This window comes from Falco rusticolus, chromosome 2 (assembly GCF_015220075.1).
Source record: "Falco rusticolus isolate bFalRus1 chromosome 2, bFalRus1.pri, whole genome shotgun sequence".
NCBI lineage: Eukaryota > Metazoa > Chordata > Aves > Falconiformes > Falconidae > Falco > Falco rusticolus.
Window position 1 is genome coordinate 82,955,453 of NC_051188.1, and position 71,098 is coordinate 83,026,550.

Sequence of the window (71,098 nt, forward strand, 5' to 3'; positions counted from 1 at the left end):
CAGAAGCCTGCATCCATTCTGCTCAGAAACAGGACCAGAAGATGGAATGGGAATTGTTATTACTCCTTATTATTCAGACTGCGGTAGGAGATAGAGAGCACGCTGATGATCTCACTGTTTAATGCTGTACAGAGAGTAAAAGAGAATGCTGGTCCCAAAATATTTGCAATGAAAAAGAAATAATGTCATTGGAGGGAAAGCACAACTTTTGCTTCATGATTTTTGCGGGTAGAGCTGAAGTTTTGCTGCATCTTTCCTTGCACTGGTGGAGGAGGGGGAACATATGAAAATTACTTTCGTTGGAATCACTCAGCTTGAAAAATGGGGCTTTAAAAAGGAGAGGGTGGGAGAGAGAGAAAACGGTAATGTTTTACAAACCATTTCACCTGCCTGCCAAGCAGCCTAGGAGTGGCTGCAATGTGCATGAGGTAGTGCCTACTCGTTCTTCTCCAGGGACCCACTCGAGGGAAGGCTCCTGCCGCAGGCCAGACTGAGCGGGCTGCAGCCACGCTCTGCTCTCGGTGCTGCTCTGGGCTCTCTGCTTAATGCTCGAGTTCAATAAGATTTGCCCCTGTGCTCATTCAGCTGATTAACAGTCTTTTTTTAAAAAAAAAGCCACCAGCATGTAAGCCACAAGGATTCGTTCATTATTGCTCAGCCATGCTGCGAGATGCAGTCTAGAAGTAATTAATTGGACAATGCTTTGGAAATGTGGAAGAAAAAGATTTTCAGGGGGAAAAAAATAATGCAAGAAGGTGGGGGGAGGTTTACATTTTCCATTTGAAGTGAGGATCTTTTGCTGAGAGGGGGGGAGGCATAGCCAGAGAAACAGGCTTTCTTGTTATTTTACATTATTCTCCACAGCTGAACAGACAAACATGAAACTTCAGCCTGTTTTTTCCACCTCATTTTAAAAATAACTATAGGAGTGGGACTTTGTTAATGAGAATTTGCTGTGGGAAAATTGGTTTTTCAGGAGAAGGAAGCCTGTCCCTATTGCAAACCCTCCCTGCCAGCTAGCGTGTGCAAGGGAAGAGCCCTGGGAGGTCTGTGCCTCCGTAAGGCACGGGGCTTTCGGTGTCATTTGCAGAACATCTGCTCTTTTCCAGCCAGACCTCAAATAATCCTGCGTCTTTAACAGGAACCACAAGTTCATGCAAGGAAAAAAGGGTGGAGACCCAGCAGCTGTTGGGCAGGCCTATTTATATCCAGGCTGCCAGCTCTGAGTGACATCGGTAATTCCCTCGTGAGGTCTCTCGATGGGCATGGCATTGCCTGTGCTTTTCTCTCTGGCCACGGCCATGGGATTAAACAGCACTAAATCCAAATCATTTTTTTAGATGAAACTGCCTTTAAAAGCATAAAGTCTCCTGCCTGCTGCCCTGCCTTGAGCCTGGGGGACAAGTTCAGCCAACTTGCCCTGAGAAGGCGGCACTCAGCACGTTGTTTTGCAGTTGCCCTTTTTCACGGAGGTCCTGCAGATTGGGGGTCCACCAGCATGGTGAAGCTGGAAGTCTCTAAAATGAAGTGATCCTTCATCCCAGCAGCGTGGGGAATGAAGTGTAGGGGGGACTCAGACAAAAAAGGGGGAGCCCTTGGGGAAGAGAGGGATATACCAGGAACTATCAAGAGAGCTAGAGCAAGAGTGGGACCTATGGGCAATTTACAGAGTCAGAGATTATGTGTGAGTGTACATGCAAAGTCTTCAGGCAAATCAGGCACTGTATATTCAAGTGTACAGATAGCAGCATGGTGTATTTTGCATGCCTTTAGCAGATTTTGAACTGAGAGGCACACAACCAATTGACTTTCTGTTTTGCAACAGGGAATCCAGGTAGCAAATTCAGAGAAGAAAACTGAGCGTGCCCCTTCTCACACAAAAACCTCCATCTCCTAAGAGTTTTGTCACACCTGCCTGCCAGAGATGGCATGTATCCAGAGCCAAGGGCTGCAGAAACTGCTGGGAGAAGGAATTACAGTAATATAAATAATAGCTAATAAAAATAATCTACTGCCACTCCCAATGTCCACCCCCTCCAGAGCCACCCAGCCTCTGACATGACCCAGCATCAGCGTTTCAGGCAAAACACAAGCAGTCTTCTCATCTGTGCCCCTGGAAGAGGGATAAAAGTGGACCCTCTGCTTGCTGGTGATTTTGCCCAAGCACCTCTGTCTCACCAAGGCTCCCTGCACGCACCGTGATGTTAACAGCTCTGACATGCTGGGAGATCAGGCAGGGCTTTGGGATTTTTGAGTTTGTGGGTGATCTTGAGTACTTTTGCAAAAGGAATGATTTGGCATCGAAGCAGCAAGTGGAGTTTATAAGAAAAGTGGTGTTTATTTGTGAATCTGTGGCTTTAAAGGAGCATTGTGTTCCTGGTCAAAAGGGCTCGGCTGGGGCTGCGAGTTCAGTGCTGTGTGCAGCCTGTTCTTTGGGTTGCATTTAATTGCGCTGTTGCGTGATGTTTTCATGCTATTTTAAGAAAGCCTGTGTACTCATCAAAATTATCAGAGAAACACAGATTCCCACAAGTACCCCTCATCGCAAAGGAGCCAGCAAACCTCCTCAACTATCCAGGGCAGGCAGGCTGATCCCCCTCCCCCTCCCACCAGCTCCCCAGCCCTCTGCCCCCCCTTGTGCCCCCCCATCAATAATCTGCCTGCTTTCACCAGCAGTGACGCTTATCAGAAAGGGCAGCTCAGTGAACTGGCAGGGTTGTGATTCGAAGGTCGTCTGGGGATCCCCGGCTGTGGGCCAGCCCACCCTGAGCCTCCCAGCTAGCCCAGGGGCACAGGGCTGGGAAGCAGCCCCGCTGACGCTTGGGGAGGGAGAAGAATAGCGTAAAGAGAAGGCAGAAAGAGAGAGAAAGAGCACAAAAGAGCACGAGGCATTTAAATAGTGCTTGGGATGGTTGTTGTGATGGGGCCTGGGCCCTTTTGGATGCTGTCGCTGACACATCTAAACGAGCTGACGGCACCAGGTCTAGAGGATTATGTTCAGCAGCGACTTGCTGTCCCTGCCAGTAGGCACAAACAAATAGCTTATTACATCGGGGCCAATGTTATCGAAATGGCTTTAAAAAAGCAGTCAGCTTTAGTCTCTCTTTGCTCATTAGAAACTGCAGTTAATCACTTGCTGTGAAAAGGCTCACCACCAAGTTGCTTACTCCTCCAGCCCTCCTTTTCTGCCCTTCTCACAAGTAAATCCCTTATTCAGCTGGTCCATCCCCCGCAATCAAGTAATTCCTTATGCCTGCCACCCACTCTGCCTGGATTAACCTCAGGTGGTCACTACATTGCAGGTTTCTTGAAAAGCACTGCCTCCGAGCAATCTTTTTTTGCTTTTTATTCTTAAGCCTGGGTTTTAGAATCCCTCTGTGTACCTTGAACCAGCAAGACTCTTTTCCCCCAGGCTCTGCTAACGGTTTAATAGCCTCTTGTTTCTCTTAAGTCCCGGTGCTAACAGAACTCAGCCTTACCAACACTGGATGTTAGAGGAGCGCTGATGGGGAGGCAGCGACTGCTGGCTCCCCAGCTGTGCTGGGCACCTTCTCCACTGGGTGCTGGTTCTGGCAGCCTGGGCAGCCAGATCTGCTTTCTCAAAATGCTGTGCTTGATGCCACACACTTGAGCTCATGTGGCACTGGAGCCCAGACATGTCTCGCACCCCCTGCCTGCCACCCCACAGCCGCAGCTAGCACAGTCTTGGCCCAATGTGGTAGTGAAGGTTGCTCTGGCCAGAGAAATAGGTCTTCCTTTCCAACCTGTTAACTGGACAGCTACTGTGGCCACAGCTCCCTTTATGGAGATCTTTTGAGGGCTTCCTAATGCTTTATGCTTTAGTTTCCTAATGCTTGGTGTCTAACCCTTGCTCCACTGGAGGAGACAGTGACTGTGGGTCTGGGGTGAGACACAACTAGCTGTGAGGAAGGTGGAAGAGCTCAGCCTGTGCTGACAGCAGGCTGTCCATGTTGGCTAACTCAACATACAGTGTGGCTTTTGAGTGGAGGCAGAGGCCAGGGAGACTGGCTTATTATATGTTATTGCTGCCTGATGTCAAGTTATCGGGCTGGTATCCAGCGCGGGGACATTTTGATCACCTCTCTGGTCTATCCGTCTGTTTATTAGAAGCACCAAGACAACGACTGAAGAATGAAGAAAATAATGCTCTAGCCCTAACATGCTGCTAATGTAACCACAGGGGTTCCAAAGCTGTGGCCAAAACAAAGACTTCCCTTCTGCAAGGTGCTGTAGACAGCTTTGCAAGGAATTGCTGCCCTATGGACATCGGTTGGTGTAAGTGGGCAGGGTGGTCTTTCACACCTCACAGGGTATCCACAGATGCAGAGAAGACTCTGACTGGATTTCCAGCAGACCCCAGGGTCTCACTCTCACTGATTACAAGAAAGAAAACTAGATCAGAGGGAAACATTAGAAATACCTTTAAACAGAGAAACCAATGAGACACCTGCATTAACTGAAGAGGCAATAATATTTCGTGGGAGTGTGGGGAATATGTTTCATACTGCAAAGTCTCAGCTATTGGGACACAATTTTATCTGTGTCACCGTGCACTGCGTTACTGCCTGCAGACCCCCTATGTACAATGGCACTGCTTGCAAAGGCTTGAATGCAAATGGTAGTGAAGCTTTTGTTGAATCCCAGTGACAACAGAGAAAAGCAAGGTGCTCCTTTCCCTTCCATCCATCCTCTGGGTCAGCCATGGTATGTGCCGCCACTTATCTATAAGCCAGCTAGCAGAGCTGCCAGCAAAATGTACCTGCTCTATTGCTCATGCCTCTGGTTTGCAATGGATTTCTGAATTTGCGGAGCCCCTCTGATGTCCTCTGCTGGAGCTTCAGATCTCATGGAAGTCAAATTCAGCCTCTGGCTCAGCTCCCTTGCAGGCAATGCATGAACCTGAGGCGCTTGGGCCAAGCCCCAAGGAGGGAGGCAGAGGGGAGGCCCTGCAGCACCCTCGGTGAGGTCATTGTCCTGCCTGGTCCCCGGCCCCTCAGGCACTGCTTAAAGCAGTGTGGAGAGCCACGAAGCCTGTGCCTGCTCAGGGTAAGCCTCAGCGCCCTGGGCTGCAAGGCCACCTTGCAGGGCTTCGGGGTCAGGGACCGATTTTCTGCCATGGTTTTTGGCTGCTCTCAGAGGCATTGCTGGGTGTTCACAGCTGACATGGCTGCACATGGAGGTCCTGCTGCAGGTCACACAAGGGGTGGTTCAGTGCCCAGCATGAGCTGGCACATGAGAAAATCCCCTCGCAGAGGGAGCAGGGACCGCAGACACCGGCTGTGCTGGGGAGCGGCTGTCACAGGCAGTGCTGGCAGTGCTGCCTGCCTCTGCCAAGCGTGCTGCATGCAGCACAGCTGCCGCCCCACAGCTGGACTGATGCGTGCACAGGGAAGCGCGGGAGCAGGCATGGGGCATGGAGGGAGCGGCCAAGTGAGACCTCAGCTCAGACTTTCTCCAGGTTTCAGAGGGATTAGCCGCATGGCAGTGTTTTTTAAGCCGTTTTAGTCTTTCATTACGTGCATTGCAGTGCAGCTGCTCACACAATTTCAGAGGGCGTGCAAAACTCAGCTCCGACTCCTGAGGCTGGAAAAAAATGACAAACCACCTTTTCCCATAGCTGTGTGGACGATTTCCCTCACTGAGTGAATTCACAGCGCCTTACTTGAGACATCCCATACACCTTAGACCAGGCTAACTGCTGCAGCCTCCCTAAAGCCACTGAGATATCAGCACAACCAGTCTGTGGTTTGCTACCGTAACACAAGTGGTCCCGTTTTGGCCGAGGGAGAAGTAACACTCACGTGGGATGGCGAGGCCCCTTTGCTCAGACAGCCTGTGTGCAGTGCTGGGCCAGGCATGCAAGAAAGGACAGGCTGCTTTAAGACCTTCCTCCGCTGCTGAGGCAGCTGGAGCTGGACCGATGCCCGGGTATAAACCAAAGCAGCTTCACAACTGTTCTAATTTATGTCCAATTGCCAGTGGCCCCGGGACATTTATGTCAGCCGTGGCTCAACCAGCTGTAACAGCATCCTGGTTTCAGCTTCTCCTCCCAGTGCTCACTGCTTTTTCTGGTGGCTGAGAGCGATCGGGTGCAAGTGGCCCCGGCACAGGTGCCTCTCAGCAGATAGCTCTTTAGGGCATCTGTGCTGCTCAACCCAGTACCTTCTGGCCAGGTTAATAACCTGTGTTTCCACCCCCCCTGGATGAAAAGCACTTCCTACTCATACTGTACGTGTGACGGTGCTTCACTATCTATATCTGTACATATGACGTGAGCAGCAAACTCCTCTGCAAACCACCCACAAATCACCCTGGAGTCAAAAAGCCCAATCACAAAGACTACAAAGAAAAATGAAAAGCGCCGTCTGAAACTCAGAAATAGACGATGTACAGTAATTTTTCCCGTCTCTCTGCCTTTGCTGGAATTAATCAACAATCTCTGCCTGCAATTGCTGGGAGTAATTTATTTCAAGAAATGCAAAGAAAGAGCGTTTAGGATAAATATTTAAATTTCCTCTTCCAACCCATCCTATTCTCAATCATTGTTTGTGTTCAATTCAGTCAGCTATGCATAAGCTGATGCTCATTCTCCGTGCTCTGGATATTTACATATTTTTTTTCTGTACTGAATCTCTGATCCCTAAGTCCTTGGGTGGGGAAAGAACTATGTAAGTAAACCTCCCTCAGGGACTGAATTCGGAGTGAGAATACATAGGGTCACCTAGGGCATGGAGAAATCCTCACAGATGGGGATGGTACTCCCATATGCATGTCAGTACCTGCCCTTTTTCCACTTACTCCTCCTCTCCCTAGGATGGTGAAAGTAGTGGTACTGAGGAGAGGGCAACAGTGTAAGAAAAAATGCAAAAAGCTTGCTTCTGGAAGGTGTAGTGTGCCAAGCTGTATGGTCCACATAAAAAATGAGATTGGAGTTTGTTGAAAAAACCCCATGCAAAACCTTTACTGATATGGGAACTATTTTTAAATATTTTGCTGGTTTTTTGTTTTGGGTTGGTTTTTTTTTTTAATAGGAAAATCATTTAAATCGAGCTGTGGGAATAATCAAACAAAAGAGCATAAACTTCAAAGGCAGTGCTTTGTATCTTTCAAACTGAGAAGTCTGAAAGAGGAAGAAGAGAGAGTAAACGATTAATTCTGATCTGAGATTGTTCATGCATGCGGAGGACGTGGGTTTCCCCTGGCTTCCCGGAGCCAAACATCTATAAACAGGGTCTGGAGGGGCCCTGGCTGACCTCCCCCCTAACCTGCGCCGCCCCACCACGGCCGCACTTCCCCCTTTGGTGAGCTCTAATTAGCTTGTGCCAACAGAGGTTTGAACCAGAGCAGGGCGGGGGAAAGTAATATATAAACTTTAAAGACAGCTCATCCACCACGTGCAATTTGTATTTTACACCTCATGAATTTTAACAGCTGAAGTTATAACTTAGCTGTTAACCCGCTGTGTGCCGGCACATCTGCCTTGGCGGTCCAAGGACGGAGGCCGTGCCAGCACGTCGCCACAGCTGCAGCTTGCCCCACCGCAGAGAGGCTTTCCTTGCACCGCTCCCCTCCCTCGGCAAGCAGGGCTGGGGTGGAGGTTTTCCTTTCCTTGCCTTCTCCCCCAGCTCTAGCGCTGCAGCAGCCAGCAGGAATTCCTTTTTCTTCCTCCTAAAAAAGCCCAGCCACTTGTTCAAGCCCTTCCTTTCACGCACATTCAGGCTGAGTATTTGAGTAGCAAATGCCCTCCAGATACCACTAATCGGCTGCCTAAAAACAAAATAACAAACATAAAAAGGCAGATGACTGCAGCACAGAGTTAAAAATCACTGCACTGCTGGCAGGCTTTGCACATAGCCCTAGCTGGACGGCTACATGCTTGATCTTCTGCGACTGTCATTTACGCTGTTATTAAAAATTGTTGTTGTGTCTCTAAAACAACACCTCGAAACACTTGGTGGAATCATAGAGAAGTTGGCTTTTTTTATAACATGAAAACTGCACATGGAGGTGAGAGCTGGGACCTCTGCTCCCTGGTGGTGTTTCATTACAGGCATCGAGACTATTAAACCAATTTCCTCGCGCTTGGGTGTGAGGTGTTTGTTGGATTTCCCCAGCCGAACAAACCAGCTTAGAAGCCTGCAATTCATTAGGCAAGTTATCAGGCAACAGCCTCCCCTGCTCTCTCTTTGCCATGCCTGCAATCCCTAACTTGCAGCTTGCTTTTTTCCCAATTTGATACCGCAGGAGCCAGATTCAAAATCTGTGCTTAGTTGAGTGCAAGTTGCTGTGTGAGCAGGAACTGGCAGTGCTGCCTGCAGCCCTGTGGGTTCAGCCCCTGCTCCCCAGCCCTCTGCAGCCACCGGGGATGGCTATAAATGAATGAAGTCAGGTAGCGGCATAGCTGCGGCAGCCCAGAGCTCTGCCGGGACTGCCCTGTGCTCCACGGCAGGGTTATCGGTCACGCTGGCAGCCAGGAGCAGTGGGAGCTGGCTGGGAGTGAGCTTAGCTATCTGGAGGGCACGGTGCAGATGTACCCCCATGGCCAGCCAGCCTGATGTGCGCTGTCAGACCTAAGTGAGCTGTCAGCCCCTTAGCTAGCACACTCTAGCAACGTCTTAAAGTGAGATGATGCTTTAAGACAACATCTTAAAGTGTCTTAAAGGCAAGACAATGTGTCCCTTAATGCAACCTAAACTAGCCAAATCTGGCTTAGGGTTGCACATCAACACCCCCTTTCAGAGGCTGGCAGCAGGGATGTGTTCCCAACAGTCCTCCTCTATGTCCCGGTTGCCACAGAGCTGTGCTGAACTTCTTTAATTTTCAGTCTGTACAGAATTTCTGATGAAGGGGAAAAGCCTGAAAACCGCTGCTGAGGACTTGCTTTCTTCTGCTGTGCTGAGAGGGACCCTCGGGAGCTGTCAGTAGGCCAGAGATTCAGAGCCACTGCCCGTAAACTGAGTCGGCACGAGCTACCACCCAGCCTGAAGGTGTCAGAGGAAAACAGTACATGGGGTCAATTTTTATCATCTCTCATCAAATTCAGAATCACAGATGAACCAAGCCCCACACTGCTGTCCTGGAGGCCTGATGATTTTGCAGGAGGCTGTGCTGACTGCCTGTACATCCAGCTGCTGCCTGCTCCCCCCTCCTTGAACAAGAAGCAGGGAAAACCAGCAGGCGCTGAGGTCTGTGTGGCTGTAGCTGGACAGTTACCGATGCTGGAGTCTGCAAGACTTCTGCTGAGGCACGGCACACTCCTGGGAGCATCCCTCCCAGGGGAAAATCTGGTCTTTTGGGAGAGCTGCCATGAGGCAGGGATGGGCTCCCCCTCCCCTCTGTCTCTCCTTTTACCCTTCCTTTGGGTAAGGTTATGACAGCGGATGACAAAGAAGCTGCGGATGCTTGTTGGTGCTGTGCTGTGCTGTGCACTGACGCTGGCGCTCGGTAGTGCAGGAAGGCCTTTTCTTCCAGGCCTTTGCATTTGCAATTTGAATTTAATCCCGTGAGCTAAAGATAGCTCTGGCTCGCCTATTGTTCCTCCAGCTGGCAACAGCTTTATTTCTTTGATGCTTTCAGTTCTCGGTTGTTTCCAAGGAACTGGCAGAGACACTTTTAATACAGAGCCTGTCCCAGCCCTGTATCACGCCGGTCACTGCATTCACCCTCCTGGCCCTCCCTTTGGTGCTCTGCCTCCCGCTGGCGAGGTCTCCCGCAGGGGCTGCAAGTCTCCTTCTTGCTGACACGAGCTTCGTCTGCACATACCCATGATATCACCCCCCACATCCCCTGGCTGGCTTCAGGGCTGCTCTGCAATGGCTCCTCCAGGAGCTGGAGTCTTCCTCGGGAACAGACCTTTCACGAAAGCCTTGCTCGGGTATTTCTTAATTAGCCTTACTACTTGTTACTCCACCAGAAGAAGTAAGTGATGTGATCCTTTCCTATATTCTTGGTGGCTATTGGGGTTCATCTGGGTACCTCTCTAACCCATCCTTTTTACGTGTTTCTTTGGTAAGGATTTAGTCATCATTTATTTCAGGAGCTTTCTGTGTCGCATCAGCTGAGGAACTGCATGCTCTGCAAGGTCACTGAATGCATGTTTGTCTCTCAAGTAGTCTGAACAATGATTTGAAGTGGATTAATGTCAGTAAGCTCTCATCTCTGATTGCTTAGGTTTGTATTTGGTGTATGTGCATCACACATGTATGTATCATATGTATCATACATGTTGTGCTGTGTATGTGATTTGACGCCTTCTAATTTCAGGGACAAAAACTATGTGCTTTTCCAAGAATTGAATTTGGGACTGTTCCATGCTAATTCATGTTGTTAATTAGCTATAGCAGGCAGCCAATAAAGCAACATAAATGATTTCAGGTTCCTTAGGAAATATGCCAATACGAACGCAAATACCGATTTAGATGTGGAATTTTTGCAGCGCCTCTCAGTGAAACTCATTCATTAAATTAAATAAACGCGAAATGGTTGCAGGCTGCTGATGAACAGTTTGTGAACTGGAAAAGGGAGCACACTGGATCAGTAAATCCCTCCTTGGGCATATCAGCAGCTCTCATCCCACCGGCAGGAAGGGTGGGGAGAGCCGTGCCTCGCTGAGGGCAGCAGCCAGCCTCCCAGCACCGCAAGCTGCAGCGGAGATTTCCTGGCTCTGGCAGGAAGCGCTGCTGGTTCGTACTGCTGGCGTGCCGCCCAAAGGCTTGCCTGCTGTCATAAGGCACAGAGCTGCAAGGAACTGCGTGGGAGATGAATTAAAAAAAGAAGAAGAAGAAGGAAAAAATAAAGTCAGGTTCCAGAAGCGTTCAACAGGGACACTTCCTTTCCCACAGAAGAAAAAGCCGTTCCTATGTGCAGGCAATATTGCAGAAATCGAACACAGCACAAGGGGAAATCTGCTTCTGGGCTCCCAGGCAAACTAAGGGGAGTATCTGCAGCCTATTCCCCCTTTTCTGGAGATCATCCTAGTGCCACAGAAGACTGCATCTGAGTGAATGATATAAATACTGCTTTTAAAAGACTTTTCTCCCCTCAACCCTGCCCCAGTTCCTGGTTTGGCACAGAATGGGGAATCTCAAATGAAAGCACTCTGCAGTAAAGCACCAACTCTTTGGAAAACTGGCTGTGCAGGAGTGGAAGGAGTGCAGATACTGGGGATCAGACACTTCAGCAGAATGGAAGCAGAATATGAGAAGTTTTCCAAGAGTGGGTTACCAAGTGGCCTTAGGGACAAACGCCAAAAATATTAGTTATGCTCTCAATCATGTGTGTCTTGGCCTTTGCATGGCTTGCAACCCTAGGACTGGGAATCGGATCTCCCCCTGCAGCCTCTGGGACTTCTCCCACACAGCTGCTTGGGTGCTTTTCTCCAGGTCCCAGGCATGTCAGACTGCGAGGAGCTTTATTTTGTCGCTGATGGCAAAGGAAGCAGACACAGGAAGTCTTGATTGTCTTGATACAGTTGTTGCTAAATAGTTGTTCACATCAGACACAATTTCAGTATCCCCAAGGTGCTCCAGGAAATACGTGTACCTGTGCTTTACAGGTCACTGCTGTACTGAGTCCATGCTAGGCCTGCAAGTATATCCACCTGGCACCCCTTAAAAGAAAAATAACACACTGAAGCAATTTTTTATCATCAATATTACACAGGGTAACTAAAGCCTTTGTGGTCGGGCTTCAGTCTGTGATCACTAGCAGGCACAAAAACTTAGCGGAAAAGGACATGTCTGACAGAAAGAAAAATAAGGGTCTTCTCCCTATTGGGAGCCTTGAGGAAGACATTATATTTGAGGAGCTAGTGACATTGAGCAAGCCATGTCTGCTTTACTGGGGCCTGTCCTGGGGAGGCTGCAGACCCATGTATGCAGCAACATGAGGGAAAATGCTGAGATGGATATTGGTGTCACTGGTGGTGTGCTCTGGCAGACATCCTGAAAGACAGAATGTCCCTGCCTGTTGGAAGAAGATAATATGATTTTTTTTGTCATGTGAGGTTAAAGGCACCATGCTACAGGAGGGAGACCCATCCCCTCACTGATGCGATCTGCAGTCTGTGCTGTGGCTATTCAGCTGGAGGCCAACCGATGCAGCACGTATGTGGGGTTCCCAGCATCTGAAAGGACATAATAATTACTTTATCTTTGTATTCCTCTTCTTATTTTATCTTATTAATAAAGCAATATCATCATTACACTACCTGCTGTCATGCCTTTCTTACTGACATCCAGAGAGAGACCCCTGCACCTCCCTGTGCAGAATGCCCTCTGATTCCCCTTGATGTCCCTCAGAGGGGCTTATCCACGAGGAGTTGGTCCAGAGTCTTGCAGCCTAAAGAAGACGGAGGTCTGCGCAGACTCGGGACAGGAGCTCTGCTCAGGAGGCATACAGAGAGGGCAGAGTGCAGGCAGCCGTGTAGGCAGCGCGCTGCTGCTTCGTGTGCATGTGATGGGAGTGAGGGTGAGAAGCCATGAGGGCGCACAGGGGTCTGGACAGCTAGATCCAGGCAATGGGGCCGCTAATTCAATCCTCCCACTTTACAAGGAGAAACAGCTGTTGCTGCCACTGCAGACAGTGCACGCAGGAAAGCCATGGTGTTGGCTTCCCAGCCCGGGTGATCCTCCTCCTCCCAGACCGCCGCCTGCCAGGATGAATCACGCTTGCTGCTGGAGCTGGGGCTTGGTCCCGTGCCAGGAACGTACTCCAGAGGGAGACCGCAGAGAAATACAGAATAATTTGCAAATCCATAAACCGCCCCCCCCCGTTGCTTCTCAGTAGGGGTCTCTCAGCAGGTGCCAGAGTGTGTTTGCAGCAGGTGTCACCTGCCTGTGCGTGCTCCCAGGGGACAGACCCCTGCGCCAGGTGACCTGGCAGGCCTGTGGTGTGCCGGGGACAGGCTGTGAACGCCCGAGTACATCGCTGCCAGTAGCTGCCTGTGCACGGGATGGGGCTGCTTCTGCCACTGGACCTTGTGAGCCATTAGCCTGAGCGCATGGTAACATGGTGCCGCAAGCATAGAGGAACCCTGCTAGCCATAAAATGGCACAGAAGACCCCCAGGAGTCTTGTATAACAGAATGGTAGAGTGTAATGAATAGTCAGACATATGGTAAAAATGAATTAATGTCGAGTTGCCATCCACTCTGCCATTTTTTGCTTTCAGTTTCCCTGCTGTGCCTGTCTCCTGGCATCACTGAATCTTGATTCAGGGACAGGCAGCCAAGTAGCTTCCTGTGAAGCCAACATCACATCCTAAGTTGGCCAACAACTTGGTAGTGCTTTCTCCTGGCTCCATCTGGCTGGGACTCTCTTGCCTGGCCTGGTGGAGAGTGACCCAGCCTCACTGGCACGGGTCTGCATCTCCTCCCCTCTGGTGGGGAGTCACCTGCCCTCAGGAGATGCCACCTGATGTGGAGCCCAAGTGCCTTCAAGCAGGAGCTGCTGTGAGCACATCAAAGCAAGTCCTGGGTCTCAGGCCTCATCACCTGCAGACACAGTGGCCTGAATCCAAGACTGCAGGAGGTTCACCTGGAGCTCCTGGAGAACTCTGTGGATGAGGTGCAATGGTTTGTTTGTTGTCTGGGCAATGCGTCAGTTTCAGCAGACAATGTCCTGGCAGAGTAAGGCAGAAAGGTCCAGTCTGGTGGAGCAAACTTGCAGGAATGACTTTTGAGAGCCTGTATTGCTACAGGCAGCACCAGGGCATACAAATGGGTATATGTGCACGTATGAGTGCATGTGTGAATGCAAGTGCTTTGAGTAATCCTAATTTTCCCACCAAGAAGAAAAAAGAGTTACATGTGCCATAAGTCAGTTTAGGCACTGTGAGGACATGCTAAAAACTTCACAGCCTAGTCCAAGAATTGTACTAGAAAAGGGCAGGAATGTCACGCTCTGCCTTCCTGCTGCAGCCTGTCCTTCCACAGGCATCTCTTCTACTGCACACAGCACAGATGGGCTTCCTCCAAAACGACTGTGCTGCTTCTTTGCCCTTGGCTGGAACTGCTGCTGTATATGTCCCAACTTGAACAGGCCTCAGGAGGTAAAACAGAGGAGCAGGAGTGCAGATGAGCAGCTGTGCAGGCAGGGGCTGCTCTCTGCCACGGGTGTGTGGGGAGCCTGCCTGCCTGCCTGCCTGCCTGCGGGTGCAGCTGGAGGAGCAGTTTGGTGGCAGCACTGAAGGATGAGGTGGGCGTTTGCATGTGCGTGTGTGAACGCATGCATGCGTGCCTGCGACAGAATATGGAAATGCTTGTGTTACAAGAGTGAAAGAGGAGCTACAGCCCAGAGACACATATTTGGCTGGAGCTATGCCAAAGCCTCTTCGTGCTTCTGGGTATCTCTGTTCTGGAGAGGGGAGCATCACACCCGCTTGCCTCACCACATCACCCGCAGCCTTTCGCAATGCCTGGGAGGCAGTGCAGTTTTAATCAACGCTCCTCGCTGAAAGCCAGCCTCTTCTTTTTCAGTCAAAAGTCCTCACTGACTTAGAAACAGCTGTCGTGGTACAGCTCCTATTCTTGGATTTCTTGGAAAAAAGGGAGTGCTTGTAGGGGCTAAAGGGCAGGAGACAGAGGTTGGGGAATTGTGCTCTGCTGCTGGCTCAGCCGCTGACTTCTCGTGTGATGGGAGAGAAGTCACTTATTTTTTATATTAAATAGGAGGTGGGGAGAGAAAGGAAGAGAGGAAGGGGACAGTGTTGTTAAGCAACCTTTGTGAAACAATTTAAAATCCACAGTGGAAAAAGCCATAAATGTCACATCACATTCATTACTGAGCAGCGGCAGCCACAGCTATGGCTCACAGATAGCCACTGTGGCCAGGCCAGCCTTGGCTGGCTGCTCCCCGGCCGCCAGGACCTGTCCCTCCCATTACCGCCTCCCGAAGTCATTTTTATTATCTAGCAATCACCTGTGACCCTGAGATATTTTTAATGCCTGCATTTTTAGTGCTGTTCTGCGGGCGTGGGGCTGCTCAGCCGGGCAGCCTCCTCCCCCCTTGGGAGCCAGTGCTCCCGCCCCAGTGCAGGCAGCCTGCTCCTGCTGCCCACAGCAGAGATCAGACGCAGCAGCAGCTGGGGAAACAATTGGTGCCAAATTAGAGCGGCTCTTCAAGTAATTGACTGATGGAGCAGCGCGCCTACTTCAAAAAAAAAAATAAATAAAATACCCCAGTTTCGCAGTATGAGTCACCGGGATGTTTGTGCTCTGAGCTGTTTAAGAGTCAGCCCACGGTGGAGGTCAGGGGACGGAGCTGTTTTGCTCTGTGCTGCTGAGGCTGGCCCCTCTCCTGGGAAAAGCCCGGGGTTTGCCCAGCCCTGCCGGGGAAGAGCGGCGAGATGCTCCAGTGGTGCAACCCGGCCCCACGAAACTCAGCTCCCCTCTGACCATGCGCTCAGCCCCCGGCTCCCGCGGGCTGGGGGTGAGACCCCCGGTAGGGCAGCCGGACACTCACAGCTACTGACACACCGGCAGCCACCGAGACAGCTCTCGGTGGTTTTAGTCAAGAAGTCAGGAGGGGGAGCTTCCTGCAGACCCGGGCTAACCCCGCACGCTCCCCGGCCCCGTGCCGTGGCGCTCGCTGGCACGGTGGGTCCTGCCAGCAGCCAGACCCCCAGCCCCGGAGCAGTGCTGAGCATTCCAGCCACAGGGGACAGGAAATCTGACCTTAGGCTCTTTAAAGACCACATAGATGAGTTTCCCCCTGCTTTCCACCCACCATTAACACTTTCACAGCTTTCTTGCAGGAAATAGCGTTACAGAAAATGAGAGCAGCGACAGTTTCACATTATTACAGGGCTCTGGGAGCTGGGGCAGCAACAAAACCTCCTGGTATCCTGACACAAGAAATAGAAATTATTTCTGAAGTTCACGCCGTACCGTGTGGGCAGTCAAAACCAGCAGTAAGATACTCTCACTCATTTTCTTTCCCACCCTTTCTAGTGGAAAGAGGAAAGAAGATTTCTGCATGTTGCAGGTATTGTCATTATTATAATTTAACCTGGTATTTAAGGAAAAAAATCTAAGCAAGCCAAACTGCTTCAGGGAACTACCCAAAGCCTTCCTTGACCGTCAAAGAGGTGGCTCTGAGCGTAGTGAGTTGTTGAAGGGGTAAGGATGTCCTTCATCATTGTGTTGTGCCTTGTCTTCCAGGTCTACTCCCAAAGGGGTGAGAGATGACCAGGTTCAAAACAGGCTGGCCCTTCCATGCTTGCTGGCATCAGTCTTCTCCTCTGGAGCAAAATACAGAGCAAAAATTCATCCTGAGTTTTCCATACAAAACTTTGGGCCTGGCTTCTGAAGCCAGGCTGCAAACAAACAGAGCATGAGACAATCGCTGTGGTCAGTGCACAGCCATGGGCTGTTCCCAGACGCGACCTGCCCTTTGCTTTCCAGGGGCTTTTGCTTCGCCCTGCTCAATGTCAGAGCAGTATGCCCTCACCCTGCTGCTCTCCACAAGCCTGGTTTTCAGGCAGCTCCCAAAGCCCTTTGTAGTTCAAAGTATTTTGTTTGAGGCTTTTCTTTTTGGACTGTCAGAGCAACCCAAGTAACGTGGGCTGCAAAGCCAGGCAGCTGAGCGCAGTTCTTCGTACTCTCCTGTTTCCTTATCGCTGATGTCTAGCCCTTATATATTTTTCATGGAAGACTGTGCTGATGGTGCAAAGGTGCCTCCTTGCCTTCCCCCAGGTCTGATTGTTTTTTCTGGTTTTGCGTACAAGGGGGTTAATTAGAAGCTGGCATCTCCCCCCACCCCCACCCACCCACCCACCCCAGCTCATGTGGAAAGGGATCTGGAGCCAGCAGCTAGAGGGAGGTGAGGGAGGGATTAGCCCTTTGCAGGAGGCAGAGCCGGGGTGAGCATGGCTCCCTGGCCCCCTCCTCAGCACTGTGAAGACTTTAGGTCTTTCCCTGCCTAGCTCCAGTGTGGATCTTCCAACAGAAGAATATGCATCCCTGGCTGTCCAGAAAGAGATTACGGCACATCCATGGGGCTCCTCCACATGGATTTGGCTGCCGAGGAGGCTATCTAGTCTCCTGGGGTTGGGTTGTGGGGTGGGGGTGCCTGATTTTGCCTCTATGCCAGCTCTACCAGATGGCTGCCCTTTTGCTGTTCCTGTGTGAATGGGGAGTGTGTGTGTGTGAGAGAGAGAGTGTGAGAGAGTGTGAGCGTGTGTGTGCGAGCAAGCAAGCGCTGGCTCATGCTATTTCCTCCCTTCCCTTGGGGCTTGACTGGGTCCCCTTTTTTTTTTTTTTTCCCTCCTGCTACAGCTCTAATAAAAAAAAGTGGCTCAGCCAATTCTCTTGAACCTGAACGCAGAAGGAAGGAGACAGGGAGTGAAAAATGTGAAATCAAATAGGATTTTTTTTTTTCCCCACCCAGACGCAGTTGCCAGGGAGTGGGGCTGGGAGCACTGTGGCGGTCCCCCACCAGTGAGTGGAGGGACAATAGTTATTCATGCTGGAACCAGGAGCAGGAGAGCTGCTCTCTCCATCTGAGAGAGCTCATTACTTCCTCAAGTTTGCTTAAAATACAGCTCTAATTACCTGTTTAAACAATAGCTCTGTCCCTTTCTTGGTCTATGAAGACTGCACACATTTTAATTATTGGAAAGACCTTGGCCATTCACCTTTCTGAGGTATTTAATGCTTCCAGTCAAATGCCTGCCCTGATGTACTCTGTAACTATGCCACCTCTCGAACTCTTGCCGGTGGGAAACTGCAGGATATCGTTGGTGAAATGACATTCTCTGGCAGGTTTTTTTTTCCTGCATAATCATGGTATTTGTGTTAATTTTGCTTTGCTGGGTACATTAGTCTTTGGCTCCTAAACAAGAATACACAGGCCCTCCTCCTGCCTTGCCTTTTCCCCTGTGCACAAATGAAAAATAGAGCTTAGCTTGTGTCTTTATGTGTGGTAATATTATAATCCTATAAATGGATGCCAAAGCTGTTCCTGGGATGGGAGTGCCTGTTTCAGAGACAGTGTAAGCAGCCAGGGAAGGGGTCTCCTTCTCCTTTATCAGACACCAATCCATCCACCCCAGCATCACATCCCCTCCCCACAAAAACTCTCATTTTGGGTATTTCTCTTCTCCTAGCAAGTGGTGGACTGGAAAATGCTTCCAATTGCAGAGTGGTGCAGCGAGGAATCCTGCTGAGCTGAGTGCCTGGAGGCGATCGAAGCACTGCCATCCCGGGGCTGGATAACCCAGCTTTCCAAGGTCTTGGCTGTGCAGCCATGGGAGCCTGGCCAGCAGGAGAGATGCTGCAGCTAACAAACATACTTCCTCAGGGGCTCTTTCCTTGCTGATGCCGAGCGAGCACAAGCTGAGATGCTCTGGGAGCCAAACTCCCATCAGGTGCCTGAGCTGCTGGCAGTGGCATGGGGTGAGGGCAGGCCTATTCCCAGCAGGCAGCAACTTCTTCTGGATCTCTGTCAGCATGCATGAAGAGCATCCCTCTGCCATGCTGGGCCCAGGCAATGAAAGGGTGGCAAAAGGACTTTGCTTCAGCAGAGTGCCTGAGAAGGGGGCCAGGATGCTCAGAAGAGGGGAAGACACATATTTGCAGTCAGAGGGAAGGAGGCCAAACACTGCCCAGTTCATAAGTCTCAGCCCCTGAGAAACTTTGTCTGCGGGGCTTGAGGCAGCTGGCTGGGAGAAGCCCAGAGTAAACTCAGCAAGCTGCCCAGAGGGCCTGGAGCTGTAAATCTCAACTGCCTGGATTTAAAGAGCTGGCAGAACTTTTCACGAGGTTAGAAAAGTGCTGGAAAGGCGGCAGAAGAACACCTGGCCGTTTCATCCTCCCTACACCACAGTGCTTCTGCTTGGGGTTTTTGCCTTCCCTTCAGGAGTTGGTGAAGCACAATGGAGCCTTTTGGGATGGGAAGGTACTGCTCTGATTTAGGGTAATTGCCTGTATGTCATGATTCAGCGCATCAGTTGAGCGCTTGTCCACCTCTGGACATGATTAACTGTAAAGACCACAGGGATTTTCCATGGGACTTATGCATGTGCTTCCCTGCTGTGCTGAACTCAGTTCCCTGTTACTGCTACTGGCTTTGGTGGGGTTGCCGGAGAGCAAACAGAAGAATTCAGCCCTTTTGTATCAGATCCTCCTTTGTTTTATCTGCCTGCTGAAATTGCAGAGATGGAATATTTCAAAATATTTGCTCAGCTGGCCATGAAACGCAAGGGTTTCTTCGGGGGGAACGGCTCATTTATTCTCCAGCCAGATCAAGCACCTCCAGCTAATGATGAAGCATCACGGCACACTGAAGCCCTGCTAATGGCAGCGTCCTGAGGAGTGAAGATAAACAGTGGTTGCCGCAGCATGGGGGGATGCCGATCCCTCCCCTCCGCTGATGACAGAGGATGAGCGAAGGGAAAGGGGAGGGGGAAAAAAACGTGCTGCTCTGGATGCCCCAGTTTTCTTGTGCTTTTTTAAATTTTATTAATACCTCATAGCCTTACCAAAGCTAAGCAAAGAATCCCTTTCATCCACTGGTCTGTTTTCTACCTTTGATGGCCAGCCTTTCATTTTACTTTGAGGTATCCCCCCTCAGAAAGCTCCTCGCTGCCTAGCCAGCACATTTGTTCCTCTCTGGCTGGATGCAGATGTGACCAATTTGCTTCCCCGACACAATGCAAGTGGAAGCAGGGGCGGAGAGGGGAGGAAGGTCTGTGAAGCTGAGTCGCACAGCAGAAGGCAGCAAGAAGAGTGCCGCACTATTTATTCCCTTGCTTCCACCAGGGTCTTCAGTGTCCCGGCAATGGTAAATCTTAACTTTCATGCTATAGTGCAGCGGGATGCAATTTACTTCAAAGACAGCATAAATCCCCAGCTGCTGCTTATATCACAGGGCTGTTGGATAAAAAGGGCTTATGTGTTTCTGTCCCAGGAACAGGTTTGCACTTTTCAGCATGGATCTCAACTGACCGGCCTGCGGTTGGCCTAAAAATCTCACAAGGGCCACAAAAACTAGGCTGTTCCCTCCCTTGTGAGCCATCCAAGTGCTGAGCTTTGCCGCACTGGCCCTGGGAGCAGTCTCCCCACAGCCAGCCCCACCATTGCATAGCGGTGACTCCCCCGCTCGCCAGCTGGATGGAGAGGGAGGGAAGGCATGTGGTAGGCTCTGGGATTATTTTTTTTTCACCCTTAGGAAAAAATGCTAGTGCTGGGGAGGGAGGGAAGGAAGCAAATTCCTCCGTCTTTGCTACCACAGCTGTCTTGCCAAGCAGAAACCGAGAGATCACTTTGACCAGGAAAAGCTGCCTGAGAGCTGGGTGCTCCCATTGCAAAGGTGGGCTGGGGTACCCATGGTAGTGTGGATATATGCCCTGCCTCGAGCGTAAAGGGCCTGGCCCTCAGCTGCTGTGGGCCTCTTGGTCTCCATGAACTCCACAAAGTCATGGCACTTCACACTGACCCCGGGAGCTTTTTGTTGCTGTGGCAAATGTCATAGACTTAAACAAGGGAGTGTTACAGACCTGTTTAGGCAAATGGAGAAGGTACATTTCAGAAGCCATAGAGAGCTTGCAGAGCTCAGACCCTAGTGTCAGGAGCGACCTGGGCAAGTAGAGCCCCAAATAATTTCCAAAAGTAGGACTTTGGCTCTGTTTAAATACTATTTATCCACCCCTTGGCCAGGAGAGTGTTTCCTCAGCCCAATTCCAGACAACTGCCTTGCCCAGGAACACTGGTCTTGTGTGCTACCAAACAATACTCAAGCTAGAAAACATCCAGTTAAATTTCTAAGAGTTTAATTTCTTGGCTAAACATGGGAACCTAGACGTTTTCAGAATATTGCTTTTGGAGTGAAAGAGGAGAAAAGAAATCCCTTCTGCCCTCTGTAGTTCAACCATATTAATAATGTCTTACTTGCAAAGCTGTTTACGCCTCCCTTCCCTTCTGCTGGGATGCTGCTGTGTATCTGCCCTCATCAGAGCGCTGCTATTAGCTGGCTTCATCGTGCAGCGATGCTTCATCGTTAGCCAAAGTTGCTTTATCTTCGTGAGGGAGAAATAAGCTGTTCCTCTCAGAACCACCCATATTTCATGGCCAACTAAGCAATATTGCAAAAACATTGAGATTCCTCAATTTCCTTGATCATATATAGCAGATGCTGATTTGATGCTAGGAAAACTGATTAGCAAACCCCTTCTTGGCTAGTCTGTCATGGCTCTGACAGCCCCAATGCAGTCAGCTTGTCCAGAAAGAAAAAAATAGAAAGACTATTACCAAGTGCATTTTTCATGCAGTGAGAAAGAGCGTTTCTAGCTGCCTCTATGCACTGAAAACAAATTTCCAAAAGCCCGCATAGCAAAGTGCTGGGGTTATAATCCACTCCTGTGCAATATTACCTTCAAATGCATTATCACTGGAAGTGTAAAATCCAGCTCCTCTCCTGCTGGAGCCCCACTGTCATTAATTGAAGGCTTTCCCCAGCCAGGAGCCTGTCTAACTTGCAGGGCTGGCTGTGAAACCAAGGGCATTACTGGATGATGCTGTCATGCACAGCCGTGCAGGTCCCTTTTAAGGGAGCGGTGGAGCCGTTGTAACAGGGGAGCTGAAATCTAGTGTGTATAATTTCAAGGAAATGTATAGGCTTGCCGAGGCTAAAAATCAAGATCAAAAGTTCAGGGTTAAATTCAGCTGTCGGGTCTAGATAAGCTTATCTCCAAAAAGTGGCTTATGAGAGATCTGCTCTGGGCTGAAATGCTTAACTGGTGACCTGCAGGACCTGGTGCTGCTCTCCTTCCCACCAGGGCTTACCTCCAGATCTGCGTGTCTCCTGCGTTTCAGATGCTAAAGACATAGCAGGGAGGCGGGAGGCGGATAGCATGTCAGGACAGCTGTGCTCTGGCCCCAGGCCTCCCGCAGATTTACGCGCTTTCGCTTAGCCTGGGTGTCCCAAAGAGAGCAGCGAGCGGTGAGCACCGTGGTTTTGTTATTACACAGAGGCCTGATCTGGCAAAAAGGGAAAATTACAGAATTTTTTCCAAGCATTCTTTTCCACTCTCTGGAAAAAAAAAACCAACAGGCATGCCTGTAATCAGCTGCAGGAGCGGAACAGCCCTTTTCATTTATTTTTAAATGTCCTTCAGGACTGTCTGGTTAATAACCATGCTCCATGATGCTGTGCTCCCCAAGGGGGAAAAGGTGCTGCCTGGGAAACTCGTGGGGGTTTTTCCCTGAATTGATTGCCCTCTGCTTCATCCCACTGGAGACTGGGGAAGGGAAGCATGCATCCAAAGGAAGCAGGATGGTGGGAGGAGAAAGGGGCAGCAGCAATCCTACCTCATCCCCGTAGCTGCCGCAGGACCGGCAGCTCTGCGTTCAGGATGCTGCGGAGTGTTGCTGGTATACAGAAGGCTCGCGTGGCTACAAAGTGCTGTGGCAACAGTGTGTGTCTAATTCCAGCCTTTCGCTTAAGAAGGCTGATAAAGGCATCACACATTTGAGGTGTGCAGCATTTGCACTGCGTGCATGGCACAGCTGTTAGATCCCATCGGAGGTGTTTGCAGTGCAGATACAACAGGTTTCTGGGAAGGGCAGTAAATGGGGAAAAAGACCATTTGATCAATCATCTTGCAGTCTAGTGTTGGCCTTTGTAGGGAAAAATAAATCCATCTCTTTAACCTGTCCCTCTTTGTAAAACACATGCAGAAGTTTCCAGGATGCAGCATGGAGACGTGGCTCTTCGTTAAACAGTGAGGTGCCCACTCACCCAGCCAGCCTGTTGCTGCAAGAAATTAAGACTGAAGCAATAAAACAAGCCTGGATGGCTGCCAGCAGCAGGAAAACGTGGCAGTGCGGGAGGATGAGGCTCCTGTTGGTTTAGACCTGAGGTGCCTGGGTACTCCCTGGGGATGGTCAGCACCTGTGCCTGCCTCCTGCTGCCCTCCCTGGGCAGGGCCCTTCTTTGAAGAGAGGACCGAGCTGCCCCATATCTCCCAGGACATTCCTCTCTCGGAGCTGACAGTTCTTGCAGAGCAATCACGTATGCAGAGAGGCTGGAGAGAGCATCCCACAGCACCCAAGGAGTGCTACCAGCACCCAGTGCCACCCCTGCTACAGCCTCTTTGGCTGCATGGCATGCCAGCAGCTCCCTCCGGCCCTTAACACAGCACGCTGGAGCCGCTAGCTCCAAGAGAACCCTGCACCCAGCTTTTTCTCACAGTATATGATTTCTGTGCAGAGACACAGATGCATGCATGCATACATGTGCCTGTGAGAAAGTTATATTTCAGCCAAAAGGCAAAGTGTCTCATACTGGAGATGACAACAGGACGTATCGAAATGCAGTAATGTGAGTCATTGCCACAGTGTTCTTGCTACCTTAAAACAATCCAGAAATGTTTGAGAGACTGAAAATTAGATGTTTCTTCTTAAAAAAAACCACAACCAAACCCCCCAAAACCAGAGCTGCTTTAAGGGTCTGGGAATACCAGTTTACATTTTTAATGCTCCTTATGCTGTTCCTTTCCTTGATTACTTAAAGGCAGATGATGAGATTTTGGCAGAGTTTATTTTATTTTGAAAAGCAAGCTTTTGTAATATCTAAGAATAATAGGAACATTCTCAAAGCTTTACAAACTCAACGAGCCTTCACTGATAGTTTCACGTAAAGAAAATCAAGATGCTGCAGCAGGGAGATCCTGAAAGCAAAACGACCTTCAGCTCCTGTGTCCAGGCCCAGCCACACGTGAGCCTTCAGCTGAGAAAGTAAAAAGGAGACTCATGGAATGAAGTTATATTTTTTCTCCCCAAACCCTGTAGCTTTTCAAATACTGCTGTGTGGAAGGCTGATGGAGGTAATTCCCTGAGCTAGTCACTGATTTACCCCACAGAAAAGCCCTAGGGAAAGGCTTTCTTGAAGATGGCTTCATATTGACACTTTTATTTGCATTTTGAGGGCCAACAATTTCTTTTTTTTTCTCCTGGAAGCTAAAAGATGGTTTATTATGCAGTCAGAGAAATCTGAGACACTGGGCCCCGGGAACAAAATGCCACCCTGTATCACAAAACTTGTGATAAAACTGCAGGATTTGGGACCTCTGTTGCAAAGTGAATCTACTACACTTGAGTTTCCAAATCCTACTCTCCTGGGCAGCGTCTGGTGTGCAAACATCTGATGAGGCACCAGAGCAGTAGTAGTCTCTGCCTGCCAAAAATAAACGGGGAGCAGGGAGCTTAACTCCAGCTGGACCTGGTTAATCTGTGCTTAGATTATTTCAGTTGCGCCTAGGATTAAGAAATGCTTTAGCAGGGACTAATCTTACCCAGCGGACAGCATGTCTGGCTGACTTCTTAATCCCATTGCTTGACTCCTAGGACATGGCTTCCAAGGCAGATGGGCCCCTAGCATCCCTGGGCTCCAAGCATCCCTGCGGCCAGCCCCTTCATGCATGGGGATGTGCCCCTTGATGGGGCTGTGGTGGGGAGCCCAGATGCAGTTTCAGGTCTTTTGCACAGCATCACTCTGGTTTTGATCTTTCTTGCTTCCCTCTTTCCCCTCCATCTACACTAACCAGAAATCAGGCAGACGGCTCTTAGCACATGGCAAGCACAGCGCAAAGTGTTAGGCAGGACAAGACACAGCTACATTAATTACCCTGATTTTCTGAAGAGATGGCGTAGCAGAGGATGAAAGGGAAGACAGCTGATATGAGCACATTCTTTCTGCCAAGTGATGCTTTGGGCTCTGCAGTGATACTTTTTCAGGAGTGTAATGAAGTTGGGTGTGTTGATCCTGAGACAACCTTCTGGGAAGGTAACTCCTTCCCAGCCTCTTTCCCCTGGAGAGAAAAATAAGTCATGGGACAGCTGCAATGGAAATCCTCCATTTCAGGGGAAACAAGTAAAAAAAACCCCACACCAAAACCCACAAAATACGTTTTCTGCATGTTTCAGGAGAAATGAAACATTCTTTGCACTTTTTGGCAATTAAAAAAAAAAAAACAGCAAGAGGATTTTACTGGTAATAAACCATGCAAAAAACTCTCCAATTTTTTGTTTGCAAAATTGGCAGAATTATGAGCGGCTGAATTTGGGAAGCAAAGTAGAGGTTTGCAAGCATGAAACACTCATGTGGCTGGCATCCAGCAGCTCTCCTGCCAGAGAGGAAAAGCCTCTAACACAGATTATCCAACAGTTTATGCAGCTCAGCTTCAGCGGGGAGACCTTTCTGACAGCAAACATCCCAAAAGCCCTGGTTATGAAACCCCAGAGCTCATCCCTGTGGTGCTCCCAGCCCCTCCCCACAGCATCACCCCGTGGCATCTGCACAATGCAGGCTCCCTTGCCTAGCCTCCCCCTCCCCAGGGCTGTTCAATTCCCAAACTCGGACAGTGCCCAAAAGCACTGCTGAGCCATAATTGATGCCTGAGGTGATAATTACAGAGGCCCTTGAGAGGAAGGCAAAAAGAAAAACAAAACCCCTGCCCCAAACAAATAAGCAAAGCAGCAGCAACAGCAAATAACCCCCTGCACTATGCAAAAGAGACAATAAATAAAGCCAATTAGCCCACAGACTTAGTGCTGGCTTATGTGGAGCGAGTTTGGCAGAATGATGGGCAAACCCAAGAGCTGCTAGCCACAAAAGCATCTCTCTGTCCAACTCAAAAAAAAAAAAAAAATAAATCCCAAAACGAGGAAGGGTGGTTGAGGTGATGCCAGCAAGAAAGGGTGAGCAGAAGGGCAGGTTCTGCTGGGGCACAGGCATGGTAAGGAAGGAGCCCCACTGCTGGTGAAGACCCTCCCCTCCTGCCCAGGAGAGGCTCCCACCCGCAGGGGTGGCTTTGCAAGCACCATGCTCTTAGCGCCCGTGCTCTAGGCATGCAAGTAACATCAGGACAAAAAGATGTTTCTGAGGGATGAGGACCTGCTTTGTCAGGTCCTATGGGCAGCTGCAGCCGGTGTCCCTCCCTGGCCCCACGCAGCACCCAGCAGGCAGGTCACAGCTGCCAGATGGGGATGCAGTGGGGAGAGAGCCAGACGCTCAAGTATTTAAGGCCAAGGTTAGGAAGGGATTAATGCAGCCTTTCCAAGACCTTGAACTCTTCTCCTAATCTGGATTTACAGCTGTGAATTCATTGTTGAGGCCATTTATTGTCCCTCCTCAGTTTTGCAGCCCTCATGTCCCTTGCAACAAATGACCTTGTTGGCACCTCATAGGTACCTTTGCACATCCCACCCTTAGTAGAAGCTACCCAAGACCACAGAGCTTTGGGACCCAGATACACAATATGCTTCTGTGCTAAACACACTACAGTGTCTCTTAACTCGCTGACAACCATTATCCAGCTGCTGAATGAGCTTTATTATAAGCAATTTTTGTAAATCATATTGAAAGCATAAAGTCAGAAGAAAAACAAATGGATCTCAGGTCATGAACTGCAGTAACACCTGGCAGGTTGGTTAAAAAAAATGAAGCTAGGGAAGTTGTTGACACAAGATCCTGTGGTGATACATTACAGACATCAACTCGTGTGTCACACCCAAGCCCAGGGCAGGGTTTACGCAGGCCTGATACCCACCTCAGCTGCCTGACACCCGTCCCGCACCTTTCCTTTCCGGGAGCCTCTCAGTGGCTTAGCTCAGAATGGGCCAAAACCCAAAAGATTTTGAGACGTGGCACAAGCAAACTGGAGGTTTTTTGACCAAAAAGGTTTCCAGTCCAAGGAAGACTGGGGCAGACAGGCACTGTATTGGTAGCGGTGCGGTATTAGTTGGCGGCTCTGTCGCTTTTCTCCTCCGATGCTCGGCGAGCTGCTGCATCTTTGCTATTGCAAGCAAGCAGTGCTCCAGGCAGGGGAGTTGATAAATGATGCATGTCCCTAGGTTGGTGCCTGTGTGTGCTGTGTCACTGGATCAGAGCCGTGGCATGGGCCATCATAGTGGTTTGATCTGCGCATTTTGGCCATCGCTAATTAAAAGCCCTCTGGTGGTGACCCTAACGAGCCAGGCAGCGTGCCGGTGGCCAGGGCTGCTTGCTGCTCTCGCTGCAGAGGGCAGGACCCGGAGGTGGATGAGCACTGTACCCAGCATTCAGGCGGTCGTCTCTGGCTTCGCTGGAGACCCTTCCGGGAGCTGTTGATACCCAGCAATTCGCAGCTTTGCTCTGAAGGGAAATCTCAACAGGAAAGGGTGGGAGGGAGGCACAGGGCAGCGGGGTGGCTCCCAGGTGGCAGTAGGGTCTGTGGGTTGCAGCCTCCTAGATGGGAAGCATGGGAAAGGAGGGCAGCCCAGGGGTAGCTGGGGGGTGTTGGAGAAGCAGCGGGAGCATCGGGGTGTCAGGTAGTGTCAAAGCCAGCACCTTTGGAAAAAAAAGAAAAGGCAGGGAGGAAGGAGGCCGGGGAGCCATGCAGGTGTGACAAATTAAAGATTAGCACTGCTGCACGTGGGGATGATCTGTGTGGGCTTTGCTGCCACTGGGGTTTTGTCTCACTGCTGACTGCCACTGACATCACATTGTGTGGCACATTTCAGATACATCCTCCAGCCTTGCTGGAGTGGCACAGCCAGTGCCCTTGCCACAACACACGGCTGGCTGTCACCCCACGGGCCCTGAGCATCCCTCACCGGCCCCACCAGCCCTTCCAGCTACACCCATTCATTAGCGGTTCATGACTTGCAGCCTCCTCTTTGACTGAAATCCTGCAATTACTCAGTGTGCCGGCTCAGACCTGGCTCCTGCACGCACCGTAGTGAAACAAAGGCGAGTGGGAACAGGCAGCCCAGCTGCCGCTCACTCACCCTGCAGCCATCCCCGCGGGGGCGGGCAGCTCGTGATGGGGGAACAGGTACGGTTCATGTTTCAAGGTGAAATGAAAGCAGGAAGGGAAGGAACCAGATCACCCATGAGCTGTAAAAGAAGAGGAGGTTTTGTTTTATTTAATGCAAGGACATTTTGGCCACTGTAAAGTATCTATCAAAATGGAGACAGAAAACAGTTCTGCCTGAAAACGCCGGGGCCAAATGGGCTTTGAGACTTGCTTAGTCCTGAGCCAATTAAAACGTCATAATAACGCAACCTCAAAAAACCCCAGTGTCTGCTAGTTATGAAAGATACGCAGGAAAAGAAATCATTCCCCAGCTAGAAGTGTTTACTCAAATGGCTCTCCGTGGGAAAATCAGTCAGTGAAAAGGGGAAAGTAAAACCCCACAAAGCAGCAGTAGGCTAGGTGCAAGCCTGTACTCAGCTCCATGTTTGCAGTGCCTGTGCTGGTGTCCTTGGAGCTCTCCAGGGTCCAGGGGGTGTTCACAAGTCTGGGAAGGTCCTGTCTGCACTGCAGGACTGTGGCTTTGGGGTGGCTTCACTGAAATGACAGTTTTAGCCTCTTTGTTGAATTTCCCCCCCTTGATGAGTCTTTGGGAGACATGTGTCCCCCAGGTATATCAGCAGTAATGGAAAGTGCCACTGTCACTACAGGCACTAACTCATCATCTTGACGACCCATCGATCCCTGGAAGAGTCGAGTGGAGGGTAAAATAAATGTGGTTTGCGGGGATGGGAGGAGAGGAAGAGAATACTGAAGACATTTTGCTTCGCTGGACACTGAAATAAACGGAAAACTGGCCACTGACTTTATTGGACACAGGGCTGGACTGCACCCATGCTCACCAAAAAAGAGACATGTTGAAAGGCAGCTCGCAAACACTCTCATTCGCCGGTGGAGGGAATCCCAGCCATGTCCCTCTGAAGCTGCTCCGAGGTGCCAAGGCTTGTGCTTGCTACTGCCTTGCTCTGAGGAGCATCCTGGACCCGCCTGGTGCCAGATGGAAACTCCCACACACTCTCCAAACTGCAGGTGGCCCCCAGGGCCAGTGGGGAAGACTGACCTCCCTACTCCTGGGCCAGTGGTGCTGCGCAGTGGGGGCTGGAGAGGGGGGTTTCCTGGAGGGAGTCTGTGATGCTGCAGGCTGCAGTGAGCCCTCGAGGCCAGCCCCTCTCCTAGGGGCCAGCTAGCTGCCACAGCCAAGCGCTGCAATGGAGCTCATTAGCCCTGCTGTGAGGGAAGTTAATTAGCTCAGGGAAAACGCTGTGCTAATTTGCCTAACCGACTTTTGGGACCAAGGTTAACCCGCCAAGCAGGCTTGGATGCACTCCTTCTGGCTGGGGCCTCCTGCATCCGTGCACGCGGGAGGGGGGATGCCTGCAGGCTCCAGGGTTACTTTGGATGTGTTACCCCCGCTCTTTGAGCCGTGCTATCTCAGGTATCCTGGCAGGGAGGACTGCCACCCTGAGGCAGCACCAGCTCTGCTGCGATGCTGGCTGGTCCCCCTTGGCAGGCGAGTGGAACAGACTTCGTTCTTTGCTGCGGCTGTGAGCACGGCAGGACGAGTATGGCGTGCAGCTCTGTGCCAAGCAGCACTGCCATGGCATGCTTTCCTGCAGCCGCTGCACATGCAGGATTTACAACTCGTGCGGTTATTCCTGCCCACCTCTGTCCCCATCCAGCTGCCCCCTGCTTCCATGTTATGTGCTCACTGCCCCACAGGCAAGAGCTTTTTTTTTTTTTCCTTCTTTATTATTCCCCCTTGTCTTGGAAGACTGTAGAACCTGGACAGGACGATTTGAACAGTGTGTTGAGCAGATGGAAGCAGGTCCCTAGCTGTGGCCAGGTGGAGGGAGCACTCAGCAGGCTGAGGCTGGGCATGGCAAGCTGAGAAGCAACTCCTGGCTCTGCTAAACGCTGCTTCCTCTCCACCTAATGCTAAAGCAATTGCTCTTGATGGCTTTAGAATCACTGTTTTTGGCATGCAAGTGCATGGCTGTCCTCTGCTCCACGACCCCAGGGGAAGCTGAGCTTGGTTCAGTGCAACTCACAGCGAGGCAGAGAAAGGAAGAGAAACATGCATAGCAAAGAGACGGGAGAGAAACAGGAGCAGGATAATCTTCAACGCACGCTTGCAAGCTTGTCTAAAAATAGAAGGTGAACCGTTCCCTAGTAATTAGCCAGGAGACGGTTTTATTTGCAGCAATGTGATTTCAGCAGCAGTGCTTTTGGCAGGAGATGGGAATATCCCAGCAGCTCTAACTTTGCAGAGCAGGAGAAGACTTGCCTCCCCCTGCCAAGGGACTTTTCCCACAAACAGCAGGTGAGCGTGGGCTCAGGTGTGAATACGTGCACGTCTTCCTCTGCTTGCCTGGATGGAGGCAGCAAGAGGCCAGTGGAGAAGAGGCATCCTCTCTGCAACAGCCTGCTGACTGTTGTATTAGATGCTCCTCAGCCTTTGCATTGGAAGAAATGACAAAGTCCTTTTATGGGAAGAGGCAGCAGCATCCTTGCATAAGGGCTTGATCCCTAAAGGGGTTCTAGCAAAGACAAGCAGTGCCCAAAGTCTCAGCAGGGAAAAACGGCATAGGGACTCAAGCTTGGATTACAGCCAAGGACCAAGCCTGACGCACTCACCTGCAGGTGCCTGCTGCAGGTCTTTGCATCTAGGGGAGGTGCCGAGGGCCGTGTGCCCCCCAAACCAGAACATGGAGTCAGGGCCCCTTTTGAATGATGGGTGGCGGGTGTCAGGCTGCGCTTTCCCAGCCAGTCATAGTGGACGTATGCTGGGTTAACACCAAGGCTGCCAGGTAGCTTCCCTTCTGGCCTTTCTTCCCTGTGGCAGCAAGAGCAGGGGGCTGCCCTCCCCTCCAGCCACAGGTTAGAGGAGACAGCACAGGGAAGGAGGGGGCATGCCGGTGCAAGGGCTCCTCATGGAGCAGCTGTCATCTCCTTGCTCCTCGCAGGAGCCTCCCTGAGCAGTTGAGGGCTTGTGGGGGGCACAAGTGGCAGAACTGTCCTAGCCTGGCTCTCAGGTGCCCCTGGGGCACTAGGAGAAGGCAAAAGCTTTCCCTGGGAAATGCTACCAGCTGGATAAGCCTGACAAAACCAGGAATAATGTTAAAAAAGTGGAAACTCATAATTTACATCCTGCTGCTGCTTACAGTGGAAGTGGGACTGGAATGGACTCAGCTTGGAACTGGGGTGTTTCATGCATGTTAAGGGTTCAGATAATGCATTCTGGCTGCAACAGAAAACTAAAGTGCAAAGAGCCACCTCAGCACCGTGTCATCCCTCTCCTGCTGGTCCAGCACCACATACCCCAAACCCACTCACACCCCATCAGAGGCAGAGAGGAAGGACAGAAGGACTGGGGGGACATTTTGAATGAGGAGATGTGAACTGCCTGTGGAAAGCCTTGTGCTGCAGTCTGACAGCACAGCCCTGCGCCACGCAGTGAAACAGCCCATCCGCAGGGGATGGCCACCACTGTCCCATGCTCTGCAGGGGTGTGGAGTGCTGTCACCTGCATCATGGAGGGGGACAATATCCCAGGACTTTTGCTTTCCAGACCCAAGACATGGGTCATCACTCTGATAAAAGCATCTGGCTGGTCTGGTTTTGGCAGAGTGAAAGCCTGATGGCAAGAAGACAATGTGCCGTCTGACCTACAGCCAGCAGCTCTCCCTGAGCTGGGAATGAATCCATTGCCGAACGAAAGAAAATGAGCTTTACATCCTATTTCACGCAATACTCAGCTCCTGCTGTCATCCTGTTGATTTTGTGGCTCTGCAATCAAGTTTAACTTCCCATCTTTCCATCGCCCCCATTGCTGCCCGTGAGGCCTGTGCAAACAGCGGGGGAAGCAGGCTAATTGCCTCTGGAAGAGGAGCAGTGATAACAGCTACCCTGGAAGAGCCGTCACAGGCCTGCAGTTAGCAAACTGAGAACACAGGGAAAAACACCCCCCTCTCCCCGGCCACTCTTCTGAAGGATTACTTGTACCCATAGGAGGGAGTGTTGCTCCGGAGCGCCGGGCGCTGTGCTGATTTGTGAGTGTCCCCTCTACTGGGACATGATTAGCTGGAAAATTTACTAGTCGGGAGGTCTCTCCAGGAGCCAGTTTAAAGCCGACAGTTCCTCCGGTTCGCTCCTGCGTGGCGCAGCAGCTGTTGACACTGGATAAAAATTAAGGAGCGGGACAGGAGCAGCTGGGGCACGCTCCCATGCTGGTGGTGGGGACAGGAGCGTGGCCGTGGCAGGGCGCTGCCTTGTAGTTATGCTGGGGGTTGCCGGAGAGCCTCCAAGCCATGCTCATGCTCTTCTTGGAGCCAGCACCCTTGGTGATGGGGCAGGAGGGGGGCTTGCCGTGAGCCCCAAGATTGGAGAGGTTATGTGGAGCCTCGCTGCACTGCTGTGCCCACATCCACCACAGGCTCCCTTACTGCTCTAGCCCCTCTGGAAACTGTGTGTTGGTGTGTGTCTCACCTGCAGATAGGGTACAGACGTGCAAGATATTTGCCTTAATTTACACCTGGTGGGGCCAGGTGTGCACTTGTCCGGGGTGCAGAGAGGTGATGCAGCCTACCTGGGACACAGAGAAAGGGCCTGAGCTGTTTCCTCTTTACCTGGTTTTTTCCCTCCTCCCCCTGCCTGTCCCTCTGCCCCTGCCATACCAGCCTCACACATGTACCCAGCAGCCACGGCCAGGGCTGCCACTGCTGTTCCCTGTGCATCCTTCCCCTGCCCCCCTGACTTCAGGGATCCTCCTGCAGAGAGAGAAATCCTCCAGGGAGGGAAGTGGCCGTATGATTGCACACTGATGCATGAATGCAATCAGCCCAGCCTTTCCAGGAGTGCAGGGAGCACGTGGCGAGGGGACGCAGCCTCCCTGGGAAGATTATACCTGAGACGCATTAGAAATGGTTGTGGGGATTTTTTAAACTGGTGATAAAGAGCTAGCTTGGAAATAAAAATCAGTGACAGACAAAGAGGGCAGGGTGAGGCAGGGGCTGCCCCAGCTGTGAAGCACCAGGCTCCTCTGACATGCTAGGTGGCAAAGAACTCATTTCTTGATTTCCTAAAGGAAGAAAAACAGTAAAAGGACCAGGAGGGGGATGGGGGTTAACAAATGCAGCACGCCCCATCTTGGTGCAAGCTTCCCCTGAGTTTGGGTGAGTTTCTCAGCTCTGAGTCTCTGGGAGTTAGGAGGGGTGGCTCCCAAGTACGCTCTGGCTCCCAGACCAAAGCTTGCCTACTCTTCCCAAATGCAAGCAGGGAGGGGTGTGAAGTGGCGAGTGAACTGGGGCTGCTGATCCATGCTTCTCTTGCTGGGAAAAAGCAGAGCAGGTGTGGGAGAAAAAGCCAACCACAATGCTGCTGGATTAGCAGAGCTTTACATGACAGGTATGGGAAATACCTGCAATCCCAATCTGTGCAGCGCAGTGTTTTAGGAGTGGTTACTACAAACAGCTCCATTTGCACAGCGTTTCCCTGCCTGCGCTCCCGTCTCCCGTCTCCTCCTCCTCCGTGGCTGGCAGGATCCTGACCTTAGCGGCTTTAACTGGTGCCGCTTCACATTTCGAATGACAGTCAAGCCCTGGAGCAGAATTGGCTCCTGGCATTACTCTAGCAATGTGGCTGGGATGATGCCAGCAGCAAATCTGGCTGGGAATGTCTGCTATTTCTTCAATAAAAGAGAAGTTTGAAAAAAAAAAAAACCCACCAGCCCGGCATGGCACAGCAGAGCGGTGCCCCCCTGGCAATGCCAGCTGTGTGCTGCCTGGCACAGGCCAGCCAGCGCAGTGGACAGATGGTTGCTGCCCATGCTAGCACATTGCTATTTTGAGGAGGGACTCACTTTTTTCCTCCATCCACTAATGCATTTCAAATATCAATCCTCCATCCACTTCTACATATTCAGCTATCAAACGGCTTGCTAGGAAACCTCAGACTGAACCAGAAACATCTCTCTCACCAAAGGCCAGGGGTACCACCATATAGCACGCTTCCAGCCTCAGAGACCAAACAGCTTGCTCAGGGCCACACTGGGGCATGGGTGTCAGGGCAGGGACTGGATATCTGGATAAGCAGCGCCCAGCTCTGCTGTCAAAGGATTATGACCACATGCCTCCTTTGCTCACTCCACTGAAAACACAGTGGCGAAGCCTGTGGGTCCCCAGGCTCGGCTCTCCTGAAGCCATCAGGGTGGAGCTCCCTTCAGGACCTGACTGGGGACCCAGGTTCCAGCCCCAGGCTCGCAGCGAGTGGTGGCACAGCCCAGGTTAAAGAAGGCATATGGGAGGGAGGAGAGACCTGCATCGCCTTTGCTCTTCCTCCCCTTGAGACCACCCATGCCAGGTCACTCAATGCCTTTCACAGTAACACATAAATGCTTCCTAGCACCCGTCAGTGAAAGATGGGACCCTGGCACCCACTCTGCAAAGCTAAAGCTGCCTACAGCACTGGGCAGCTGCAGAAGGCTGCAGAAAGCCTGGGGCTATTTCCCTTCCCTCCCTGCTTTTCCTGCACACACACACCTGTGTACTTACACAAGGACATGGACACTCTGTAGGGCAGGAGCAGTGGCCTCAGAGCAGTGTGGCAGCAGGAAGGAGCACAGCAGGCAGCATGCAGGCAGGGGAGCTGCTGGGCAGTGCTGCGGTGAAATGGGATTAGTTTGGGGGAGGGAAGGAGAAAGAGAAATAAATGATCCTTGTGGTGAGCTTCAGGACTTTCCCTGACACGCGCTGCTAAGAAACTAATAAAAATAGGGCCTGAGCATAGCAGGAACAGACTTGCTACCTGCTTTCTAAATCACAGCAGCCCAGGCAGGGCTATCGAAGGCTGGGTGCTTTCTTCCCTGTGCATCCTTCACAGGACCCTCTGATGTCTCTGTGTGGGAGACCCGGGTAGAAGAGCAGGGCTGCTTCAATGTGCCTGGACAGGGACAGGGGTGGAGATGGGGCTGCACCTCCTGTCCCTCTGCCCAGATGGCACTAGGGTGTTGGCTGCTAACCTGGAGCTCAGTGGGGAACCAAAACAGCTGCCCCTCACCTCCCTCTCCACTGCCCTGCAGTGGAAACCTCTCTTTCTCCTGGCTTTCAGCCTGTTCAACCTCTTCTGCTTCAAATGCTGCATGGGAACCTCTTGGGGGGGGGGGGGTTGGGGGCTTTTTCCTGGGACCCCATCTCACGGTGTGCAAAGCCAGCACCTACAAAAAGTGAGTGAAAGCCCATAGGAAGAGATGAAGCCCTGCTCAGTGATGCTGCGAGGGGGGAGCCTCAGCTGGCAGCACCCTCGGCAGTATTTAGGTGCTGTATGGGGCATTAAGCGCAGTGGCACAGGAGCAGGAGGCCAAATTGCCTTCCTCCACCAGTCCTGGGATCGTAAAGCCTGGGCCTGACCTGAGGGCTGCCTGCCTCATGCATCACTCAGATGACAGCAGAGTTATTTTTTTCCTGACAGGACCTAGAAACCAGGTCACTCCGCATGTAAATCTATAACAAATCTGTTTGGGATTAGGCAGGCTACTGAGAGGTGGCAACAGGCGGTATTCATCAGATGTGCCCACAGCAAACGGCTCCGCACCACACACAGGGAAAGGAGCAGAGGCACATTCTTTCATGAGCATGGGGGTTGCTATGCCAGAAGCTGCCGTCCTGGGTTGGAGGATTTTGGGCCATGACAGCCTCAGCAGAAACAAATGCTGCATTCCAGGGAGGCCGTTCCTTGCCAGCAATTAAAAAATGATAACACGATAGTAATAAGCACATCAATCAATCCCTTCATGAATTAAGGGACCCTAGGGAAAGAGCTGGGCTTTTCCCAGAGCAAACTGGGGACCAGTTCTTCTCCAATAAATACAAATAATACCAGTAATGAACCTCAGATCTCTGGCTAAACTTCGGAGATTGATACCCTTGCAGGACATGAGGTGCATATGGGCTGTATGTAAACGGCTTTAACTTGCCTGTGCAGCAGACACCGTCCTGGGCTGGGGACGAGGGGGTGAGCAGCAGCGTGGCTGCAGCCAGCAGGGGCTTGTGATCGGTTTCCCACTCTCCCTTCTTGTGGAGGTGAGCACAAGCATATGAGATGATTATAAACCAAATCACCTTACTCCACCTGCCATCCCTGCCTGATCCAGACTAATCAGCTGAGCCTTCAAGGGTTAAAGAATAACAACACTTGTCTCCGTGGGTATCACAGGACCTATTTAAAAACCTCGACCCGTTTGGCTCAGCTGCCGAGGGAATTTTTTACAGCTGAAAATGCCAGGGCTCTGGGAACTATTAAACCCCCCAAACCCTAGATCGCTTTTATGCCTGCCCCAGGCTGCACCCTCGGATCTTTTCTTTTCCCCTCTGCAGACTGCTGGGTAATGATCCCTTGTGGCGTGCCAGCTCACCTCCCCTTCTCCCAGCTGGCAGCCCAGCTCCACAGCGATGCCCTTTTGTTCTGCCGGTGCTGAGATCTGCAAACTCATTGCTAATTACTGCATCTGGGGCTTCCAGCTCCAGCGACAATGCCAGGACTTGCTGCGGGCTCCTGATGGCCAAAGTTCATCCCCCTGCTTATTTCCTTACCAAAGACCATTATCTCTCATTTACATCTAAACTAGTTTTTTATACCAGTTTAAATGCTGCCCCTCCCCCTGTAATCTCAATGCAAATGAATTAAAAGTTCATTCTTCCGATGCTCAAATCCTGCGCACTTTCTTTTTCACTTCTTATTTAAATCACACACTGTTTTGAACTAAACCTTTTATTTCCTCCCGATTATTATTTCTGGTGTGTTTTCCAGAGCCTTACAACACGGCATCTGATTATACACAAAGCTTCAGAATAAAGCCCTGCTTTTTCCCTTCATTAAGGACACAAAGGATTCCTGTGTGAGCCAAGCAGTGCTTTGGACATTAATACAGCTTTACACCCCAAATCACATCCCGCCTCTCTGCAGAGCAGATTGGGGAGTGGATCCGTGCCTTTCCTTGCTGCCAGCACCCGTTGCAGGCTCCAGCCAGCTTCTTCCCTCCCTGGAATTAACATCTGATTAGGCGGTGCCAGTTTGTTCACTCGCAAACTCCCAGCCGTTGGCTCAGCCTGCATCACAACTGGGTGTGTTTCCTGGCTAATCCTGCCTTCCTGGATCCCCTCTGCTTGCCTCCAGGTTAGGGGTCCAGGGAGCTTGGTGGGCCCACCCAGGATTTTGCTGTTGTTGACCATTTCCCATGGAAGGGAGTTCAGGGAGTCACGTGTAAAGCCTCAGGAAATTATTACAATAATGTGTAAACCCCCCAGCCCTCCCTGAAACCTAAAAGTAAGGAATTTGAGAATACTTCAGGCTAAGTGATAAGACCAAGGACATAAAGGCAGTCAGTGGCAGAGCCGCTTTTAACCCACATAGGCAGTCACTGCATCCCTCCCGGATCTGAGTTCTCATCATCTGGAACTGCCTAAATCAAATGAGAAAGGCAGGAAACCCCCCATCTGCAGCATGCTTCCCTTATTTAACATCATCACGCAGAAAGGAATAATGTATGCTGTATTTACCACATGAAGAGGGGAGAGCTTTTTATCAAAGTGATGCATTACTGAGCTGGTTAGCTGCACAAGAAGTCTCTCTAAGCAAATATTTCTTATCTAGTTAAATATTCCAACATTTAAAAAATAAACTACTAATTTCTATCTAGTTTAAAAAATACTTCTCATTTCAAAGAAGAGGTTTGGCCGTCACCTGGAGCCGACAAGAAGCATGTGGAACAGTGGGAGTTCAGGATGGGTTTCAAAAGCTGTGCATGGGCTGTGAGAAGCAATTTACGAAATGGACACAGGATGAGAGTTGGATCACTGGTTTCCCCAAAGAAAGACTTTTAATACAGAAAGATTTTGTCTAACAGGCTTTGCATGGGTCTGTAAGGTAGACTTGCAGCTCTGATATACCACACTTCTCCTTTGGGACCCTGGGCGATTCAGGTTATCCCTGTCTCTCTTAAAATCCCTATCTGTAGAACAGAGATATTGCTACCTGCAATAAATGTCTGCAAAGTGGTTGAATGTGAGGGTTATTACTGTTAAATATCTGTGCAGCTTTCACCTCTGCTGCACTGAGAAGCAAACTGGTACGAACAATCCCTGCAACATGCTGTCAAGGAGAGTGGGAATCTCATGGTGCAGGAGTGAACACAGAGGGGGAAACAAGAAAAGCTGGAGCTGCTCCATACTGGGACTTTTTTTCCTCAGATATTCAATATCTGATGTAACTAGCTGCTCTGGCCACTGTAGGCTTACCTTCATTTCAGAAACAGCTAAGCCAGGCCACGTGCTGCCTTGAGAGCCAATGCTTTTCCAACCTGCTGGGGAGCAACGCATATGTCCCAAATGCCAGGCTGGCCACTTTTACTTCTATCACATAAAAAAAAATAATTAACATCTGAATCCCAACGATCCAGGTCAGAGCAACCTCTGGAGAATATGCCCAACCAGGGAGGTCATGAAACACCACAAAAGCCATGAAGAAAACCACTAATTGGCTTCTTTTCAGCAGTATCCGTGTGCCACCAGTCTCACCCTTCTCAAACCGCCCTGTACTGCCTTCGGACTGTGGAGACACAGCCTATTTTTGTGGAGCCAGGACAGCTAACGATACTTTGTGTTACTAATTCTGTAATTCATATTGTTTGTGCTGGCAGGGAATTACCCATGACATTTTATCTCAGCCAGTCTCCTTCGGCTGTTTAAAATATTTGGAATTATTATTTCTGGCTCATGGGTCCACCCTAGGTCATGGTGGGATTATTCCTGAGTTGCGCAGAAGCACATGGCCACCCTCCCCAGTGCTGGTGGTCTGGAATAGATGGGATGTAGAGGACATGTAGAACATACCGGGGTGGGGCGGTGGGGTGGGTGGCAGGGAGAGTACAAACTTTTTGGTTGACTCAGGACAGACAAAATGAAGGCAAATGGGCCTTAAGGTGTCATCCTGGCTGTTTCGGGTGCCACTAAAAGAAGGACTGGGCTGGGGGACCGGGGAGGGGAGGGCCCACGAGGGGACTTAGGGAAGCCAGTGGGTGGGCAAGGGGGAGCAAGCAAAGGGGTAGAGCAATGCCAGGGTGCTGGTCTGGGGTCTGTGTCCTCTGTGGAGGAGAGCTGGGGGAACTTCAGCTGCTCCTGGGGCTGGAGGGTGGTTTGGGGAGGGGAGGGGTGCCTGTGTGTTGAGGGGTACTCAGAGGCTTCCACCAGAGTGGGGACAGAGGGGCCAGGGGGGCCGTCCTCTGCTCGGCTGTGTGGGCTGCGGCAGCTCTGCTGGCAGGCTGTGGCCCTAAATCAGCCGCGTATATTCATAACTGCTGTGCACGCCGGCCCCTGGCGCTGCAAGGCATATCACAAAGGGCACATTTTTAACACTCCTTTTAATCCCACGATCCTGCGCATTTAAGCCTGAGCTGCCTTGCATGTGAACCTCCGCAAATGCCTTTTGCAGCAACCCCCCCACCCCCCACCCCTGCCGCCCTCCTCAAACCACAGCCTGCTCTGGAGAGAAAGTAATTAAAGCTGCCCGACAGGCTGCTAAATATTAAGAGCCCAATAACGGTGCAGACACAGGGACATCACCATCTGAATGACAAAAGCCGGTAGCCAGGGGTTGCTGACGGAGGGACTGGCAGGCTGGTGCCTGCCTTGCTCAGCAGCAGACATCCCTGCCGGCTCCTGGAGCCAGGGCACTGCCCTGGGAACACCGTGCCCCTGGCTCAGACACCGGGGAGATGGCTCCAGCGCTTCCCACTCCTTATCCCATGCAAGTCACGGCCGGGGTGAGGCCGGGCTTGCGGCCGAGTCATGTCACGTAGTGCCGGCAGGGACGGTTGGTCGGTGTGGGGGCAGCAGGCGTGGGCTGCGGGGTCCTGACCTTCATTTCTCCTCTTCTTCTAAATATTCTGCAATTACATGTCGATTGCTTGGGCGGGGGGGTGGTGGGGGGGTGGTGGTGGGGTGGCAGGGGGGCGAAAAGCAAACATGCTGCGAACGCCAGAGCGCTGCAGTTGTTCGCTGTCGGCCGTGGTGTGCGGTGCAGTGGCTGTGGCACAGACTGCTGCTAAAGACTATGATGGGTGACAGGCAAAGCCTGTATTTCAGGGTTGCTCACGTTGTGGAAAGCCCAACAGACCCTCCAGGACGACTGGCCATAGACACAAGTTACAGCTAGTGTTAAAAAAAGACAGGGAAAAGGGAGCTGAAATTCAGCTAAATCACACTTCCCTCTGAAAATTTCATTCCTGCAATTGTTCCGAGTAACACGTACAATTACTCTAGCTGAAAGAAATGATAAAAAGCATTTCTTTTTCTCAGCTCGTTTACTTTCTACATCTGGCAGCGTTTTGTGTGCAGGCAGTTTCACCATTATCCTGAGGTAGAGCGCTCGGAAATGGAAGCTGAGGAATAACAGCGCAAGATTTTTTTTAAACTGTTTTGCAAACGCTTCTGCTTCTAACGACCAATAGACAAGCTAAAGCCCTTGGCAAAAATGATATGACAATAAATAACATAGCAGTTTGCAGTGTTATTATAATGGTGAGAAAAACCTCTATGCTCCTTATTTAATATCCAGATACTACCTTGCAGCATAGTAGCGTACAATGTGCTGGTAGTAGCTTTCCTAAAGCAAAACTGCCCCGTGACCCATTACTGTTCCCAACTGTGCTGTCACGAGGGGGCTGAGAGGGAGATGTGTTTCCCCCAGACACTTCCATGGGGCTTGCCACCTGCCCTACAGACTGGTCCAGCTCCTCAAAGCTTGACGCCCTCCAGGAGAAGGGACATTAAAGCAAGCTGGGAAGCAGTGCACCCTTCTGGTTTGAGCAGATGCTGGGGAGACCCTCTGTGAATTAGGGTCCCAGTGGTGTGACCTTTAGTGGGCAGGGTACTCTGAAGGGACCCAGGACCCAGTGCATGGCATACTTGCAGATGACGTGTTAGTCTGTGTTTGGCCAATTATTCACAGTAGAGGGGCTCCTGGATGAGAATGCTGTAGCTCTGGGATGATGTGTGAGTTCAGTGCCATGGTTCCCACCTGGGAAGGCTCACAGTACTTCAGCTTGGTTTGCTGGTGTCCCAAACAGCGAGGGAAGGGGAAGCACAAGCACAAGTGAAGCAAAGCTGTGCAGTTGTGGGGTGGTTCAGGGTAGGAGGGATACAGCACTCCCATATTCCTGTCTTTCTCCTCCTCGGCAAGTCTGTAGCAGACAAGAGAAGCATGAAGGGCGCTGCAGTTTGAAACAGCCTAAGCCTTTTGGTGTAATGAAGTCAACTGTCCGGGAGAATTATTTTTCACGCTGGTGTAACAGGTCATAAAAAATCCTATTGGGGAAAATTCAAATGAGGTTTATCTGCCCTGTAACATGCTGGTGTGAAAGATCACAGCTACAGTCCAAACTGGAGGTCCTCTTACATGATGCACTGTACCTCTTGAACATATGTGTAACCAGAGTTCCAGCCCCTGGCTGGGTCATCCCTTTCGCCGGTGAAACCAAGGTGCTGATGGAAGTTGGACAAAACCAGTGAACCACCATTTCCCATGTACACTCTCTGTGCCCCACACATTTCCATTAGCACCCCTAAACCCACACCAGCAGTCCTGGGGCTCAGCACACATGTGCTGGTTTAACCTACCCTGGCTAAGTGACCATGATGCTCCCCACATATTCTGCAGGGACTGCTTACAAACACCTTTTCCTCTCCCCATCCCACTGGATGAGAAGGCAGGAGGGAGGATGGATCCCAGGCACAGGGCTTCTGCTCTTCAGTTGCCCCCAGGTTGCTGGAGATAGGCAGCGCAGCGTGGTCCCCAGTGCTGCAGATCACACGTCATTCAGAGCATGGGGACAAAGCCCAGCATGCTGGCTACAGCTTGCCTAGAAATTTATGAATAAAACGGCTTTTCCATAAGACAATGCAAGCTCATCAGAGCTGATTTGTTCCCCAGGAGCACAGCAGCTGCTATAAACTTGCACAGAAAGAAGGATGGAATTTTTGCTTAAAGCCAGAGTTTGGAGGAGGATACAATATCAGGACTGCCTGGCCAGTAGCCAAATGATTAGGACAAGGGAAGACTGAGTATAAATCTTTTAGCTGAGCAGAGCTTGCACTTGAACTGGGTCTCCAACACTGTCAGTGGGTGCCTTGGGCCAGCTCAGCATTGCAAAGCTGTTCTGAAGCATCTAATTCTCCAAGAATTGGGATGTGCGATGGGGAAGGCAAAAGAAAGCAAGAAACACTGTAAAAACAAAAGCAAAACCTCGGAACAGTGGAAGTTGTCATTGGCCAGGGAAAATCTCCAGCTACAAGCCTACTTTTAGCTATCCCCACGCTGAACTGCTCAGCTAACACCCCCCCACCCACCCCCGGGTCATCTCCAAAGGGCATCTCTAAAGCCTCCTTTTCTCTTCCTCCTTCTCTGAGTGCATACATATGTTGTAATACATAGAAAGTATTCAAAGTATTTTACATACAAACTGAATGTAAAGTTTCCATTAAACCTTCTGGGCTTTGTGCAGTACATGCAAGAGCATCTGCAGCAAAGTGGAGATATTACGAAGACCTCTTTGTATAAAAGTTTGAGTCAGAGAACCAAATTGTGTTCCGCACAGAGGCGCAAAAATGGTACAAAAATTAAGATTTTAATTTTAATGTGATCTTAAACATTGGTCCCAATTAGGCATATGCCCAAGTCCCATTGGAATTATGCACATCATTTCTTTGCTGAACAGGGAAGGCTGCTGAATCAGGACTCCAGACTGTAAAATTGCTCAATTGCCTTCAAATTTCTGGGGAAAAAAAATAGTGTGCTCTGAAAGCAATCACAAAATACATTTGGTATTCAAAGAGTATAAGTAAGTGCAGGGCTTATAATTAAATCCTTATCTATGAAGCTGCTACTGAGTGACTGTACATTCTGGGTAATTTTTAATGGCCTGAAACTCAAAAACCAGCATAACCAATTTTTTTCTTTTTTGCAGAAGACACAGCTAGTTAGCTATAATTCTGCAACAAATCCATTACTGCAAAACAAGTCCCTGATCCTGCAAGCATGAATGTGCTTACTTTTAACTATGCAAGTGTACCGAGGGAAGCCACGGCAGAAGCTACTGGCATTAGTGTGGAGCAGCATGCACGAGTGGGGGCCAAATAAACATAAGGATGTGGTCAAGCCCTGAAGCATGCAGTGGAGCTCTAGCCCTCCTCTTCAGTTCTGTGGTTGCTCCTGCCCAGGGCCTGGGAGAAAGCCCATGGCAAGGTGACATGTATGACACCAGTGGAGATATCAGCTGCAATCTGCCACGGGAGGGCAAAAAATTCTTTAGCCCTCCTTACCCCTCAGTGCCTTAATCATGCCATATTTTCTTAGAAATAGCTTGTCAACACATTTCACCTGGGTGAAAAACTCAGTGATATAGTAACAGCAGTTTAGTAAATAAAAACCCACATTAAAGAAAGAATACACAGGACAAAATTTCAAATCTGGATAATTTTATTTTTTTTTTTACAGCCTGGTAATTTAGAAGGCAACTTGTCCAATTTACTTGACCTTTTGGGATAATTCTCCACACTCTGAAGCCAAACAAGTTTTACATCCAATAATAATGTGGAAGTATGATTCAAAATGGAAACTGGGGGTTTGCTTGCTGGAGAAAGGCCACTGTCCTTCCCGAAAGCACAGCAAGACTGAGGATGAGCTCTTCTTGGGTGTCGTTTTCTGTAACACTGTCTTCTTTAAAAAATAAATCATGCCACAATTACGGGATCAAATGTGAGGTCTTGCCTGAAATAAAAAGTCACACAGCTTTAACTGCAAGTAAGTTTTATAAAAAGCTCTTAAGCAGGTCAAAGCATAGCAGGGACACTCTTTGTGGGCTAGTTTCCCCCCTCCCTCCTCCTTGGGCAAGGAGCGTGGCTCACCCCACTGAGGCTGGGTTTTGGAGCCAGCAGGAAGGCTGCTCCCAGGGGTGGGGGACGCTGCCATCCCTGGGGGTTACAGACAGCAGTCAAAATAGCCCCCACTACTTATAGACACTTTCCTCTGGGTTCCCAGGTCTTGCTGCCGCTGCCTCTACTACCCTCAGCTGCCCAGCACGGGGACCTGTGCTTCTCACCTTCTCCACCTGCCTGCCAACACTGCCCTGGCCATAAACCCAGCTGAACCCTCAACAGGTGCTACAAAGTGCTGGCCAGAGTTTGGACACGATCAAGCCATGGCATAAGGCCACAGCAACACAGAGATGGGGGCAGGTGGGAATTTGTCCCAGGACCCTGGGACTGGTGTCACATCCCCTGGCCCACTGCATAGCTGTCAATTCTCCTGCTTACGCCACTGTAGGACTTTGGGGCTGCAACGTCTGAGCTCATTGTTCATGGTCCTGGGCTTTGTATTTTATTTTTTTCCCCTGGATTTTGCCTATCCGTACATTTTATTGGCTCCTGTGCATTGGTTGCTAGGTAGCTCCCACTCCTACTCCCTTCAGCTTGCCCTTAACTTACTGCTGATCTCTCCAGTAGCTCCCTCATCTTTTAATTACATTAATATCTGTTACAGTCAAATGAAAAAAGAGAGGAAAAAAAACCAGGGGAAAAAAAAAAAAAAAAAGCTCCCGGAACAAGCAAAGGCCAGTCAGCACAGCAGGCCTCCATCTTTTGGCTTTATCTTAATCCTCCCTTCCTGCTTTTTCAAGCATACCCCCTCGAGTCCTTTTCCTTCTCTTGAGAAAAGCCCAGGCATCTCTTGAACTCATTTCTGCACTTTGTCTCAACCGTCTCCCCCGTAACTTATTCCATATGTTTGCTTGGCTTTGCCTTCTGCCGCAGTTCCCTGTTTACTCCCAGCTCCTGAACCCTTAGATCGTATCACTGGGGCTCTTTGTTGACTTAATTGGATCATCAGCCTGGCTGTACAGCTTCCCCAGCCAGCCCCAACCCTCCCCGGGGCTGCTACCCCCACACCAAGTCCACAGAAAAACGTGTTTCGGGCCCTGGGTGTATAAATAGATGATGCAGGTTAAATTTAAAGTATATTGAAGCTGATAACCACAGGTGCAGAGGCTGCAATTAATCTGCTGGAAACAAATGCCTCCTTCCTGGCAGGGTGTGAGAAGAGGGGGTGACCCTGCAGCTTGGGGAGCGAGGGGTGCTCTCCTCCTGCTCTCTCCCTGCTCCCCTCCTGATCTCCCCTCGATCTCCCCTGTTCCCCGCCCCCCTCCCCGATCTCCCCCAGCTCCTGCCCTGCTCCCCTTCTGATCTCCCCCAGCTCCCCTCCTGCTCCCTCCCTGGTCGCCCCCCGCTCCCCTCCCGCCCCACTCAGGCCCACCATCGCTCAAGGGCAGGCCGCTTGCGCCGGGCGGGTGGGCAGCAGTTTCAAAGGTCCTGGCCCTCCTCCCGGCCGCAGCATCAGCCAAAGGGCAGCACACAGGCTGCGCGGGGCACCCAGGTGGGGCAGGTGTAGGGGCGAGCCAGGTCCCCTCACCCACTACCCCCCCAAGTTGCACTGTTCCCTTCTGCCCTAGCACCAAGCACCAGCTGGGGCACGTGTGTCTGCCTCAACTTGCTTGCTGCCCAGTCCTACGCTGATGCTGGGACTGGGCTGGATCCTGACACACCAAACCACCACCAGGATGTACCTGTATTCCCCAGTCCCCGAGGAGCGAGGTGCTCCCTGTGCTCGCTGCATCCCGCTGCACTGCGATGGCTGGGGGAAGCACCCATTGCCCCTTCTCCTAAGCACGGGCACCTTTGCGTCCCACCCCTGGAAAACTTGTGCTGGTGCCAGTGCAACAGGGACCCCGCCAGACCCACTGCCATGAAGACGGGCAAGAGCAGCTCTCAGCACACCCCCACTGAGGGGGGCTTCAAACCCATGCTGTGACTCCTCCTTGCACTGAAAATGAATGACAGGTGTTCTCATTGAACTGTGATGGCTACAGAGGAGTTACACAGCCGTAATGCTAATAAAGGCCATACACTGGCAGGGAGGGGAAGAAGAAGTAAGAGAAACTTAAAACACCATCTTCTTGTGTTGTTTGATCCATGGCATGGCTGGCTTCAGAAGGAAAGCACTGCAATTAGGGGTAATTCTTCCTGCAAAAAATATTAAGAGCCTTGCCTATGTTATCAACAGTTAAAACCTCAGCTGCAGCGTCATACTATTAAAAAAGCTTGCTTGCTATCATATTTTACTTTATGACATGGAAACTTTGGAGGTGGCTTGGAATTCTGTATCTGGGGAGCCTTGCTGGTAGCTGGAGCCTGGGGGCAGACATTCCAGTCCCTTAGCCATGTAGACCTCTGAGGCTCCAGAGGAGAAAGCACTTGTCCTCCCCTCTGCTCAGACAAAACCTTCCTTGTAGACACATATATCCGTGTGTGTCGTCAAGCCTTGAGCAGGAGGCTGCCAGCTGCAAGACCTGCTCAGATCACACTGCTGCTTTGTTTGAACTGTAGCCGTGCTGTGCTGTGGAGCAGGTCTCTCTTGGACAGTCTCACAGCTTGCTTGGCTGGTTTGAAACCACTACAGAGCTTTCTGCTCCTAAGTCTCATTTGAAATGCTGCCTGTCATTCCTGCAGAGTGGGGAAGTGAGGCCAGCAGGACCACAGCGTGCCATCAACAGGCGATGTTCCTCCTGCTAGGCATTCACAGGTCTCCTTGTGTAGACACCTAAGTATACCCACCATCATATTATCGTTTTGTGCTCCCTGCTATGTGATAACTTTGTGTTGCAAAGAGCTTAGGTACAAACGCACCTGACCGGACACATGCTTTTTCTGTGCTCTTATCTGTCTGCCACCTGCAGAAACAATGGGGTGAGCCTGGTGCCCCTGCGCTTCGTATGCCATATACCTCCCTAACAGCATTTTTCTACAAATACAGCCGAGCTGCTACTGCCTGTCACCTTGCTAAGCAGTAGCACCAATTCACTTGAACTCTGGGTGCTACTCAGGGGCAGCAGCAGGAGGAAAAATACGGGGCAGTTACATAATCAGGACAGAAATAATTAGGTAGATGAAATCCTTAGAGAGGTAATCCATCTTTTGAAATGAACTGGCAGCTTGAAAAATTTAGAAATCTTCATCAAAGTATTGCAAGCCTGAAGCATGCATGTGCTTTGTTTTATAGGTTCTTAATATGTACAGGACATGCAAGTATAATTAAGGGTTTGCAGTCCATCTTCTTGATATTGGAGTTGGACACTGGAGACCACAATAAATAATCCATAAACGATCCTTCAAAACCGAACAGTCTATCAATTAAAAAAAAAAAAAAAAAAGACTCTTGGCATATAAGCCACTTACCTACTTAATGTTGTCCCCTTTTGGTGCTGGAGGTCTGGATTAAAACCAGAAAACATAAACATGCCTACCTTAATATCCAAGGTAACTTCTATTAAGTCCATGCACAACAGAAAAGTAACAAGACTAGAAAATTATTTCACCTGATCCAAGGCTAGAAGAACTGCAAATGTTTCCTTCCACTTAAAAAAAGAGTGGTACAGAAGTGTTAATTGTCACAATGTGGCAGGTGTGCATCAGACCCATGAAAATACTCACCTGTATGGCTGGCCTGACCACAACTTGCTGCTCACGCTGTGTATGAATACAGAGGTTTCTCTGTGCGGGTCCCCCCAGCCCATGCTCCCAAACACTTTGGTTTTGTTTTGGCTTCACTTTTAAAGAATTACCAGCTAAGATCTATCCTCACTGTGCTAGTAAAGGCAATGCTCGAGAAAGCGCTATCTTCTCCCACCTTGGCGAGGAGAGGAAATGTGTTTTCCCTTATTTTTAAGCTTGTGGTTTGTTGAGCATACTTCTGACTTGTTCTGTAATACTCGCTAGCCGCGCTGGAATGATGCAACCCGTGTGCTGGCGCCAATAGCTGCAGCTTGGCCAGCTTCAGCCTGCGAGAGGTTCATGTGGCTCGGCTGTCAGAGCCGCACTCCCGCTGGTGAGCTGAAAGATAACCTCTTTGCTCACGTGCAGCTTGCGTTCCCCATTTGCGGCAGCCTGCTCCTTAGGGAGCACTGAACCGCCAGTTCCTCTTATCAGAGGGGCAAGATGGAGGGAAAGACAAACGTACTGAAAACTGCATGCTACCAGATGTGCAAACTCCAGAGCAGTCAGCTCCACTGCCTCAGTTGTTGCCTTGCTCGTATGAGTTTACCCCTGCTTAAAGCTCCCTTGCTGACCTCATTTGATACGCTGTTGATGATCCAGTGTGTTGAACAGCAGGTGTCCTCCTGCTCGGGGCTCACAAATCCCTGGTCTGGCTCTACAGCCTCCCCGTGCCAGCATCAGCTCCTGGTCAAGCATGGCTCCTCGCACTGTCAGTGTTGCATCGAGGCTGAAGTAGCCCCAGCTTAGAACTTCCTTGCGTGCTTGCATGGGGCATGGTGACAAGGGCCCAGGTGGTGACTGTCCTCAAGAACTACAGCAACCCCTGACTCACAGCCCCTCTAGTCCTTCTCTCTCCTGCTTCAGGGTCCAAATACCCCAAATTCTTTCTAGCAGGCTTCTGATGCTCCTATCTCAACTTCTGTTGCCCCAACTGCCCCATCCCATTCCTCCAAGCCCCTCCAGGCCCAAAGGTGTGTATACCCCTCCCTGCTTCCCCAGCATGTCCAGCCTTGGTCCCCCTGTGCTTTGCAAGCCCCAGCTGGCCCCAGCTCCTGGCATGCGTAGGGCTCCCAGCCTTTCCCTCCCAGGGCTGCTGGAGGCCAGCAGCTGAGGGACTTCTTCACTTTAATAGTCACATCTAGACTCCTGCCTGTCCAAACAGCTGCAGCAGACACACGGACACATTTTTCAGAATCTTGGGCTGCCTGGGAAAGCCTTAATTCTCAAGGTTCTCTACAGCCATTCCTATGACTACTGCAGGCAGTGGCTCCCTGCATCATGCCACGTTCCTTGGAACAATGGAGATGAGGTTAGGTTGGGTGAAACTTCCAGGGATTTCCATTTTTTTTAACAGCTGGCTCCAGCCCCTGAAACATCTGTCCAGCTGGAAAAGACCATGGATCTCACGAGACTCGTTTTTACATTAGCTGGCCTACAGTACCAGCACCAAGCCCCACCTACAAAGGCCAAGTCATCCCCATCTGCAGCCATCTCCCCTCTCCTGTGTCTTGCTCAGGCACTCATCCATCTTGTCCGCTTTTTGTGATTTTTGGGAGAACCCTGCCACCATGGCAACGGCTGTGTCAGACAGACTGACACACACTCATAACGCTGGAGCAGATGCCTCAGAGTTTTTGCCATGATCAAATCCTTCCACTTCTCTCGCGCATTAACTCTTTCAATGCTGACATTCCCGTGTTTCCAGTGGAGCCTCTGGTCTGGAGACCAGTTTGCTTTGCTTCCAGAAGTACTGGAAGAGTTTCCAAATTTTTTTCACACTTGCGAAGCTAAAATGTCAGCGTGAATCTTGAAGGAGGCTGGAACATGAGTTTTGAGGCTGGTGACTAGTGACTTGACACCATTCAACGGGCAGGAGTCTGTGCATGTGCCAGTTATGCCCTTGATATCTATCTCAAGAGCATGCTAGCTGGCCCTTATGGGACCGTTGAGCATCCTAGTGGGCTTGTTTTTACACAGCTAAAACCTTTTTACTTCATACCCCTCAACAAAAACTCATTTGGATGTACAATGGGCTCAGAACTGTGTGTCAGTAGCTGAAGCAGCCTTTTATCCATCCCTTTTCATACAGGTGCCAATGACTGGCTGGAAGTTACAGCCAATTGATTTCCAGACCGATTTGGAAAAACAGGACAACCTCAGCCTAACAAATGGCTGCAGAACCCCCTCTTGGTGTGGGAAGCCAAGGGTGAGGAGCTGGTTGCTCTCTCCATATTTCTCTTCCTCCTCCTCCAACATGTCTGGGAGGAGAGGTCTTGCCCTGGGGGTGCCAGATGCATCCTCCACAGCATGCGTGGGGACAACTTTGCTGGACACATCTCCAGCCCTCCAGTGGCCAAACACCCAGGAAACCTGGTGTGCCTGTGACTTCTCACTCCTCAGTTAGAAAGTGGCTTCAGAGACTTGGAGATCATGCCGGGCAGAGGCAGGTTTAACTCCGGGCATGGTGGCAATTGTAGGGTTTGTCTAGAGAAGCCGAGAAAATGACATGAGGCTGGGGACTCTGCCACTGAGGATGTGCATCTTCTTTGGGTGAGAGCGAATGCAATGCAGACAATGCTGCAGACCTTAAAAATGCAAATCTTCAGGCTATAAATTTACTACTCTACCCAAGGCAGTTGTTAGTTTTCCGTATTTATTTATGATTCATTACAATCTGGATTTTTATAGATCTTCTACTTTAAGTTTTATATTTAATTGAATGAGAGTCCTGGTATCTTTCTGCATGCGTTTATGTGGTTTTCATTAACTACTGTGCAATCTAAGAAAGATCTTTGTTAACCAAAAATAAGGAACGTTTGTTAATGTTTAATGGAAACAATAACAATAAAATTACACAACGATAATTAAAACCACCCCAACCGTAAAAGCTCCTTCTTAATGAATCATATTAAGAGAGGGTTCAAGCATGTATTTATGATCTGGGTTGTGATTTACGGGCTAAATCCTGCCCTCATATGCCTGCATGAGGCTTTTGCTGATTTCCATGGGGGCAGCACATGCAGCGGAAGAAGGCAAATTTTGGATGCGTGCTGATTCAGTGCTGCCAGAAAAGAACATTATTTTACCCTGACACAGTATATGCAGAACTAAAGTGTAACCCTCCTCCCCCCACCATTAAAAACAGAGAGAATATGAAGCATGACGTTGCTGTGTGCCCCGGTGCTCTCCTGGTGACTGACTACTGGGAGCTTTTCCAATGGATGGCCCAAAGTCCCAGCAGTGATTTATCACTAATTGTCACAACAGACCTAGAACTGCAAGAAGCTTGGAAGGGAAACAATAACTGACGTCAGCAAAAACACGTTCCTCGGCAGTTTACAGGACCCAGCCTATTGCACAGCATTGGATGTGCAAGGATTGGATTCTTTTGTATGCTGAAATTCCTCTATGCCACTTGGGGAACAGAGAAAGCTTGCAGTGGGTGCAGCCCTTGCTTGCTTTCCTTCTGATGCTGATTGACTTTTCCTGCATGGAGTAAATGAGCCTTAGGGCAAAGGAGAATCAGACCCAAAATGTTTCTGATTTGCATGGAAGAGTCAAGAAAGACAAGGCAGTATTCATGAAACTAGTAAGACAGTATCATGTTAATGATTTTTAATTAGGCAGATAGAGATTCTTTTTTTAAAAATCTGGATAATTTTAGGGCACAAGTGGATAGATGTGCAAATAATATCACCAGGCACAGCACTCTGGACGTATTTACAAAAAGAAGACTGTCTTTAGAAAAATGACCGATCTCCATCTATTCCACAGTGAGAAGAACTGCAATCTTATTTAACAAACCCCTGATGTCTGCATGATAAAGCTGCAAACTTGCACTGTGGGGAGAATTTAATTTTCAAAGTCTGCAAGCAGTGACCGGCATGCCACATAGGAAGGTTCCGCGTCTCTCAAAATTTCATGTGCCTCTGCCCGGCTGGGTAGCCCCCTCTCCATCCCTCCCACACTCCCTCCCGCAGGAGCTGCTGGGTCCTGGCTCTGTCCCCCCGCCACATCCAGCGGCACCTCCCCTGGCTGAAGTATTTTGCAGAGCAAGCCCTGGACCCGGCTGCCAGTGAGAAGGGTGGGGGAGGCTGCAGACTGTGCTGCTTGTGCTTGTTTGCATAGGCTGCCAACGCAACTCAGAGACTTATTTTTTAAAAAATGGAGCCCCCTAATGTCTATTTAAACCAGTAAAAATATACATCCCCTTCAGTCTTCCAGCCAGAGCCCTGGCCCCTCAGAAAGCTGCTCTTGGCTTCTTCAATTAACAAATATGAAGCAAGCGCCCTCTTTTCCCAGCACAATGCAGGCTACCACTATTATCCCTGGCCTCCCAATTATCTCCGAGAATCTTTCACTTAATGAAGTTTCTCTCCCTCCCCTTCCCAGCTCCCCAGACTTGGGGAAGCTTGCTGAACCAATTTAGCAAAACGTTAGGAAGAATAAAATGGAACTGCATTTTTTTTTCTTTCTTTTGCCGTTTAGTCGGCAGCTCCCTGCTCTGTTCTCAGCTGTGTCCTTCAGAGCAGCACAGATCAGAGCATGGAAATGCATATCTTTTGGGTGCCGGGAGATGTGAATCATGAAAATGGAGACAATTCCTTCCCCTTGATCACAGTTTGCCCAGTTTTTATTAAAAGGGAGCCTTAAATAAAACTCTCACGTCCGAACACCTCCAAAATTGGGAATCGGATCTAGGTTTTGATTGTAATTCTGCCACTGGCTATGACAGTAATGGGTCAAGCCAGGCTTCGAAGGTGAGCCATTACCTGGTGGTGCCCTGTCAAAAACCCAGCGTAAATCAGGCTGGGATTGCAGTGTCTCCAGACCAGCTTCCATCCTTGCAACATTGCCTGGTCTTCTTATTTTCCCCCTGCATCATTCCTCATGTTTGTTTTTTCCTCCCTTCTTTGGTCATTGCTGTCTTCTTTATCACCTTTAACAGGATATCTAACACATCTTCCACTGCCTTGCCTAAAGATTTTTCCTTTCCAGGTCACCTCACTCTGTAACAGCTTCTACCTGTGCTTATAACAGCATTCCTATAATTAAGAACAAAGAATATAAAGAAATCTGCTTACATTTTTTTTGAAATATGCCACATTGCCACCATTAATCTTTCATGTTGGCAACACAGTGTATCTTACTTAACACTACAACATTCACAAAAAGAGTCAAAGAACTCCTTCATCTTTATACTCCCTCCTCGTTGATAATCCTGGCAAGGGTTTGAGCCCCCAAAAGCACCTACCACAATGCAAATTTCTCTGGTTTAAAACAAAGGCTTAGTCACCCCCAGAGGTGCAAAGTTTGTGGCTGCTTCATGAGGTAGCCATATGGAGGGATGCACGCAGCAAGGTCTAAGAGCTTAGTGTAGCCTGAGCTGCCAGGCCCGCGTGATATAATGACATTGTGATGGAAATTTCCTGAAAGCTCACTAAAAACACCAACATTGAGTCAGGATTGGTTGGAATCAGTTGGCAGACATGAACATCAGTGGACAGTTGGATGTCTGGCTGAACATTTCTCACCAGAAATGTGTTCTTCCTCCTGAAAATACTGAGTTCTCCCTGAGAAACCAGATGTGCCACCCTCCTTGATTTCCACTCGTGCACCCTCTCATGTCCTTGTTGTCTCTGTGGTCCGTCCACACTCTGGGCATAGAGCCTGTCCCCATCCCCTCATTGTGTGGTTACCGCTGCTTCAGCAATGACACTCCATCCACTGTCACGGGGCACTGACTGAGCTTGGAGCCTGGCTGGAAAACTGAAGTGTGGGGGATGAGAGCTCTGATTAACTCCCCTGTCAGGACTGCTGAATTTAAGCACTTTGGGGTTATTCTGGAGAGCGGAAAATCTCTTGCAGGAGGGAGAGAATAGAAAATTGCACTAAAAAAATTACAGCTGGGTGGCAGCTCTTCCCCTCCCATCCCCAAGGAAATACTGATGTCTCTCAAATCAACAAGCCATGCAGGGATTTATCTGAGGGCAGGCTTTGACTTTACCTGAGCATTAGAGTGGGCTGCAAGAGAGCGAAATAAAGAGGCCAAGTCCCCAGCTGGCCTTTTCAAAGTGTAAGGCACCTATTCCAGCCTGAATGTATTTCTATTGTAGTTTACTCCAAACTCAGACCACGTGCAGATGCTGCCTGTTGGCACGTTGGACGTGCAGGTGCTTTTTGGAAAGCGATGCTAGGGAGCCGGCAAGCAAAGCAAACAAGCAATCCAGCACCTGGGATGTCTGCCATGGGGTTCTGCCTCTATTCCCAAGCTGGGAGACACAAATGCTGAACTGCTAAAGCAAGACGATGCTCCTAGGCTTGGTATTTGTCTGTCCTGGCTCCAGCTTTGTGGAGCCAAGGCTGGAAATTGCATCCAGAGCTGAAAGCTGGAAGTGCAGTTAAAGGGAAGGGAGCTGCTGGCTGCCAGCTGAGAACCCCTGAAAGTGCTGGTATCCAGAGACAGCTGCCACTCCAGGGACCCTCTGGCTGCTCCTGCCAGGAGATGTGAAGTCTTCCGGGGCTCATCTGGTCTGCCAAAACCTGGGAGGAACTACAGCTTAGGGGAAAAGCACACTGGAAGAGGAGGGAGGAGAAAAAGCAATCCATGACAAGCACACTTCCCACTCCAGTGGCCCAGGAGCTCGGTGCTGTGGGTTGCTTGATGGAGCGGAGGCAGGGAAATCAATTTGGCTGGAGCCAGCAGTGAGCACAAGTCTGTTCCAGCCAGGTGCTGCAATCCCTTCCATCTACTGCCAAGGGCATTTCCCCCCTTTTCCTGCCATGTTGTCAAGTGCATCTCTTGATTTCAGCACTCCCTGCTTCCTGGTTTGATTCCTTATCATGCATCTTTCCGTGATGTGAAGGTGCCTGTGTTCAGTGGGTGCTGCCACCCCTGCTGCTGGGAACAGCCATGGGATGTTCACTTGGTGGGCAGCTGCTCTGCATCTCTCTTTACGCCTGCTGAATGCCAGGTTGCTCACCATGTTAGCTCCTAAACATTTTACTAACAGTCAGAGGCTGAGCCCCACAGGGATTATCGCCTCTCTTTGGAAAGGCCTGAGTACAGTGGAAAGAAAGGAGACAAAACTATGGCAAATTCTGTCTCTAGTTTCAGGTGGGCAATTTGAACACTGTTTTCCCTTATATTTCACACTTTGTATGTACAGATTATGGCTCCCCTGCTTCCCACCACAGCACGGAGTGCAGATCTAACCCCTCATCTTGCAGACTGGATACCGCACAAAAGGGGACTTCATCACCCAGATCCTGGCAACCTGTACAGATTTTGGGTTAAGCCACTTTCCTAGCATTCAGTCTGAGCTCTGTGGTGCTGAGGGATACAAATCAGTGTGTCAAGCCTTTTGCCTTAATCCCATGACTGTGACATCTCCTTCTGTCATCCTCACTACCAATGGCCATTTTTGGCAATGAAGAATGCAGCAGTCCCAATCGCAACAGCCTAATTTTCCACACAAACCCTTCTGCCTCCCCCAGCACTGTCCATTTGGGTACCAGGGGATGGCATCTGTTTGTCAGTGGCTTTTAAGGTTATTTTCCCCTCTGTTGTGGAATGACAACAGTATTTTTTTTCAAATGTAGAGAAGGACACATGTCCAGTTCTGGACCAAAACTTGAGCTTTTGCTTTTTGGAAGTGCCTGTGGTTTGACTGCTGGGCCAGTAAAGGGGATTCAGATAGCAGTGTCTGACCTCCCTTGGTTTCCCTGCTTGCTGCCTCTCTGCATGATGTCAAGGAAGGACATGAACTCGGTCCATCCCCCATTCCAGGCTGGGGGTGCTGTGGCCGGCCACAGGGCTGAGGAGGTCTGTCTGCCTTTCCTGCTTTCCCAGCATCGTAATCCAGAAATGAAGCCTACCCTGGTAGTGCTAAATAAGAGTGCAGAGGTTAATTCACGTCCCCAAGACGAGAGACACTAAATAGCTTGTACATTGGTATTTCCTGTAAACCAGAGTGGCTATACCTAAATAATATGGCCTTGGATCTTCTCTGGGCCTGGAGGAACCATCCGCTGTGGTCCTAAAATGTGATGACTATGACCACTTGCACATTTTCCCCCCATTTAAAACAACTGAAGTAACAGAAGAGCTGTGTTGCAGCCCACCAGAGTGGACTTCTATGGTATGAAAATCTATGACATAGCATGAAGCACACCTTAGAGGCTTAAGGGGTGGCTGAAAGTACAAGTTTTGCTGGGGTAGCAGTGGAGCTAGGTAGTGGGGATAGCAGGAGGAGCCCAGGCTGGTGTAGCGTTTGTCATCTGCTCTGGTTCAGTGTCAAGGAGCAGAGGTAAAATTCAGCAGTGAATGTGACCCTGTGTTCCATGCTCTGCCTCACTCCCTGGCTCTTTGTTTAGTGGTGTGCTTGCACCCAGAGGCACCAAATCCAGCTGCACAGGTGATTTGATGTCAGCAGTCCATTTTGCATCCTCAATACAGTCTAAGTTGCTTCTTTTTCCAATTGTACTGTCAGCAGCTTTTGAAAAGCAAAAGGGAGAAAACCCTTTGCAAGCAAAGATACAACCAAAAGGAAGGCTGCCAAGATTTAAATGGTGCTTTGGCCCAGCAGAGCTTTTGGCATTGATGTCCAACAGCTGAGCTAATGGTGTGGCTGGTAGCTGTAGCAAACCTTTCTTCACCAAGCATCTAGAGGGATGGGAGTTACACACATTGTCAGGGTTTGAAGATGACCATTGCCTCTTAACAGGTGGTAACTGACCTCCATCCCCCAGAGTGACTTGTGTGGTTTTCATCCCCATCTGCTCCTGCTCCCTGCATTACTGCCCTTCTTCATCTATTCCATCTTAGGGCTCCGTTTGCCTTTTTTGCATTCTAACACTGGATACTTCCCATTCCTATCCCCAGGCAGTGCCAGGAGACGTACTGAAAACTTGTGTCATCCTGTCAATGCTTACATGTGCAGCATCCAGCTCCTTTGCTGCCTTTAAGAATCCAGAGGAGCAAGTGCAGGGAAAATCTGGCTCTGCCAACACCGCCCTGGAGCCAGCCCTGGCAAAGCAGCCTTGGACCTGCAGCGACTGCAGACACTGCTTGCCCTGGGCTGTGCTGAGGCAGGAATGAAGGTTGTCCTTCAGAGGGTTAGAGCAGACCCATACTAGGGTAAATTTGCACAGGGCCAGCAAAAAAATGATTCCTTTTGCCCTGGCAAGTGCTGAGATCCCTGATCCAAGCCCTGAAAATGCTCAAAGGCGGTGCTGGCAGAAAGGTTTTAGCATAGACAAAACCCAAGTATTTTCTTCCAGCTCTGTTCAGAAAGCCAGCTGAATCATTTTTTGAAATGCTTTCCTAAATATTCATCCAGTGATGTGAAAAACTTCTGTACAAATATGTAAAAGGAAAGCATGCAAGGACCCTGATGTGTAATCCAGTGTATAAGACAAGGTTAGGTGCAGCTACCCCCACCTGCTCCAGCTCTACCACACAGCTCTAGCCTCTGCTTTTGTATAGCCTGGGTGTCCTTGACCAACACAGTCAACCTCTGGATGAAATGTTATCTCTGCCACGGAGAAAACACTTCACAGGTTCATTGTGACACTTGGTCGCCTGTGTAGTACTGAAGGATGGAAAGTCTTACACATGTGTTATATATTATTATTAACTAGGAGAGTTTCTGATTTCTAGTACCATGAATGATAGTCGCAGATGTACACAGGTCTGCATATTTTATAACAGAGGTGGGCTAGAATAAGGATAGTCTTGAACTTTCTATTGGCTATTTTTAATTCAAAACCAGATCTGGAACTGAGATTCAGCCTTTTCTTTTATAGTTATCCAAATAATAAAATTAAGACCAAAGCCAGGTGAACTTAGGGAAAGTTAAGGTTCAGGTCTTATCAAAGGCTATACCTCAGCCCCAAATTTAACAGGCTAATACTTTTTCTCCTTGCTTTTAATCTATATGAGGGACTTCCTCCTCCTTTTTACAGAAACCAGGTGTGTATTCTTTTTTGGCTGTCATTTCACAGCAACATGTATCCTGGTTTATGTGCCTGATCTTCATTCCACAAAACAGAAAAGGAGAAAGAAGCCAGTATTGCTTGCAAGTATTGAAATGGCAATTGTGGATGGGAGCAAGATTCAATGCAATAGAAAGAAGATTAGATTAAACAAACTGTTGAAAATTTATTCTTCTGGTTAATTTTATCTGTAAAATTGTCCTAAAGACTAATATTGTCAATTCTCATTTGGCTCTGTAGGACCCTGCGTTAATCCAAATCCATCCTTTTTTGGCAGGCCTTTTTATCACCAGTAGTACAGTGACATCTAAGTGGCAAGAAGATGGGCCAGTCGGAGCATAGAAAATTGATTTGAGCAGTACCATCCCCCCTTGGCTGGCTGCAGATAAACAGTTCAGCTAATACGCTGCTCCTGACCTCTTTGGGGCTGTATTTGAATATGATCTAATATGGCAGCTGCCTCACTGGAAATGCTGAAAGTGAAGTAGTCCCTGAGAAGTTTTGCTTTTTAAAAGGTGGGGCAGAAGAGTAAAAAAAGACCTGCAACCATGAAGGCCTTACACATGAAGGCCTATGTGCCATTTGCTGTGTAATGATTCTTTATTTTTTTTTTAATATTGAATGTAAGGGAAACTAGTCGGCATTAGACAAAAGCACAATTAAGCTATCTTGGCTCCTTTTCTTTCCTGAAGCTTGCTTTCCAAAACACCCAAGTAATTGATAGGCTTGAGACATTGTTTGAGAAATAACTTGCACAGGTGCTGATAGTGGTGCTCAAAACATCCCTTGCTTTGAGATGCTACCTTCCAGGCTGCACTCCTCTCATTTCCGCCATCAGAACGGAGCTGAACGCACAGCATGAACCAAACCCTGCCCACGAGTACTCGTCCATCAGCCAGCTTTTTTAAGTGAGGATGCAAATGGGACCGGGAGCTGAGCACACCTCTAAGGCAGGCAGATACTGCAGGGCCACTGCTGCGGCTCAGAGGCCATGCCACAGCACGGCCACATCTGCCCAGGGCACGAAGTGGGCAGTGGGTTACGCTGGCAAGAGGGTGCCCCGCAGCACTCACAGGGGCTGCACACCCACACCGGGGGTCTCTGTGGCTGAGGTCAGGGGACAGTCCCCTTAGTCCCATCCCCAGCTGCAGGCACGGCAGCACCGGGTGCGGCAGACTGCTGCTCTGAGCGGTGAAGTGCTGAGGGCATGGAGGCAGCCTTGCTCCCTGCAGGAAGGAGTGGGAGTTCCCATGTGCTTCAGGCCTTCGCCTGGTTTTGGATGAGGGAGTGACGGAGCACAGGGGGACGCAGGAAATATGTAAAAGGCAGAGCCTGAGGCTCGGAGCTCTCCTCTTCTCTTCCTGTTTTGAGATCAGGGGACTGGAGTGCTCCTGCCGTTCATCTTCCCTCCTGCCTCCTCCCAGGGCTGCTGTGCTCCACGCAGTTTCTTCGAGTGCTGTCATCCCCACAGCATCTGAGTGCCTTCCAGTAGGGCATTACGTGAACTGACTAACATCTGTCACATGTGGCTCATTCTTTCCCTCAATCAGCCTTGATCAGCTTTTCTGCAGGCAGCACTTCCTATCTGCAAATAACAGCCATCACGGGGGCTGGCAGGATGGATACTCACTCCTGTGCTTCTCCTTTCCTAGCTTTATTTTTATTTTCTCCCATTGCTTTTCATTAGCCTTTGTTTTCTTCCTGCTTACCACCATTATGACCACCTTTGTCTTTGCCTTTGTCTTCCATGTCCCCAACAAACCTTATCTCCTCCCTTTCCTTTTCCCATTCCTTGATCCTGTTCATCTTTCTTCCATTTCCCCTCATGACCACCTTCCTTTTCCCCTCTTCCCACTGCCGTGCCGCTCCTTTACCCCCCCATTTTTCTGTGACCAGTATGAGGACAGCGAGTCCCCACCTCCACCCCAGGTTGCATTGTGCTGGTAGGAGAAACGTCCCACCAGTACCTGGGACTTCTTCCTTCAGGCAGTGTCCTTCATACGCTTGTTCAAACTAAAGGCATATGGAAGGCAGCCATGTGTGGTCACACACGTGAGGTTCTACCCGCCACCTCGGGAGTGGACCATGATTAGGAAGCAGAAGACTGTTTGCACCCCAAGCTTGCTCCTACCATACTGGTGGCTTTTGACAAGGGTCCCTTGTCCCCAGTACCTTGTTCTTGCCTTCTGTAAGATAGGGACAGTGCTACTGACTGTTTGGGCTTAACATCTGAGGGTAGGAAGCAACCCTAAGGGCAGAGTGCAGATCCCAAGCTCTTCTCTAGTGGTGACTGGAATAAGGCTGCTGGTGGCCGAGTCAAGCTAACTCAAACCTAAATTTGACCTCCTGTTCCAGCTGAAGGAAATGCCTCACTCACTTTCCCTGCCTTTGAGACAGAAAACAACGCCTGAATTAAACATGAGAGCGGAGATGCCCTCCCCGGTCACCATGTTCAATCCCTTGCTATGGGCAGATGAAGTGCCATATAATCCCTTTCACAAACGCATTGAGTTAGATGTTAAAAACAGGGAGTTATTATCCCTCCCTCACAAAACAGCTGATGCTTCAGAATTTAGATGTGTGAGAAAGGAGCACTAGATGCTTTTTTTTTTCTCAGCTGAAATTTCAGCAATAAGGGAGAAAATTTATTGGAAAACTCCAATATTCTGCTTTCACTGGGCAGTCAGAAAAGTTTGGATTTGAGATGCAGGTAATTTTCTTTATTAAAAAACCAGGCATATAGGCATTACTTATTTGAGGGTAATCTGTGTAGTTTTTCCACAATATTATCTTAGATGGACAAATAGCAAGAGACAGCCTATTTACTGGCAGATATTTTAACAAGAGTGTTGCCTGCACAGCCCTCTCATTTAGCACAGACATTGGTCCCACACCTGCTCGCCTCCAATCTATTACAAAGCATCTTAGCACTGGCTGCAATTTTTGCAGACTGAAGTTCACCTGCTTGTGTTGACTTTAAGCAATGGTCAACCAAGAGGAGACAGTTTTAAAAAAAGAAACATTCTGTGATTACAAACATTTTGCCTCTTCATTTTAAATGTTGTCTTGCTTCCAAACTTGCTTGTATATCCTCCCCCATGAGGGAGCTGAGTAAAAACCCCTGCTTGCTGGTCTGAGCCTGAAGGACATATCCCTTCCCTCACCTTCAGTTTTCTGTTGTGGATAGTGAATGAGTGAAAACCAAAATGTTCTTACAGCTTTAATCTTTGTTTCCAAGTGGTATATGCTGAAATGCAGATGCCTGGCCTGTGCTCCAGCTCTGCACTGTGCTCCCACAAACAATGTGAGTGCTTGTACATCGTTTCCTGTCCCATCTCCTGTCTACAGTGGGTATAACCAGCATCAGTTTGCACTGGACGTGTTTTGGGATGCTGGCACCAGAACCAGAAGACAGTTTAGGGAGTGTCTATTTCTGACCTACCCAACATTTCCAATGAATTAATGTCCAGGAAAATCACATCTCTGTCACTTAGGGTTGATGAAGATGTGACACAGTTCATCCCCTGCTGGGATGAAGCAGTGTCCTCGAGCCAGCTGGAGATGGTGGAAAGCAGCCCCCAGCTAGCCAGCTGAAGGATGCAGCCCTGAGCTGCAGCATGTGGCATTGCTGCTCTCTGGCAGAGAGGCTGCCTGTCCGTGGAGGATGCCCGGAGGCACTGAGGGGGCTGGAGGTGCCTCCCTCCATCAGCTAGCATCTTCCCTCTGGTTCCTGCTCAGCTCTGGGCAGCTGGCCTCCCTCCTAGGGCTGATTTCTTGCAAGCCCTGGGCCAGCTGGTGGTGAGCAGGGATCAGCAGAAAAGCAGTGTACTGGCTCTGTGTTTTGGCACCAGATTCCTAACATCGTGTCTGCTCGGCCACCAGCAAGCGCACAAACAGCAGCAAGGAGCAGAGCATCCTCTGGGAGCTAAGGCTCCTTTTGGGCAGGTACTGCTCCCAGCACCGCCTCGAACCAGGCTTACCTGGGGACATGCCAAAAGGCAGTGAGAAAAGTGTGATTGCCTCTTGCTCTTCCCTTCCCTGATGAGGCTGCGCTGCTGCCGAATTCAGGGTGTCACCTCGGCTGGCGCAGATACCATCTCGATGGAGAGGCTCTTTCCTGCCTCGCAGGGAATTCGCCTTATTAGACAGATAAGATTTGTATTTATTGTTGCTTTGTCATCTCAACAGCAGTGTGGGGTGGTGGGAGCTGGCTGCTCTGCTGTCGGAGGCAGTGGCACTCCTGCCAAAGGCATTTAGACTAAATCTGAAAAGGTGTGTGTAAGATGCTGTCCCACATGCCCTCCTGCACCCACTTCCTAGGAAATCCTTATGGATACAAAAAGCCCAAGGGATGCCAGGAGAGCTGGGAGGCAGCTGATGTCTGCCTTTCCCAGGAAGCTGGGACTCAAGACTGTCACAGCCTGATCCTTCTCATGCCGCTTGTGTAAGAAGGTGTAAATCCTCTGCTCTTACAGAGTTAGACCACCACAGAGCGGGGACTGGGGAGGGGAGAACTGGGCTTAGCACACTGAATTACGCTGCCAGCACCACGCTCTCAGCATGACAGGCAAAGGGACTTGCTCTTACGCCTGGTTTCCCTCCTTGGCAGAAGAAAGGAGTGTCAGGAAAGGAAATCAGGGTTAATCCAGGCAGCCGGCTCAATGGCTGGCACGGGTATGTGTCTGTCCTTTGTACTGTCAGCTTGCAGCAATATCACACTCATGCAGAGGGTGTTGCTCTGGGGCATCGGTGTAGAAAGAGCCAATCAAACCCTATTTATCAGCTTTGCCTTCTCAAAGGCCAAGCTGACGCAGCACTGGATTTTTATTTTACTGATTTAACACCAGGATTTATGGGTCGTATCCAACTGCACATTGCAGGGTACCATCTAAATAAGTATTTATCATGTCGGAAGGGGCCCAGAAGGCAAGTAGCGTGCTTAGCACTGTGTAGCCCCTCATCCTTAAGTCAGCTGCACACAGGCAGCCTGACTGTCACAAGGAGAGCTCACCCCTCAATTTTGCATTGCTACGGACGGGCTGGTGAGAGGTCTTTGCCAGGGACACACATCCATCAACTCAGCAGCTGGCAGGCTGCTCTCCCTGCAAGCACCGTGCCTTGAGGTACCCAGAACTTTGCTGGGAATCCGAAGCCATCTGCAGACCGGCTCCTGCCCAGCACTGGGCACCCTGCATCCATGGCAGTGATAAAAACTGTCCACAGAGGAAAAGCTGGTTGATGCCACTCAAAAATGCATGGCATTTCCTAGGCTGCACAGGGACCGTGGCTTGTGCACGAGCCATTCCTTCCCCCTGACTGTGCTGCAAGGAAGTGCTTAACCAACCACCTTTAGTCTGTGAGGCAGGGGATGGCTTCTGGAGAACAGTGGGAACAGGGCAAAAAAGGCTTGGGGAAAGCCAGTACAACTGGTGTGGGAGGTGGTATTTCAATGCCTAACATATACATTGCTGATGCGTTTCTTCAGTTCCTTGGCACTATCTGATGTGCATCCCAGCCTTTTCAATGCCACCAATGATACTTCCTTTGGCCATCAGGCAGGCAAAAAATGAAAATTGTCTTACTGCTTTTGATATATCCCTGTAATAGGATTCAGTGGAGCCTTTGCTGGAAAAGAGCTGGTGGCTCACATTTCTGCTCTCTTCTTTGTTTGCACTACTTAATCAGCATTAGGAAAGGAGCTAAATTTCTCTCCCTCTCCCTGCACTCCTTGTACATCCTTAAGATGCTGCATTTTCCCTATGTGCAGGAAATAGCGGAAAGTGGAAATGAAGACCTCTATGCTAAACTCATGGTGAAGAAGATAGGAGCATGAGAAATTCCTGTCTTAAAGTGAAAATATCCCTCTCCCTTCAGCCATGCCTACTTTCCATGACTATTCCTTCCTTTCTGCTCAGTTTGCTAGCCTAGACCAGCATGGGCGGAAGAGGTGTCATATGTTGAGTTTCATTTCTTTGCACAGATAAGCATTTATTTCCTTTATTCCACAGTCCTTTTTTATACCCCTAAAGCTCTCTGTTCTCCCACTAATAAGAAATCCCACATTTGCCTTTCAGCCCTTGGTTACATCGCGCTTCTTCTCCGACTCCAGCAATATCACTCAAACATACCGCGGGATGGATCCAGTCTGAACCCGAGGAAACCAGATGTGACACCAGCAGCTCGATCTGTGGCTCCGGTGGCAGTTGGCCTGCTCCGGCTGTGGCTCTGGCTGCGCCCCTCGCTTCAGAGCCCAGGGAAAGGGCAGGAGGAATTCATTAAGAGCCCACCACCGTGCGCTGGCGTGCAAGCCTGAATGAATGTCACCGTTTTCATTACAGAAAAAGAGAGACCAAAGAGAAAACGTGACAAAGTACATCTGCCTGGCTGTTGATCTTTAAGCAACAGTGTGATTAGCAGCGTCTTCCCTTTACCTTTCAAAGTGCTGGAGCACAATGGCAGGGAGATAAACATCCAGAGGTGCTGCCTGCTGAAAGACATCTTTCTGACAGCGCATTACGGCTCCTGCCTCCCTTACTGGAAAGAACATGAGGTTTTAGTCAACGATGAAAGAGAAAAAGCCACACTTTATCTACCGTAAACAGTTGCCTATTTGTATTTGTTTTCCCCCTAGTGAGTTCCATCTTTGAAACTGTGCTCCCCTGCCGTCCTTTTGCAGCCAGGAGACTGAAGCCACTTTCCCACGGACTTGCAGGGCCCCAACTCCTTCTCCAAGTGAGCTGCAGCTGCTGAGAAAAATAAAGCATCCCCAACTCCTCTCTTTGCCTGCGCCAGGGACTTTGCCTTTCTCCCCTTTACCTCCCAGGAAGAGGCCGAACCTGCTCCCACGAGACGGCCAAAAGCCAGCAACCCTTCGTGCTTCCCAATCAAGAAAATGCAGCCCAGCTCCCTTACTCAAGAGTTATTGGCTATGACAGCTGCATCAGCTTAGATGGGATTAAAAAAGAGAAAAAAAAAGAAATAGGAAAAAAGAGAAGAACCCTCCCCGCTTCTGAAATTACTCGCAAAGTCACCTTTTTAATGCTAACACACACAAAACGCGCTCAGCCACCGATTTCAGCAGACCATATGCTGCCACTGCTGCTGGCCAGGTCCTAAGGGATGAATTTTTTTCCCCTTCAGCAAGCCTCCAGAAATGTCATAGAAATTTATATGCTTATTCACAGAGCCGATAAAGCAGAAAACCAGTGTTTCAGCTATTTTTGTTTTGCTTTGCAGATGGACAGTAAAAGACATAAATCTTCTTCCCACCGCTCTAACACCCTGCCTGCTCCCCCTTTTGTGCCAAACCCCCAGCCCTATAGGAGTTGCCTGTGGTCCATAAGCCAGCCCTCCTCTTCACTTAAAGAGGAGCAGCAAGGCAAAGCAGCAGGAATCTCTCATGACGTTGCCGGTGCCTCGACTGCTGAGCTCAGGCACAATTTTCTGCGCAGCCACCAAGGCAGGACAGCTTTTTTTTACCATCTTTGATGGAGAAAGAAAAGCAAGCTGCACACCCCGGGGCTGTCCCTCTTCCTGCCCTCTCTGTGTTAGTGTCCTAGCTCTGACAAAAATGCACGCCATCCTCCCATGATGTTGTCTGATGTATGCCCCGATTTACGGCGCTGCACTACACACCTCCATAAATCAGGGCAGAGCCCTGGGGGGAGCCTGGCTAGCCCCCTCCTGAAGTGTGTGTGGGTTGATGACCCGGGTGATATTTTAGAGATATTTGACGTTTAACCTCAGGAAAAGCAATATGTGGAGGGGAGGGAGGGGACTGTGGCTAAATCTCCCTCCCAGTTATATTTACAGCCACAACACGGGATGGAGCTTGCAGCCTGTTAAAAAACCTGCCCTTGCATGGCACATCACCAGGGAAATTTAGGATTAGTGGCCGAGGCCTGTTGACTTGCTGACTGAAGGACCTGGTGGGAGGGTTCCTGGCTGAGGGCAGGAGGTGTTTTTATTTCAGCGGATGGCCCTGCAGCTCCCAGAGGAAGTCTCCTGGCAGTTATCCCCTCCCCGGTCCTGCGTTTCCCACGCGGTTGTGCAGGCACGGTCGGCAGCGTTTCCTCTTCCCGACAGAGTGAGCCTCACACAGACCCACCAGCTTCAGTGCCCCCGCATCAGCGCCAGAGCGGCTGGTTGTCCGCCGCCTCGTCAGAGCCCCTCCTGAGCTGCTGGAGACCAGGCACAGGGACGCGGTGGAAGGGGCACTGCTCAGCAGCATTGCAGCTTTAAGCCCTATCCCCAGTGCAATCCCCTGGTTGCTGCAGTGCCAGCACCCGTGGGACACAGCTGCTGGGACCGCTCGTCCACACAGCCACAGCGAAAAGGGGCTGCCTTCGACAGCTGCACCAAGCCAGGGAGCAGAGAAATAAGGAATAAACCCAACCCCAACAGGAAGACAGGACCGTGCTTCTGCATCTCACATAAGGAGCCTGGTGGTTTAGGCAGACCGTCATCCTGGCTAATAACAGCAGGCCAAATATTTAACTAAGATCTCACGATAGTGAGGAGCTCGGCAGAAGGAGGCCTGCAGAAAGCTGGCGCTTTCCCTCCAAAGTCTGTTTTCTCCTTATTTAAAAAGGAGGAAATAGGTCAGCCGTCATATCCACCAAGGTCAGAAGCTCAATTTGTATTTCGGAGCCCAGGAAAGGTGAATGCACCAGAGCTACATCCCTGATGGAAACAATCACTCATTCTAATAAGGCTGGCAGAGGCTGGAGCCTGCCTTGTTCAGATACAATTATTACAGCCCGGGTGTCAGATTACTGAATCTATTAGCCGGGAATCAGCTGTTATTTCAGAGCAAGACAGCTATCCTACTAGCAGTTGTGATGTACATCATGCGTGACGCCTGGGTCCGGCTTACCCTGCTGGTATGGGGAGGCAGGAGGGGGGGCAGGACCACCTACGCCGCTAAGGAAAAAGCCCATGGCAGTGACCTCTAGACACAGCTACATCTATCAGATCGTGACACAAGCATTGAGATGACTGGGGAATATTGTTACCAAATTACTTGATTCTCTGCGAGGGAGGAGATCCTGAACTTGTCGTAAATGCAGGGCACAGGTGTGGTGCAGGCTGAGTGTGTCCCTCCTGCCTGCATCCAGAGAGAGCCAGGAGCAAGAACCTGGTGCCAGCACTCATATCCTGGCCCAGAGGTGTTCGAGGAATCCTGAATGGGAAAGGAGGGGAGAGATGCTTGAGTTAGCGGGGAGCTCTTTGTGTGGGAGCTAAAATAAGAACCACCTGTATCCGAGGAGAAATAAGAATTGCTGGTTAACAGATTATTCCCACCCTGAAGCTTAAAAAATTACCCATGCTACTTCAGCAAGAATAAGATGCGTGCCTGCATGCTTCTGGTGGAGTCTCCCTCAGAGCAAGCCCAGCCATCCTCAGACCAGCACCGAGCAGGTGGCTTCCCAGGCCCCCCCGGCCCTGCATCTCTTCCCGGCAGCAGGCAGTTTTGCTAGTGATGCCCTCCCAACCCTTTTTTATCTGTCCCACACTGTGGAGAGGATCATCTTCCTCTCTGCAGTGCGAGAAATGAACTGCCACAAGCCATTTTAGGTCCATCCCTGACATCGCTGGTTCAGTGGGACATATCGAAGCTCCCTGTCTCCATCCCATCAATACACAGAGGCTAGAAGCTGCAAAATCCAGTGTTTTGTGCTTCTTGGTCCCCATCTCCATTGTAGGCACTCTCTTCCTATACTGGGGGACACAGTATTTTCCACGCAACCCAAATGCTTGCTCAGTGAACCCCCGTTTCCCCCAGGAGGGGCACAGGGAACAGGAATGTAACAGGAAGGAGAAATAAAGTCAGAGGCTCAGGGCTGTATGTGCTAATTGTCTTTCGAGTGGTTCTGCCCTGTTAATTTTCCATGTTTGCACTGCCGCTCTCTTGTTTTGTTAACATGAGAAAGCTCATCAAATGGAAAGGCCGGCTTCGGGACAGTTTTCTGATGAGGCTGGGACAACAACAGCATGGATCAAGCAGTGCACAGGGACCATAGCTGCCCATGAAGGACCACCACAGCGAGAGTAAGGCTGCAGGGTGCAATCTATTCAGTTATGAAATGAAGCTGCAAGCAAGGGGAACAGGATCTCTGGCTGGGTTAGTGGTAAGGAGGTGACGCTCAAGAAAGTTGCTCCACCTGCTGACAGGGTGATTATGGGCCATCATAACATCCCCTGATGACTGGGAATGGCACATCAGGCCCATCTCTGGAGGTCATTTTATTGACTGCTTGAGAAACTGTTTCTTGGAACAACTTGTTTTGACACTGGCATGGGAGAAGACAACTTTCAGGTTAGTGAGATGTGACCAGCAGGTGTTAATGGAAAACCTACACTACCTCCTACACTTGGCAAGGGAGAGCTGTGTGCAGGTGTGGCTCCCTGGGGCCTGCCGCAGAGGCAATCCCATTTGGAAACGGGCATCACGACAAGGGAAGTTGTCAGCAGCAGGCTGAGAACCAGGGATGAGTGGAAGAAGGAGCAGACAGCTTTGGCACCTTCCTAAAAATCCTGGCATCCTTAAAAGAAGTGAGTCAGGTAAGAGAGGCCGGAGCAATGTCTTCTGGGTCAGAGTTGTCACCCTACCGTGCATTGCTCAGGATGCAAGTCCTCCACACCTACAAGCCTTGCTGTGGACACCACTGTTGCCTGGTGTGGTATATGGGATGTGTGGGATGTGAGGACCAAGAGGAAGATATTCTGCCCAGAAGTCATGTGCAGCCCTGAACCACCTAACAGGCAACTAACAAAGGTACTGCCACAGCAGAGAAGCATGCAGATCCCTTCAGCATTTTACTTAGAAGACTAAGCAGCCAAAGGTGCAAAGGACAAATGGTAGGATTTGGGACATAACTCCAGACATGGGCCATGGGGAGGTGGGACAGTGAAGACCCTTGATCCATGGCAGGTTCTTCTGACCTAAGCCCCAACAAACTTTACGAAGTTGATTGCAGTAGCCTTTCCTGCTGGTGACTGGCAGGTGTTCATCTAACCAAAAGGAAAACGGAGGGAGGCATTTGACCCAAAGAGGCTGGCAAAGCAGGAGGCCCTGGCTCCACAGGTTTAGGTGCTCACAGGACATGCTGCAAAGGCAGCAACAGGACCCTGACAAAGCAGGTTAAAGTTCTTTCTCCTGCTGCACTTGCAGACAGGAAAGGCAATAACAAAATCTGCAAAATCGGGAGTTGCAGGAACTTTTATTAGAGCAACAGGTCCCCAGAGGGGGATACCCTTCGGTGGTCCGCAGAGAGTGCCATGCTGTGCATCACTTGTCTGTCCGGCTGAGCAGTGCAACTCCCCATCTTGCCCAGATGGGATGCTTCAGGGATCATTGACCATTCTGGATTACTGTGCCCATCGGAGAAAGTTTTCTCTCCGGCCCAAGCACTTAGCTGTTGGCTTGTGTCCTGAAGCATGAGGGCTAATATCCTTTGCACATTTTTACCATAGAAATGAAAGAGAGAGGATATTTTTTGATTCAATGGGAAACAAGTGACTAATAATTCTGTGAAGCCATGTAGTGGAAAGAGAGACTTTGAGCGCAACAAGAAACAGGATTTTAAAATTTCATCTGCACAGCAGAAGGTCCTGCCAATTGAACCGTTTCCAGTAAACAATCTGCTAAGTCTGACAGTTTGAAGGAACACCAGACTGCCAGGAGTGAATAGGCTGGGATTTTGAAGAGGTTTATTTTTCATCTGAACACTTTTGTTTGTGAGCAACAGCTTAAAAAACAAAATGCATGTGCAGTGGCATTAGCAGCCAGGCAGAGGGCTTCCCCGCCAGACAGGGCTCCAGACAGAGCGGAGGAAAAGGGCTGTGCTGGTGACACGATGTGCCCTGGGCTGCCTGGTGTGCAAGGCCATGGCACCGTGCTGTTGGGTCTGCGCTGACGGAGCCCCTCTGGTGCCCCTGCACTCCCAGAGAGGTTTGGATTGAGCCCAAATTCCTTCCCTGCTTTGCTGAGGCAGTGGTCCCCAAAGGGATGCCAAGGGCAGCTGTCTGGGATGGGGGGGACACGAGAGGATGTAAAGGACCAGATAGAGGTCAAGGGTCACAATCACAGGATGGGGAAAGCACGGCAAGAGGATGATGCTGTGTGTATCTTGGGGTGCAGAGCGCTCCCCTGATATGGCTGAGCAGGGACATACAGCTGTGATATGCCACAGGTGCAGCCTTCTCCCAGTGCAGGGGAGTTTTCCTTCCTCACTGAAAACACAGGGACAAGAAGATGTTTTACTGCCAGGTTGAACACCTCTGCAACGTTAAACCAGGGACAGGAATTAAGGGGTTGAGCCTCCATGAGGCACTAAGCAATGGCTTTTTGTGCACAGCTCCGTGCTGGTTAGCTCTAGGAAAAGGGTGGCTGAAGAGAAGGAAAGTGCTGGCTGGGGTTATGTGGGAATTGCCTTGGAAATGCACCATATCAGCATCTTCCACGCACACAGCCCATGCAGCATAAAAAATCAGGGACCTTTTTGAAAGTGCAGTGCTACCTGTCTCACAGGCAGATTCAGGGCCAAGCATGGAACAGGATGGGATTATTTTGGGCCTGAAAATACTGATGTCTTGAACTTTTCCTCTTCTCCCTCTCAGCAAGGAAAGAGGAAAAAGGTCTTAAGGAGAGCTGCAGACCCATCTGGGATTAAGAGAATGGCTTGAAGTCTGTTTTCCTAGTTCAGACCAGAGGCTCAAATCCATGGGGGGATGTCCCTGCCTATCTTGTTTTGAGGTAGGATACTCACATTCAGCCTAGACCCATGAGACTTTTTTCTGATAAGAAATTTCACCTTGATGTGGTAAATCCCCTGGGGATTTCTCAGACTTTAGTGCCTAGCATCTCCTGACAAACACTACCCATGCAGGGCAAAAGGGGCTTTCCTGATACACAGGCTGCAACACCCTTCTGTTGCAGAGCATGTAAATAATTTCATGTATGGCTCAACCTCCATGTGAAAGTAGCCCATTTCTTCATCCCTCCGCTGCTCTAGACTCCCACAGTGTAGAGAGATTTCTAATTGGATAAACAAGGAGTTCCTTAATTCTATTCCTTTCTCGGTGATAGCCCCACAACTTGCCTATTTTGCTAGAGCAGAAAATCGCTGGGTCATGAGAATTGTCACCCTACTTTTCCCAAATGCAAGTTAATAATTATCTTCCTAATAATCGGGGCATGGAAGGGTTTTGGCAATCATTTGCACTTCTGAGAATTAAATGGAAAAAGGCAAGCTTGTTGCAAGCCAGTACTGAGGAAAATTGTAGCCTGTGCAAGCAAAGAAGGCTGAATGCACGAGAGGATAAAAGTATTGCAACAGATGCCTGGAAATACAGCCCTGGTGGTTCAGTGGGAAAATCTCCTGGCCCAGAGCGTGTCTGACATGTAGGGAGATGTGGGCTGTGTGCTCCTTTTTGTGTGGCAGAAGCTGTTTTTGCAAGCACCAGGGCTTGCCATCAGTGTCGCTTCTGGTTATCACCAGGAGAGCCCAGCTGCAGCTCACCTGGATTTGTCATTGGAATGGGTCAACAAAACCCTTCCGCTGAGCCCAAATGCCTGCTGTCACGATGCTGCAGTTCACAGGGTATGAACTGACCTTGCTTGCTCAGAAATACTT

General features: G+C 50.0%; 1 long non-coding RNA gene across 2 annotated transcripts; it reads right to left on the minus strand.

The window, feature by feature from the left end:
* Positions 1–15,909: 15,909 nt before the first annotated feature.
* Positions 15,910–34,449, minus strand: LOC119143431. 2 transcript variants are annotated; one of them, XR_005102707.1, is made up of 3 exons: positions 34,362–34,449; positions 24,645–24,828; positions 15,910–16,260 (listed from the first exon to the last, which is right to left on the minus strand). It is a non-coding gene; the product is annotated as an uncharacterized LOC119143431 (long non-coding RNA). The 2 variants fall into 2 exon arrangements; XR_005102706.1 differs by lacking the exon at positions 15,910–16,260 and adding an exon at positions 23,603–23,747.
* Positions 34,450–71,098: the final 36,649 nt, after the last annotated feature.